Genomic DNA, 72,089 nt, shown 5'->3' on the forward strand with positions numbered 1-72,089 from the left:
ACAAAAGAATAATCTTATTTTATCACTAAATGTCATTTTAATGCACTTAACCCTGGAACTATAATTCCGATTTTTCTTTTTGGTATTTCAGTATTACGTTCCCCAGTAGCCTTTATCACGTATCGGTCCGCACAAAAAACGACCTTGCAGTTGATTTAAGCGCCGTTATATTAACAACTAACAACTATTATACTAGCCTTCTTTAATGAACCGCAATAATAGCTGTGATTGGGGACAGGTAAAAAGCAGACAATCGAAATGAAGATGAAGAAAAACTTTCTTTTAATAATATCACAAGTGCTTACAAACAATTGCGGTTGGGCAGACACACGGTGGAATTTACTTTATTTACTTTTTTGTTTGTCGGAAACAGTATGCGCTCCGACCGTTATTCAGGCTATTAAAAGGACAATATATATATATATATATATATATATATATATATATATATATATATATATATATATATATACTCTCTCACGCGCCTAAAACCCTTGGCACCGCAGACCTTAACCTCGACTTATTCCATCAAGCCCCTTACTTGGCATATAAACATGTGGTGTGTAAATATGATAATTGATGAGTGTGAGCGCTCTCCTGCAGTCCGCTCCTCTGCTCGCTGCCAGACTCCCCGGGGAACGAGAGGAAAGCGGAGCGCCGTAAGACGCCCCAAGTGGGTCTGGAGATGGAGCTGACAAATCATCGATCTGAGCATCAGAGACGGGGAGGGGCGGCTGGCTTACCTGACACCCCTCCGAAGGGCCCTCCTCCTGCGCCTCTACCCCGCTTCCCAATCCGAGCTCGGCGCACTTTCGCTCAATCTAGTCATTCTGAAGTACGGCACCCTGCGCAGCTGCGGCGCCCACACTGCCTGCGAGGACTCCCTCTGTATTGGATCTCTCAAGGTGGGACACAGCCAGCACGATTTCTTACATTTTAATGGAAAACAGGAGGTCTCACGGTGTCTTCTAACTTTGAAGGTATTGTAAGATTTTGACGCTTGTTTTTTTGTTTGTTTTGTTTCTCGACGCGTCACATTTGACAGCTGCTGTCAGCCTGGGTCTCCTTTAAAACGCTGCCTACTTACCGTGTCCGCTTTTACGGTTAAAATACTGCAATTTGATGCATAAATTCAAAGGTTCAGATGCTTGGTAAATAAAACGCTCGGGTTTAATGGGCTGATTGCTGATCGAAAGATGTATTAAGAGATAAACGTTTCCTATTTAAAGCCGGAAACGTCAAACTTTAAGAGCTGCAATGCGTGTTTCTCGTGCGTTATACTTTGTAATGTTATACTTTATCAACTTTGTTGTATCATGCTGGGGATTCCAGAGTCATGCTTAACTTGTCGTAGTAGTAGTAGTAGTAGTCGTAGTTGTATTATTATTATTATTATTATTATTAATAATAATAATAATAATAATAATAATAATGTGGAGGACAAGAAGTACCAGGTGACGACTTTTTTCAGACTCAGGTTGCAGGTTGTTTGCCGTTGACCAAAATGAGCATTTGCTCTAATGCAAATACGAAATGACTCAAATATTCTAAAGTTACGTAACGTAGCAAGTGATCGTATGACATGCTGCACATTGCTACGAACCTACAGTTACATACATCATTGTACTTGATCTGGATGTAATGTGCGTTCCGTAGTGAAGTTACCACGAAAAGAGGCTGCAGGGCTTGGGGTGTACAGACTGAAAGGTGAACAGCGGAAATAGACGGGGCACAGCGCAGCCTTAAAAACGTTCATTTTGACGGTATAGTATGGTGCGAGTGTTACTCTGGAGTGATGTTATAGACAAGAAACTATTGCTCCTTATTCTCTATAATACTCTTGGAGGTTGCATTAACCTTAATTTAAACCTCTTAAAGCCTTTTTTGGTGGAAAATCTGTTGTAATTGAACTACACCCACGTTTCTAGATTCGCAGCGTGGTCAGCGTGGTTTAATTTTAATCAGGGTAATTGCTGCATTGTGAAACACATTTATAAAGGGACCGCATGAGACAGGCTGACAAAAACACACAATCACGTGTTGAGTAGTCCCACGGTTCGAGGGCACACAGGTAATCTGTCTACAAAAAGTCGTTTATTTTTCGCCTTATGTGTTCATTACAGTGAGATACCTCCTACAGAACACATAACAAAGAATAAGAATAAACAGCAGACAATAACGACAAGAAGAACAGCACGGACGATAATAAATACAACAATAAACATCACTGAACCATAAAAAAAAATGCAGAACTTAGAATGCATTTATGGGTAAAAACTGTTTCCAAACGATGTGACCGTGTCTGCTGTTTCTGTGCTGCTTGACAGAAGGGAGAAAAGGGCCGGTGAAGGGTCTGAGGAGTTGATTATGTAGTGAAATTAACGCGTTGCTGTGTTATTTTCCACTAGCAGAAGCTTCTCAAATGTAAAAGGTTCTATCTTGAGTAAGAATGGTAACAGTGCTTAGGTCATTGTTGGGAAGTTGCACTCTACTGTTCTGGGATTACGAGGGTGTTAAGTCATTTGTGGTTTCCAGATTCACTATCTGCTATTTCATCAACCGCTGTTTGAATTAGTGGCTCGTCTTAATGCTTCATGGCACAAAAAACTTTATTATTTTTTTAAAAATGTATTATACGACCAGTCAAATAGCATCATCTGTAAAAGGCAAATAATCAACAAATGAAAAAGAAAACAAAATGTAAACGGTTCCTTTGCAAAAAAGTCCACATGATGCAGATTCACTTGTCACATTAAATCTAACGTTTAAGGAAATCGACCATCAAATAGTTGTATTTTTGCTTAATTATTCTTACAATACAGTATTTTGAATTGAAATACTGTGTAATATGGATATTTAGTTCATTGAAGAGTGTCTAAATTTTCTATTATATAGGACTCAAAAAAAACTGTAGTGCTGATATTCAATGCAGTTTTCATCACAGCTGTGTATGCCTTCAAGTTGCATAATATCTCTTTTTGTTATAAGACCACACTAAATGTCTTGTCCTATGTGTGTTTTTTTAACTAACTGTCTAACTAAGTTAACATCCACAAAAAATGCACTAAGGGTTTTTTTTTAATGTAGCAGGAGTTTACAGGTGGTTTGCACGTCCGATTTAATCTGCGTAAATACAAACACTATTAATTTGGTGAGTGTGATGTTACACGGGAATAAGCAGAGTTCTCTTCTCATTAGGAAACCATGGCGCTTCTTGTACTTGCTGTTGAAGATCAAAGACAGTTTGGACACGATCTTTCCCACTGCAGTATTGCTGTTGCACTTTTTATTACGTCACAACACGTTATTGCCAAAGTTCGTTGCAAAAAATAATAAAAAAAATCAATAGTGTGTCAAATATTAATGGGGAGACATAAGCTACAGATTTAATACGGAATCCAAGGCTTGTAAGCAGGTAAATCTGTGCAGAGGACATGCAACATTATTTTCTTGTATAAAAATAAGGGGAGCATGTGCAATCTGTGCACTTACTGGAAAGGAATTTAGTTGGGGGAAAAAAAGCTGTTCTAGATGATAATGTAAATTTAAGTGTGGTAACTACATGACTTTTCATATAAAGCGTTTAATAATTGTCCTCAGGACACAATCCCACGTTACGTCCGGCGTGAGGAGAGGTTGGAATACAGAACATTTCTTCTTCACTTGCAGCCCCTAATTAGGTACAATTGAGTTCAGGTTGGTCTTTTCGGGGGGCAGAACTGAAAGCCCTACCCTTCTAGTTATTGTCAGTAATTGCAGGGGAACAGACAGCTTCCCGGGACTGACAGAAACACCCAGGTGATCTTTGCCTCATTCTTCCTGCTCGTGCTTTTGCATCACATTCATGCTTAATTGGCACTTAATTCGTCAGATGGGTCTCACGGGAGGTGAAGGCAGTGGTACAGCAGCATTGCTGCAGCCACTCTGATGCTGCTGGGCATTAAACCATAGAGGTTTTACCGCTTCTAGGTCTATACCTTCATATGTGCTTATAACCGACAGCGGTGGAAAGGAAAAGGATGGATAGATAAAGCCTCAGAAATGCCTGTAAAAATGCGCTTGAGGTGGAGGAGGGAAGGGAAAACAACATTCACACGTCCTGACCCTCGGAGACCAATTAGACGGTACAGCACACCAATGATTTTTGGCGCAGGAGTAGAAACTTCTTATCAAAATCAACTTACTACGGCACAAGGAATAGATCCACACTTCTTGTCTCCACCGCTGGCTTTTGAAAAAATATATTCGACTTCACGTAGTTCACTGCTAGCAATGTGTGACCAGAAAATCCAGATTTTTCCACCTGATCTTTGAAGCCACCCTTTATCTCCACCCCCCCCATGTCCTTTTTTGTGAAAGTTTTCTGCAGACATACAAACACGTACACCCCATAATATGCCACCGTATATACTCATTAAGCAGAAACCTTCATCCCTAGCTCTTCCCTTAATGATAAGAGCATACAAATTACATACCTAGCTATTTGGCTGACACTGATCGTTGGAATATTTAATTATCCTGTTAGGAAGATGAGAACGCTGCTGAAAGTTTACATTAATTTATCCAGGGGTGACGGCTCCGCTCTGGGGTCTGACGTGAACCCCGACGGAATTTGCGATTCCGCAGACTCCCAGAATGAAGAGTAGCTCTGTGTCGCCACTTTGAAAAGCCCCCGCCTTTGTTCCCAATTAAAGAGTGCGGGCCGATAAGCCAAAGTGAAACCGGCGCCCCCCCCCCCCCTTTCACCGCTCACAGAGTCAACACCTCGGCGGACAGTGAAATTATAGCTGACGTACAGCAGGAGTCGTGTAAATACCTCTTTAACTCCCGGTGAATGTGTTTATTTGGCTGTCGCCAGTAAATAGGAGACCTGTCTCCCTTTTAATGTGCAGCTGTGAGCAGATTCGCCTTCAGTCCTGTTATGATTCCTAATAGAGGGGGAACCAACAAACCCAAAAATGATCAGGAGGTTTTTCATGGCAAGCTGAAACCGGTTTTAAAGTGAGCGTTTCTTTTCGGGTATCGCTTGTGCATTCCTAGGTTCTGAGTCAAATACGTAACAGACCTGGAGATTACATACGTACCTCCATAGGCCTCTCTATACAGTTTTGCCCTCACTGCTTAATCACCAGGTTAAATATAAATATTTTGCAATCACTTTGGAATATTTTTATGCATTGACAAGTGTGCTGTTCTGCTTAATGTCACACTGGATCTAAATAATGCAGTTCCTTTGCGTTTGAAGAGCAAGTTTTCATACAGAATACATGCACAGCAGAGTCTGTAGAAAAATTCATATTCATGAAGTTAAATACTATAATTAAGAATGTCATGTAAATTTTGTTACGGGAAGTCGATGTGGAAGCTGAATAGCATTTATCCCATCCAGTTGTTTAAGGATGAAAAATGCAATGAAAAATAAATTGGGATGACTTTCTGTACAGATTTAACCTCCTGGAATTGAAATGTTTTTAAGTCTGCACCATTCATCTTTTAGAAGTATATCATTCTTTATTCTACGGTTGCCACTATTAGAAGTGTGGAGGTCCCCCCCCCCCCCCCCCGCCCCCCGATGGCTGGTTCTGTCACCGAGAGACGGCGGGAACGCGATGTTTCAGCCCGCTCTGCATCCCAGGGCTCACTTTCTGCGATCAGTTTGTAATTCCCGCCCACATGTTCCAATAAAACGATTTAAACAGCTGTCCGCCTTTGTCGCTCATCGTCACTCTTTATGAAGCTTGTGTGCATATGCTTCAGACACACACACACAGGTTTGTAATTATATCTTTGTGGGGACTCTCCATTCATTTCTATGGGGAAAACTCTAATACCAACATGGCGACCTTAACCTACTCAGCCCTAACCTTAACCTACCCAGCCCTAACCTTAACCTACCCAGCCCTAACCTTAACCATTAGTGACCAAACTAAATACGAGACTTTTGGCATTTTTAGCTTTTTGGACCCCCGCAATGTCGAAATAACAGGCTTTTATTACATTGTGAGGAACATTTAGTCCCCATAATGTAATATAAATATAATCACACTCACACACACACACACACACCCCTCATCTCTACTCACTACAATTATCCAGGCCTTTATAAATCTCTTCATTTCATTGAAGAGGAACACTTAGCAGTTGATATATGTTCTAGTGCATGATGAATATCTTCTAATGTGCAATGGAACTAACGTTTACTACTTTGAACGTTTCCATCGCAAGGTCTTTTGGGAACGGGTGAATTCTTTTTCGTTCATTCTTTCATTGTTGCTAAGTCTCTATTTACCTCCTACCCCTCCGGCCACCTCTGTTTAGATCGAGTGATGTGAATTACTTTTGAGTGCAGTCTCTCTTCGCTAACCCTACAGTGATCTGTCTATTATCAAACGCAAGATAGCACTCAGAATGGATACATTTTGCAAACCCTAAAGTGTAGCCGTAGGTAGTGTATCTGTGAGGATTTAAAGGCATTTTTGCGTTAAATATCACTGATGCAAATGTAGAGAAAGGATTTAAGGAACCTTAAGACGCTATTGGTTGGTGTCCTGTTACTCTGTCATATACGGAGTGATTCACGGCTTGAGCGTTTCCCTTGAAAGCCCAGCGAGGAATAAAAAAGGGGACGATGAAGTTCTTTTGCTTACGCACATTGTCGCCAAGCTTCCAGGAAGCATCTTGCGATCCAATGAACATCTTTCATGCTGTTCTGTACAGAGGAGCAGCTGGCCTCTCTCGTTCCGAGTGGGACACCGCACCGCGCACGCCACCTCTGTGCCGAGTCGTGGCCTCTGAAATGCAGAGTCACCCTTGCCTGCATTAGCATGGTACTTAACAAGAGGTGAGTCGTCCTTCTGGTCAGGTCACCAGCTCTCTGTCGTTGCCGTGGTCACGGCTGACAGAGTGGAGATACAGCAGATTTTTTTTTTTTTTGCTTGCATTTAAACAACAAAGCAGGGGTCAAAGAATTCTTCAGAGGCTCTTCTAGCGACACCTGACCTTGTCCTTCTAACAGTATTAATTACTGATACGATACAACCCACGAGGTAGTGATTACAGCCCTAATTATTCAATCATGCGATACAGAGGCCGCACCAGTGGCAGAACAGTAATTTTCTGGATGCTGAAACTGATGTTTGTTGATTCTTTTGCGGCTAAACGTTCTGTAATTAAATAAAAACCAGAGGGGAAAAAAATGAAACGCACATGAAAGACAGTGACAGAGAATTCGTTTTACACCGTTAATTACATGAGATCTCGGCGAGAAAATAAGGGAGATAGACTTTCTGTTTGTCCCTCAGTTTGGGCGTCATCGAGGCGAGGGTCTTCGGAGTCGCTCCTGCGTTTTCAGAGTACGAGCGCAAGCGTGCTGCAGAAGAGCAGCCGTCTTCTCGCATCCGGAAAACCGCAGGCATGCGACTCTATCGTGCACATCACTTGCCTGCAGATAGAGGCGGCTGTCGTAAGCACGAGTTCCGGTCTGTAAGGAAAACGCTACCTGCTGTAACCCATAACTGCAAAGAACTCCTGCTTATTTACGCCTCCCAGTACAGTGCCAGCACTGTATCGGCAAACACCTCCGCAGCGTATCCATGAAACAGCCGCTAAAAGCCCTCCGTGGTAGATGTTAGCCGAGGGGCAGAGTTCACCGTTCATTGTTTCCGTTTACTGGCAAACACAACGACGCTTGACATTTCGTAGATATATTTGACCAGTTTTATGCCGTTCTCTTTGAGTACTACAATATGATTTATTACACGTGGCTGCACTGTACGTCGCTTTCGACAAAAGTGGCTGCAAAATATGTAAACATAAATGTTAGTGTTTTAGGCAACGCGTACAAAATCCGCTGCTTTCTTGGTATGAATGGAGGTCAAGTCAAAACACAAACGTTGACTGAGAAGTAAAACATTTGCCAAAATTCAGGACAGTTTACCCTCCCAGGTGACACATGTGACGATGCTCCACTTCTTTTAATTCAACTGACTTTGTGAGGAATCTCTCCACCCATTACAAACGTGACTATTCCAACGGTGATAATAACGGTTCGACTTCATAAAGAAACCTTTACTATCTGACTTGCTTTGTGAATGTTGATGCTTCAGTCTCGAGAAATGTGCATCTCAAATGGCTCTTGGTGACGCAGAAACGTTTAAGACTGCCTGTATGCCTCAGAGGTGTTTATGCAAACTGCTTCTGCAGTGTGTAACTCAGGTACGGATCAGCGTATGCAATGTTCTTATCACATCTAAGTCACATAGTAGTCAAACAGTATACTGCTGCTTTCTCACTTCAGCAGTCATTATACTATATATATATATATATATATATATATATATATATATATATATATATATATATATATATAAATGCCCCTTGTACACATACATATTTGAGTTTTATGGCATTTTTTCAACAAAACATAGAGTTAATTTATAGTTTATACTTCCCTCATTTTGTAGCCATGCACAATAAATGCAAGTGCTTTAACTTTTTATTCCTTAATAATGTGAAATGTGTCTCCTTAAATCGTGATTTTACAACTTCCAAACCACATTTCATTCCATATTCCCTAATATTCCATATTCCCTAATGTTTCTTTAAGCATCTTGCTGTACCATAGTACAAGACTAACTTTTACCATATAGGTAAACATCAAAACTAAAATTCAAATCTGAAGTACAAGCAGTGGCTATGGGGTATTGCATGCACATTTATCATCTATTAATCCTAACAATTGGCTTAATGTGGTGGGTAACACTTACTACCTCAGGGCCTCTGTTTACTTACTGCATTTTTTTTAAGCAATATAACAAGTGACACGCAGTGTACAAATTAACAACATGAACACAAGCAGTCCCACTAAATAGGACTCAGAAATCAACTAAATGCACTGGAAGGCTGTGTAGGTTTGACGTCTTCCAGTGTTAGACTCTAACACTATATACCCACATGCACATCTTTGTCATCGATCACTGGAGCAGTAGGTGGCAGCACTGAGCACGGCTGTCGCTCCATTTGCCATCCTGCAACCTCTCCATTCTAACCTTTCCACCCTAATGGACATTAGCTACACATAAAATACACAGAAATATGAGATGAGCCTCAGCGGGTAAATCGTGACAGTAAGGCTTTGTCGATGTTTTGCAAGTTACGGCATTTAACCAACACTGACCTGGTACTCTTACCTAGCATACTCAACAGAAAAAAATATCAAATAAATAAACAGACAAATGCATACAGGTAAAGTAGCTGTCTGCTATTCACATATTCGCAAATAGCGTATATAAAAATGACTGGAATTGGGTGTGACTTTGTTGCTTTGCTTTCAAACCACAAGATCTATAAAGAGAATCTATAAGAGCAGTAATAAAGAGCGACGCTAGAAGCAAAAAATGTTTACAAGTCGCATTGTGTTATATATTTTTGTTAGATATTTGATATATCTGATAATCTGACATTCCCCAATAGGAAGATTAGGGACGACATTTAGTAGTTAACAATTAATTATCGTTATTTTTGTTTTAACGTAGCACGCATTCCGGTATAGTAGCAGCTAAACACAATATTTGATTGACAGTAGTTTTACTAAATGTGTATCTCCGCAAGTCTTTTCCTCAGAGTTCCAATTTTGCTAACAGGTGTTAGTTTAGAGTAACAATCTTCTCTTTTCAGATCCCTGTCACTACATGTGGATTATGTCTAATATGTCATTAGCCTGCAGGTTAAATCATTCAACCCAAGGCCACAGATTAAAGCTACAGCTCTTGTCTTGTGCACATTCTGATTCTCGCTTGTTAATCGGCAGATAATGTTGGCCTCAACAAAGACAGATCAAAAGATTACATCTGTTTTTTTTTCCAATATGACTTTTGGGGGTTGTTTTTGCTTATGGTTTATTTTATATTAAGAAGGTGGAAATATTTTTGACAGAGGTTTGTTTTATGTAATGACAGACTTGAATTGTTATTCAAAGACTCTGTTTTCTTCTTTCATAACTCCTTGTCAGTGCATTGTTTTTGAAGCAGTGAGGACCACCTTCATTGTTCCATGCACAGTGTCAATAAATGGTAAGCTTATTCCTTTTTTCTTCATTTTTATTCCAGTCACATTTTTGTCACGACGTTGGACTCTCGCTTGCACTAGAAAACTGTATTTACAGTTCAGTACCAACTAACATTCAGAAAGCAGTATCTTATGCTTGTGTTTCTATTGTCTGCTTGGTTTAACAAATTAGATTAGATACGCGCCATGGACTTCCTTTAGAGTCACATTCATTCAAAATCTTAAAGTGACTATATTTCACTGTTTGCTTTATCTTACGCATGAGACCTTTCAAAATGTAGTTAGGTAAATTTAACACTCCTTCTTTATGTTTCCCCTGTTTTGTCGGTTTCCTGTTTTGATGTTTTCGATTCATGATCTGAAGCGCTGTTTATACCTCACCTAATCTTATTAGTGTGACCTGGTTTCGCAGATGCACTGTTCGCGTTTCTCAGGTGTGCGCGTCTGCGTTTCTCTTAACTTGTATATTTCCAGCTTCAGAATGAGATCGCGTGGTATATTTCCTAATTACTTTAATGTTTCATTTGGTGTGGAAATTGATGTTGTAGCTTCGCTGATTATCCAACCATATGTTTAATAACTCCAGTATTATAAAGAATTCTCCCCCAAGAGCAATTTCACGCATCCAGATTAAGGATAGCGAATGAGAATCTTTCCCTTATTATACATTGTAGGAAATCGGAGTCAGGTATAGAATCTCATGGAAAATAAAAGGGTAATGTCACGTTTTTATAACTTTGGTATGCCTTGCCGGCATCCTTGTATTGCGTTGCTGTTGAGGATTTGGGCACCGATCGTCCCCTCCCACTGCCCCCCGCCTCTCCCTTCACGGGGTGATATCAGTGTCATTTGTGTTGTGGTCAGGCTTCGTCAGAGTTGAAATTCGATCTGCTAGCTGTGGCTAATAGGATCCAAGCTTGGTTGTGAGCTGCAAGCCCCCGTCACCCGCGATCGCCGCTCCCCGCCTATGCGCGCAGCCTGTGTTCTTATTAACTCCCAGACTCCACATATTCCCCCACGATAAATATCCTTTCGCTCGCGGTCCTTTGCCTGCCATATGGCGCGTGCTGGGTAATAAGCAACATTAAATTTCGCACATCGCAGAAGCACTCTCAATCTCCCACACACATTTCGAAGCGTAAATACACACAGTAGGCCATAGTTCAAATGATAAAGTTGTACAAATAATATTATCCGGAAGCACACACTTACCAACTGCTATATTTTGTATAGAAGATAATTTGAAGAACAAAAAATGTATTTGTTTCCCTTTATACTGAGGCATATGGAACTGCACAGTCAGTGCCAAGAGCCTGTATTTTGTGTTGTGTTTCAACAATCAGCTGGTTATCGAATATACGACTGACGTAAAACAATACAATCCAAATCTGCTTTGAACACACCGGATTGTCTCTTCTTGAATGCAGCCCCTGACGACAGTAAACGCCTAGTTGTTTTTACCGTTTGCATACCTCGGATCACATGCTGTATTATTTTTATTCGCATAATATTGCTCGGCGGCGCGTGCCCGCTGTACAGTAATAAATGCAGAGCCGCCTCACTCTAATCAAGCTGATTAAAAATTCCTGCGCGCACAGCCGGAAATCGCAGCATCTCCTGCTTTCTTTCCAGTTTTTTACTTTTTATTTCTCGGGCTTTTGCGCTTTTTTTTGCTAGGAGATCGGCCGTCATGGGAGGCTGTGCTGGCTGATTGGAAATGCGCTGCAAAAATCCGCTGGCCGGGGTGTTACTTTCTGTCGAAATGAGGAGAAAGAGCAGAGCCCAGTCAGTGCGAACAGCGGAGAGGGGAGTGATGAGTCAATGCAACTAATAATTTAATGGGGACGCGGCGAGGGGGACGGGAGGACGACAGAGGAGCGCCGTCCGGGCAAAAACACAATCGCCAGAAAACATTCCCAACGCAGGGAGCTGCCAGGCATTTACAGCGCGTCAATGCTGCTTCCAAAACGGCAAACTAAAACGGACTTCCCCCTCCCCTTCTCATCTGTTCTGTAATAATCATACATCGTCTTGATAAAAAGGCAGACGCTTCGTTTTTTTTTCCTTCTCAATCCTGGACAGTAGAGAAGCTGAAGTACCGAACCGCTGGAGATCTTTCTAAGCTACACAACCATGCAAGTGACTGCGGAAGATGGTTACCGCTTGATAAATGATGAGCTTTTCAGTGTTTTTGTTGACTTCCATTTCTTAGGGTTTGTTTCTTTTGTATGAGGCTTGGTTTTTTTTCGTTTTGTTTTCGGGAGTGGATTTGCAGGCTGTGAACTGCATAGAAGTCGCCGCACTTACGTCCGACACATAGCTCCTTAGGTGTGTGAACGTTTGCATGTCTGAGATGCGCATAGTTCCCATACACGCACCTTTCAGACGTGACCCGTCGTGGTTACTTCGTAACATGGCGAGCTTTATGTTTGCAGCCCGTTGGCACAGAGGCCAATTAGCGGTTTCGTTATAATATGCATTATGCGTCTGCATCTGTCGCTCATCCATGTTGCCATTTCTCAGCAAAGCCGAAGTTCTCACTTATGCTCGATCGCTCCGTGGTTTAGGGGAATCGCCTTTTCGGTCTTCAAATAAAGAATATTCATTTCCCGAGAAGACTTGACATCTGTTGTCATACCGACCTAGAAAGAAAACGCTGAAGTTTTTTTTTCTTCTTCTTTCAAACGAACTTGAAGAAGGCGCTTCTCGCTCGGGCGGCTGTATATGCTTTCGAGTTCAGAAGTACTCGATTTCAGGTTGGTGTCGCTAAATTTTGCGTCAAAATTGCAAAATACTTCCCGGCTTTAAAATGTAACTTTCGTGTTCTCCAGCTTGGACATTTTCTCAATTGGCGCAGTGGCTTTAGCTTATTGCAATATCACTTCTGTTGTGACGATTTCCGAGCACTTTACCATCCTCTTTCATTGAACTATTGAGGAATATGACATGTAAATATAACCCCGCGTTCGAGTAAAATTGATTAATTTATCAGTTTGTTGCTGTTGATGATGATAGTAATATTATCGATAGTTGCACAGTCAGTAATGCTGCTCGGATTTTGTAGGTCGTGTCATGCCTAATATTTGACCGTAGCTTGCTGCTGTGTGCATTGGAGTAACACCGCAGCTGCTGTCAGGGCGCCGCATCTGATGAATACAGAACCCACACACTCTGCACCTTACAACTTAGTCAACGGCTTGTTTTTTTTTTCCTTTTCTTTTCTTGTTTCAAAACAGTGTGGTATCTTTTGGTAGTTAAACGAGTAAAATATGCTACGAAGGATCTGCAAGTCCAACTCTGCCAGGTGAAGGTATGCACAGTACACACTGTGTGTATGACAGTCAGTCATGCAAGAGCAACATAAAAAGTTTTATACTCTGCAGTTGGGGAGGTGGGGAGGAGGGTGGGTTTCTTGAGAGGCTCTGCCTGTTGTGTGGATGTTGGGCTAACTGTATCTTTGTCGGACATACCCTCTCTGACTTCTAACTCCTGTCCGTTCGCTTACACTTGACTGTATCAATACTTTCTCATTCTAAAAACTGCCCACCATTTCCCCTCACTTTAATTTGTCATTGTGTTTATACACATACAGTAAAACATGTCGACGTTTTTTTCCTTTCAAATAACATTAAATGACTCACACTGTGAATACAGGACGGTACCACTGCAGCCAGATTCCTGTTTGACTGTAGGGGTTAGAATGTAAGGTCTGTATCTTTTAGAACTGAGTAAGAATAGAGCGGGTTCTTCCGCTGATTGTGCAAATGGCCTTGGGTCCTGACCGCATGGCAGTGTGTTGTGGGATGGCTGTACACAAGTGATGAGCTTGGTGGTGGTAAACAGTGGTGAAACTTGCGCAGTTGTGGGGATGACAAACCTCTGTGAAATGTGCTGACGGGTACTTTTCCTCTTAGATTTTCCGTTGTATTTTGATTTTCTACATAAAAAAAAAGATTCTGTGCTTTTAAAACATTTTAAATTAAACAAATGTTTAGTATTTTGCAACTTTTTGAATAGCTGCAGTACAAATAGGGTTATCAGCCTATATGAAGAGTTAGTCATTAACACTAATACATAATAGAACTGATTTTTTTAATAGTAATTTACTTCATGTACTTTCTCTGCTTGCATGGGTATTGTCATTTGCGGAGTTGCTTTTTTTAAATGAAAATAAAGGACCGATTCATGCCGTAAGAGCTTTTTCATGGCGCTGTTAATCTCGTTGAGCTTTTTGATGCCTTACCAGTATAATATCCCAGCACTGATCTCTGGCCACTGGAGTCGGAGCTGTGGGATTTTAGGCTGACGATCAGCTTACAACTCTTGTGTTACGGGAGACATTCTTTTATATAGTAATCTAACTAATATTTTTTTTGTTAAGGACTGTCGTATTGCTTAAAATGATGTCTGGATGGGTTGACATGCGTGGCCCTGTTTGGGAATCGGCAGGTGACTGTGAGCAGTGGTGCTGAGAATGATGGATCATCTCAGTGAGACCTGCCTGGGTAAGGAGAACTGCGAGCTGCCCAACAACATGGGGGAGGCCAAGGGCCCCCCGGCCAAGATGGTGCGACTGGAGCAGAACGGGAGTCCCCTTGGCAAGGCTCGCCTTGGGAACGCCGGGCCCAAGATCTCCGGCGTTCCCTTGAAACCGTCCGGACACCTGCTGAAGACCTGCCACAAGAAAGGTAGCCTCCGGGGGAGCGATGGCGCCGCTGGGTATGAACGGATGGGGCTCGGTGGTGCGGCTGTGTGGCGTGCGTGTGGGTTTGGGACCGCAGACGGACTTAAAAGCCCAACAAGTCCAGCCAAACTAGACCGGCGTCTTTTTAGCTGCTAGGATCAGCAGCCGTGCAAAAAATGAGCAGATGCTGTGCTTACGGGGCGGGCATGAAACAGCGCAAACCCTTTGGAGAACTCTAGAAATTCTTGACATTATTTACTTATTGTGGTTTTTGATCTCTTGTTTATAGGAAAAATGTGTAGGCCTGGTTACAGACTGTTTGTTTTTTATTTAAACATAGCTTATAATTTTATGTCTATTGGTCTGATTTATAATCAGAAATTGATTGACGTTGTTTCATCATACCTTTGCGCACCATGCTTAAATCCCAGGCTGCGTTTCCTCGTATCAGTACGCGGGATGTTTCTGTGAGGTCAGACATTTTTTCTTTCCCCCTTGTCAGGAGTTATTTGTTCCACGTTTAATTCTTCGCTCCGTACCGTTTTTTATAATATATTTTTTCTTTTCTTTTTTTATCTATTGTTTTTGTCTGTTTCTCTCACACCCTGAATTCTCCGTAAGACCCCTTGATCATGTGTTTGCTCATTTATGTATTTATTTATTTAAAGTGAAAATGTTATGTTTTGGAAATCACAGGCCTCAGTATGTTTGCTGAACTTTACAGCGGTATGTGTTGTGTGAGCGAAACCACATTTACCACAGTCTATTTTTTTTTTTCCATTTGGCTGAAAACAAAGCACATATTGATTCGGAAAGGAACCTACACAGCGGTCTTTATTGCTGGATCTTTATCTATTAAAAATGGAAAAGCGGCACTTCAGCACATTCCTTGGCATCTGGTCCCTATTTATTGATTGTTTGCCAGGAATGTTTGGATCTTAAGAAAGCTGGAGGCAGAGTATTAAAACATAATTTATTTCAGGCCCTCAAACAGGGTGCGCTAATTGTAGGCTACACAGCCAACAATTATGGTGGGGGCGTTGTGGGTATTTAAAAATAAAATAATAAAAAAGTATGTACCAAGTCTTAAACAGAAACGAAATTCAGGGATACTTATGTGACGTTGGTAGAGAAATCCCCCCCCCCCCCCCATGCCAGGACAGCTGGAGACAAGGCTTATGTGACCCCTCCCATCTTAATTTAGCAACACACCTCTTACCTAGAAACTTGAACACTGCAGGCTGTTTGGCCGTGTGACAGGTGGCGCAAGGCATGTTGGGAAGGTTGAGTGGGACCAGGGGCGCTGTGCCGACCCTGTGCACCTTTCCCGGAGCCGTCCTGCCTTTTAATTCCAGAAAGGGTTACCTGCGATGTTTAGACCTATGCTAAATTATGGCTGGAGTACTGCCTACTTTTTCCATGTGGGTTGCAGGTATTAAAATTAGGATTAATGATACCTCTGAGGATACTCCTGCTTGGAGCTTCTTGGAGAAGAGGAAGCGGATAAAAAGGCATTTTTATAAGTGCGGTTCTGAGTGGAGGCGTCCACATCTGCACCAGTAGGAAGGTCTGGACGGACGCCCCGGTTAGCTCTGTCGCGGAGCCCGAGGTAATGGACTCCCGCATCTCCTTAGGCAACATGCTGCCCGTCTTCTGCGTGGTGGAGCACTACGAGAGCCCCATGGAGTTCGACAGCAAGGAGGAGCACGCGGAGTTCGTGCTGGTGAGGAAGGACATGCTCTTCAACCAGCTCATCGAGATGGCTCTGCTCTCCCTGGGCTACTCGCACAGCTCCGCCGCGCAGGCTAAAGGTAAGCACCCTCCGCTGTTGGGGACGCGTCCCCCCCCGGGAAAGGGCGTCCTCACAGCCGGCCCGTCTCTCACACAGGTCTGATCCAGGTGGGCAGGTGGAACCCCATACCCCTGTCGTACGTGACGGACGCCCCTGACGCCACGGTGGCCGACATGCTGCAGGACGTCTACCACGTGGTCACGCTGAAAATCCAGCTGCATAGGTGAGCCCTGGCCTAGCTGAGGGGGAGGGGGGCTTTCCCGAATGTTCTTTAAACGCTCCACCTCCACCTGCCCGCACCCCCTTCATAGTCTGGGGTGGCAGTTTATGGATAGGGGTAGGGGGGTAGACTCTGCCTCCAGTCAGGAAAAGAGGGGGGGGGGCGTGTTTATTTCCAGTGCATCAGAGTTCCTGCACGGTTAGCTGTTGCTCTCCACCGCTCCCCTGCTCCCTCCTCGGCGGCGGAGCGGCTCCTCACTTTAAGGTGTTCCTGCGAGGATGCCTCCTTAGCCCTCTGCCTACGTGCTCACGCGTGTGCTCCGAGCGCTCGTGTCCCAGACCCGCGCTCCTTATCACACTCACATTTTAGGAACTTGTCTTTTTCCAATTGGATTCTCTTTTTTCCCTTCATGTGTCTCACTTCTTTTTCGGCGTTGATGCCTGTTCCTGTTCCCAGGATCAGATGGTAATTCTGTATTTACGATATTTCTATCCAGTCAAGCGAAAGTGTGGGCGCGAATTTCCGGCGGTATTCCCGACGTTCCGGGAGCGGCACCTAGGTAGGAACACCTTAAATTGTTCCGCCGAGTACGTCGGTTAGGAAGGTAGAAGAAACATGGAATAATGGTCGCCGCATGCAGCTGATGTATAATTCATGCCTCAGCACAGCTGATGTGTTGTATAAAGTAATTAACTAATCAGAACAATCAGGAGAGAGACACCGGCCTCCAGCTGCATGTCCTCGATGCGCCGAATGTAATCTGTCTGTCTTAGAGGGAGCTTGCAGGAGCGAGGCGAGTCCTTGTGTCTCTGTGTGTGTGTGTGTCCCCCCCATCCATCTGACCCCCTTTCTCTCTTCTTCCCACCCTCCCCCGTCCCTCGACAGTTGCCCTAAACTGGAAGACTTGCCTCCAGAGCAGTGGACCCACTCTACAGTAAGAAACGCCCTCAAGGAGTTACTGAAAGACATGAACCAGAGCTCTTTGGCAAAAGAATGCCCCTTGTCACAGGTGCTGGAGCCCTTCGTGAAATCGCACTAAAGCATCCCCTCTTCCTAAATGCCCAGAGTTTGATGGAGTGGTGGAGGGTGGGGTAAGGGGGGGGGGGGGTTGTAATGACGATGGAAATGCTTGCCTGTTGTCAGCCTGATAGATGAACACACATGCGTTTTTTATGGTTTAGCTGAAGTATGTTACTAGCTGATTAAATGTGGGGAGGAGAGACAAACAATGGCAGCCCAAAATTACAGGCGTCCTTGGAATGTGCACAGGGGGTTTTTTTCTTGAATCGCAGGTGCGTCTTTTTATTTTTGAGTCTCTTGTCGTCATTTAAACTGGGGGGCGGGGGGGCGCTTTATGCCACGGTTCACGGCGGCGTGTTTCGAGCTCTGTTAGTTACACCTGCAGGAAAGGTACGCCTGACTTATTTTTAAACATAGGATTAGCCGGCCGGTGTGCGCAGTGCGGAACCGAGCTGACATGACGGACTCCCTCGGTGACGTTAATCCGGAGCGGAGGTCAGCCCAGCCCCGCTGGAGGGATGTTTGCAGGCAGGGTCTCTCTTTTCGACACCCCCTTCCTCACATCTGCCCTTGTGGACGGGCGTTTCGAGGCCACGCCCAGCCGCGTGCGACCCGGACAGCTGCCGGAGTTTTCTAAGGGCGCCTCAGCGGATGCATGATTATTTTAAGACTTTTTTTTTTAAAGTATAGAAGGGTGGGCGATGACAGTGGGAGGCGATGCTTCCGGGGGCTGGTGTGTTGTACCTTCAGCCCAGGCTCCCCTCCCAGGGCCTCACTGTGTGTTGTTTGTAGTCTGGCACTGCAGGTCCCTTACAACAGTCTCCTCGACATTTCTCACGCATATTTTTTGATAGCGTGTTCTAGGCATGGGCGGTAGCTAATTTTTCATTCCTTCTTACCATCCAGGCAATATACCGCGGTAATCTGTGTCTTGATGACATTTCTGAAATCTTACCGATTTAAATAATTTGCAGGGATGGAGTCCCCACGGATAATTCTGTAAAATTTTGCTGCCCAGCCTGAGATTTCTCGCTGTGGCCTAAGTGTCCCTGGCGTGATACCAGGCTTGGCATCTGGGGGCTGTGAGGCCTGCAGATTCAGGCTGGTCCGGTGGTCCTGCTGACACTACAGACCTGGGGGGTGGAGAAAAAAGGCTGATCGAAGAGTCAGATGATTGACGCCTTTTACAGAATTGATTGCCGCTTCCCTGACATTCTGGCGGTTAATCCCTCAAATGAGGGGAGGGCAGGTAGGCGTACAGAACCGCAGAACGAACCACTCCCTACTTTTCAAAGAAGGGAGATCTCGAATATAGCGCCTTTTGTCCCTGCTTGTGCTGTGGGCTCCTCTTCTGTTCCCTTGGCGTAAGCGCATCCGTAGAAAGGGTGTATGGTGGAGCCCCGCGGACATAGCCTAGCTGCCGAGATTTCACCGTATGGAGCCTAAATCGCCGTGAACCGCAGTGGCCAGGTTCGGCACTTTCTCACCAACACCCCCCCATCTGCGCCTCTCTGTGACGATGCCGCTCCCTTCTTGGAAACTCCAGCTACAAAAGAATGGCTCAGTCACCCCAGTGGCCGTGAAAGAGCAGCTGTTTAGTTGCGTAGCAGCAAATGGCCATCAAAAGCCGTTTCTGCGCCCGTGTTTGTGAGCTGTCATGGGCTAAAGGAATCTTTTTTTCTTTTTTTTTTTTTCCTTGCCCCAATCGGTGTCAAAAGAGGCTATAATTAAGACGTGATAAAAGGGACAAATAACCCATGTCTCCTACACAATGGGGGCAGGATATCTGGTTCAGCTGGAGCCAGGCGAATTGCCTCGCCGGGGAGGGAGAGAGAGAGAGAGAGAGAGAGAGAGAGAGAGAGGTCATTCGGTCTTGTACTTCTTCGGGTGATTCTCCCATGACGGAGAGAAGGAGATCGTTCTGGGCGATAGGCTCTTGGCGATAGGCTCTTGGCAAGGCAAGTGATCTGGCTCCGTACCTGTGGGTTACCCCGCCCCCACTTGGCCGGTGACTGCTGTCCATCCAGCTTTCCCAACACTGTCTCGAACGCCAGTTGAAAGCGGGTCTTGATGCATTGCGATAGATGCGTGATTAATGATTTGCATTTATTGCAACATCTGTGTGAAGATGGCGGGATCGGAGAATCTATGGTGGACCCCGCTGTGCATAGTTATTGAGCGATGTTTGCAGTAATGGTCGTAATGATGGTGTTTATTATTCCAGAACGTGGATGGGGTGGTTGGGTGGGGGGGGACGACGACTTACTATAGTTAGCTTTTAGTAAATGAGCAAACTCTTTTTATATGTTCAACTTCTACCTGAAAGTGTAACTAGGAATCATTCTTCAGATTCATTATGGAAACTGTCGCTGTGTTTTTGTTTGACAGTCGCACTAAACTTGAAGGCGCCTTTGTGACGGAACGGTTTGCGTCTGCGGATTTACAGCTCGGAGTATAAACCTTAGGAGACGCCGTCTTTCTCATTAGATCTTGGTGTTGGTCTCTGCTGAGGAGTCGTCAAGCCAGAAGGCTCCCTGTACCCCTGGAATACGCACCAGGGCTGCTGTACCTGCAACTTGAAAAACAGATGGTTTTTTTGCCTTTTGAATATTTATCACAAACAAAACAATATCTGCGCTATTCACCCCGAGGCCAGAGAAACCTTCTTCAGTCTTAATAATAATAGGCGCTCATTGTTTGCGAAGAATGCGTTAATCAGGTTTTAAGGGGGATGGAAATCAAATGTAAATATGGCATTGAGATGTCAGTGGGAAAATGCAGGGGACTGCTTACTATATGTGGGCTGGTTTTTTAAGCAGATTGTGGCTTAACAGCTCACAGACATGGCAGAAAAATAAAGGCTTCATCTGCTAGCGCCAAAATCCCTTCTAATATCGCCGTTTCTTCGAATAAGTTACGTAATAAGCATGGTAATAACCATGGTAAACTGCAGCATATTGAGGCGAGGCTTGGGCTTGACTCTGCTGACTCTGCCAGCGACTCCACTCCCTGACTCTGTGGCATTTATTAAAGGGACACGCTCCTGTTTTTGTTTTGCTTTTCCGGAAAATGCAGCTAGACTTTCGCATGGCCGTTTTGAATGTGCTCTCTAGTTCTTCATGCATCAGTCCTATTGGATTTTCTTTAATGGACGTAGGGTGCATGCCCCCCCCACCCCCCCCACCCCCAGACGTTACAATATTACATTTTCCAGATCCCCAAAGACCTTTTTGCCCAACTCTCATCTCTCTCTTTTACAGAGTATGATCTCCTCCATTGTGAACAGCACTTACTATGCAAATGTCTCTGCGGCGAAGTGTCAGGAATTTGGTCGCTGGTATAAACATTTCAAGAAGACAAAGGATATGATGGGTAAGCAAAATAAACCCATGCGAGCATTACAGCGGCGTGCCGGCTGACAGTCCAAATATTTCACTTTTTGGTTCTGACTTTAATTTCCTCTCGCCATCGAATGGAACGTTAAATTATCACTTTCATTGTTGTACTTGTTTATGAATGTATATTTTACCTCGATTCTTTTTTTTTTTTTTTCTCCATCTTTCCGTATTTGCGCAGTTACCAAAGCGAACAAAGATTCCAGTTGTAGTGGCATTCCTGTAAACATCAAAGTTTACATAACATCATGCTTGTGCCCGGTATCTTAAGATTGATATATTGGACAAAAATTGAACCAGTTTTCCTTGTTTTTTTGTTTTTTAAATGTTTTTATTTTCCTTTCTTCAGCCATTTGACATTTTTAAAAGGTCAGTGTAGCCTAGTCTAAGATTTTGCATTTTAATAGTAATATCAGGCCATTAACTATTGGCTGTTTATAAATACTGTCTGTTGAAATATTAGTTAATAATTATTACTAATATTAGTTGTTGGTATTAGCACCTAAAAATGTGAAATAAGTAAACTTAGAAATGTCTTGCTCCCGTCCATGTTCCATGTTCGTTAGGTTCAGCTCGGACATGTCAGGGCGAGAAGCAGCGAGGCTGCGGAAATTTCGTGTTCATGACGACGCCTGTTTTTGCGTGATGGATAAATGATAGCTACACGGGCGGGATTAAACGCGTGCTTTCGGAAAGTGCTCTATTGCTCTTAACATTTAAAGAAAAATTTGGAAATTGTGGGATTTCCTGTAGCGGCAATGCTAACCGCTGGTAGAATTGGCCTTAGCGTGTCATAGACAACGATAAGTGTCGTAAATGAAAAGCTTTGCGTTTTCCGGGCCAAGACTGAGGTAATCACTTTCCATGTAAGGGCCAGTTACTGTAACCTCCCCCCCTTGTTTATATACACGTGGCCGTATAAAGGCCCTAACCATCTCTCTCTCTCTCTCTCTCTCCCCCCCCTCCCGCCACACCTCTGTATGTCTTGTAAATCTGTGTCTGTGCAGTAATGCGCCAGCCCCCCCAGCTGGAGGGGTACCTAGGGACGTGTGTCCTCCACGACAGCCCACGTGCCGCTGCAGTAGGTATGTCACGTGTCCCCCCCCCACCCAACGTGTTCCGGCTGCCGCCCCGGGTGTCCGCGCCTCACAGCGACACCCTTTGCTGCCGCTGTTGTGTTGTTGTTCTGTTTTGTTCTCGGTGTCAGGAGCTGCAGCTCGTTTCCAGTTAAAACAACAACAAAACCACACGCCCTATTCCAACCACAGACCACGCCAATGCGCGCAGCCACCTCTGACCTGTTTTGCGCCGAGGAACTTTAATAGTTTAAAGTGCCGTGGTGTCTGTCGATATCGGGCCGCTCTCGTGCCGCGTCCTGTGCTGATTTTTGGCGGCTTTGTCTGTAAACAGAAGCTGAGATATAGTCATTCAGAAGCCGTACGCTTTTCACCGTCATACTTTTTTAAAATGATTTTTTATATTAAGTACATTTCTTTTTGCACGTTGAATGAGAAGCAAACGGTTCCGTGAATGATGCTGAAGTGCCAGGGTGAGTTGGAGGATCATTGGGCATCTCCATCTGTTAGGCCCCACGCTGAAGCCGGCTTCTCGCTGCTCCGGCCTCGGACAGCCTTTTCCCTCGAGGACATTCGCTCGCCAGGGTCAGGATTCCTTGTCAAAGCTGGTGCTTCGTCGTGTCGCTAATCCTGATCTGGGTCCAATTCTGCAGAAGGACTTTTCTGCTGACTCTCCGAGGTTCCTCTTTTTATTTCCTACTGTGTTTTCAGTCCGTCACATACTGGCCTGTTTAGGTGACACCCCCCCCCCCCCTCCCCCAGTTCCCCCAGCAAGACCAGAAGGCGACCCACAGCGTGGAGAGTGAGAAAGAGGGGATTATCTGCGGTGTGATTATTCTGACACTTATTTGTCGGGGAGTAGAAAGGGAAGCCTGTGTGATTTTCCCCTTTTCTCCTTTCGCCTCTTGGTGGCTTAGAAGTGCTTTTATGTAGCTATTGTTGTTTATTTACGCGAGCTTTTGTGGTCTCGTTCTTTCATACCATATTATCATTTATACTGGAACTTAAACTCCTATGAGCTGTTTTTAAGAGTCGGTCTCTTTCGGGCACTTTGTGAAATTTCTTCGATCCGGTGTTCCAGCGCTTGGTGAAGAATTTTGTAATATCACTCGGTGTAATCGCTTCCAAAATACGCTCATATTGTGCTAACAACGCAAAGGCCGTGGGTTCAAATCCTGGACAGCGCACACAGATTGTAACCCTTCTCTCCTCCTGTAAGTCACTTTGGATAATAGCGTGAGATAAATGTAAATGGGTTAAAAGATAAATGGTGGAGGCTCCTCTTGGGGTCCTGACGCTCCCGTCTGACTCTGGACGATTTGATGTTTCACCAACCTGCGTTAATCAAAGGGTGAAATTATTCCTATGTGTCACATTGTGATTCCGCATACACACTCTTCCACGGGCCGCCATTGCATGGGAGATTTGTTATTCCTTGTGGCTCTCGGCCTATTCCCTACCACGTGGAATTCTTTAAGCCCAGCATATTTTCCCTGGCTCATACTTGCACCTTCTTTTACAATTAACAGCGTCAAATGTGCAAAAGGAGCTATCAAATCGTTTCCCGTGAAGTTCCAGTATTTGCCTGTGATAATACCTGGGGAGGTTTTTTTCTCTCTTGATTGCTCATGTGACTCACAGGGCATAAACGTATAACGATTATATGGGTTTATGCAGGGAAGTTCACTGTGTGGAATTAAAAGACCACCCTGAATATACATTTACTGTGGCCTTCATCTGCGGCTGCCTTTGCCTTTGATGTAAAGCCATTTGTACATTTTCCCCTGTTGGCTTGTTTAACTTCACCGGGTGTTTTTAATGATGGGGAGGCTTGACCTGCCACCTGATGTTTTTTTTCCCTGTAGCTGAGGCTCCCCCTGCTTGCGTCTATGGTATCGTCTGTCGGGCTCCCCCTGCTTGCGTCTATGGTATCGTCTGTCGGGCAGTCTACACCACCCCACGAACTGTCTGGTCTCAGTGGGCGTCACTGCGGTTTTGCGTTTTTTGTTGTCGTTTTCCATTGTTGGAGTTAGAGCGTGGGTAGGCTCACTGAGAGAGGTTATAATTTATCCTCTTTACAGTAGTAAATTTCAGCCTGGGGGGTGGGGGGGGCAAAAAATGGGTACCATTCCAACACGATGTTTTGCTAAAAAAAAAAAATTTTAATAAGTTTTATGGTGTTTTTTTTGCAATACTCATTTAGCCTGAGGTATTCTTCTTGTTACCTTGTAGCCATCTTAAACAATGCTTTGTATTGTTATTGGCGTGTTTTCAAATTGACTGTTGGTAAGACGTTCTGGCTGCCGGTGACGAGTTGCATCACGGTCGATCTTGAATGTTCTACGAAAAATACAGAATCTCTTTTTGTTTGATGCGTGTATATTTTCAGTGTATAAATTGCCCTCGCAGATGTGGCCCAATGAACATTATTCCATAATGTATTACTTTACATTAACTTCAGTTAATGACTTGGTATTTAGAGTATAATCATTAAGAGTAATGTTTGATAGTAAGGGTATTTGTAAATGTTTAAGATTATTCAGAGTATAATGTTTAATGTCACCAGATCCTTTGTTTTACTTAAGGTCGTTCAACTTTTCTTGTTTACACATTTATTTTGTCTTGTTGTTTCTCTTATGCCCTGTTACTCTAGAATGTTTGTTTTAGACGCATTAAGCATTGCTCTTTTCCTTCCTCTCTCTCCTTCTCTCAAAACCCTCCTTGCTTTAATCTTCGACAGAGATGGACAGTTTATCGGACCTTTCGCCACCTGGAACAAACCACATGAGCTTCAGCCAGCAGCCGGTCCCGGGCAGCACGGCAGAACAGCCCGCATCGCCCGTCCCCCTGTCCCACGGCGGTCAGACCTCGGGCCGGGCCCAGCTGCCTGGTCTGCACCCCAGCCTGGTGTCCACTCCAATCAGCCCTCAACTCGTCAACCAGCAGATTGTCATGGCGCAGTTTCTCAACCAGCAGTACGCCGTCAACCGGCTCCTGGCCCAGCAGTCGCTCAGCCAGCAGTACCTGAACCACCCGCCAGTCAACCGAGCCCTCAACAAGCCCCTGGAACCCCAGGTGACCTCCAACACAGAGGTCTCCTCAGAAATCTACCAGTGGGTCCGCGACGAGCTGAAGAGGGCCGGTATTTCCCAGGCAGTCTTTGCACGCGTGGCCTTCAACAGGACACAGGTAAACATCATCATCTGGCACTCCTGACTCACCTGGATCGCTTATCGCTCCATGGATTAGCGTGTTTCAATGACAAAGAGCTGTCCTTCTATGATACCGCCATCGTTGTCACAACGTGCAGGGCCCCCAACGTAGATACCTAATGGAACATTGACCTCACGTTCCGGAACGTTTCTAAAGCAGCCCATTGTTGCATAACACTTGTTAGAATGCTGTGGCCGGCCGGGTCCCGCCCGGAATTCTGAAGACGCCCTGTAGCTCTGCCATCGCCATGTGCTCGGTCCCATAGAACGCCGTGCCAAGTTGAGGCAGACAATCAAGGTTGGCTGTTTTCATCCCAGTAGTCAAACAGCTGCTGCCTGAGCTGTGCTGGGAAATCAGCTTCCCTCAGCGCTCGCCACGTGAGCAAAGAATTAATGAACCTGGGCAAGGTGTCAGCTTAGCTGTGTGGCCCATCGCAATATTACTGCAGTCGAATTGTAATGATAGTGTAATAATGCAAAACTGCAATATCTGTCTGTGGCAAGACTGAAAATTATTTGCGAACACAAAAGGAAGTAACAATAAAAACGCAAATGCTGCCAAGTATATATCTGGTTCTATACTTAACTGCTTACTACTCATTGTGTGAGATTGTGTTTGTTCCGTCTTGGGCATGAATAATCACTTAGCACCTGTAACTGATAAGAAATCGGAGAGCCCGTTAATTTTCTACTCCCCAAATCTTCCTTGAGCACAAAGCCGGATGTGTTTGGGTCCTTCAGTGACGGCACCTACTCAATTCTCTATAGGCCGTTTAGCACTGAATGCATTTTTTTTTTATTATTATTATTTGCATTATTATTAACAGTATTTTCCCGTCAAGATGGAGCTGGCGTGAATCTGTAATGCAGGCAGGAAGCCAGGCCAAGAATGTGGTGCTCATTGTTGTTAAAGCCAATTATTAGAACAATTTGCCCATGAATTCCTGTTGAGCTCGAGTGCCATGACAACAGCTCGCTGTCAGGTGAGGCGAAGGAATGCCGGCGCAGTAATGTACCTGGCAGCCCGCCAGCCCCCTGGGGAGGCGGGGCTTGCTCACAGACCACCACCGAAATGGGCGATTTTAAGTTTACAGCGATGGAAGCTCTAATGTAACGCAGCTTCCTCCGTTCTGGCGAAGGCTGCAGTAACCCGCAGCTCATCGGAGGATTTTAAATTCCAGCAGAACGATAATATCTGTGGTGTGTTTTTATTTTTTTTGGGAGGGGGGGGAAGGGGGTCAAATTTTACACAAACCAGAACCTCTAGCATACTGCATAATTCATTCTGATCTTCTAAATATTCTTATTTATCGTATTCCTTATAATTATTTTCGCTCATAATTAGGGATTTTCTACGCCTCCTTAAACAGGCTGCCGTACATCACAGCCTGTTACATTTTTTATTTTTTTTTGCCAAGATACATGCAGATGATCTGAAAAGAATAAAGCATCTACAGTTTAGAAAGTCCAGCCAGTCGAGAAGTTTAAGTGGAAGTCAGTGGGTCCTCCAGTGCGGCAGGTATCACCTGCTTTTCCAGTGCAGACACGCAGTGAGTCTGGAGCTTATCCCAGGAAGCAAGGGCCATGAGGCGAGGTGCTCACAGTAATGCTGCTTTCTTTTTGTCCGACGCATCTTTGGATCATGGGAAGAAATCAGAGTAGAAAACCCACGCGAGAAATGGGAGAGCTCTGAAAATATAACCCCCCGACAGGAGTCAAACCCACAACCCCAGAGTTGTCAGATCACTCTGCTCTCCACCGCACCACCGTGCATCTCTTTAAATGCTTGGGCTTTAAGAAATAAAGTGATGCTAATTAGCCGCCTGAAGTGTTCACCTACTCAAGTGGAACGAGAATATTCAAGGCAGTGACCCCTCTCCGCGTGGCTAGCCCAGCTCTTCAGTATAAAGACGGACGTTTATTGAAGCTTTAAATAACAGCCTGTGAATATTTATTCCATGATATATCCCTCTGATGTATAATTTTCCTAGCTGACAAATGCAGTGGTTATTATTTGTGACTGAAGTGAACAGCAGAAAGGAATCTGAGAAAGGTCTCCACCAGCCTTTGTTTCTGTGAATGAATGAATTCTGTGAGTCATTGACCAGTCCAGTGCAAAATTCCATAGCCTTAAATATTCAAAATATCATATACTTTATATATATATATATATATATATATATATATATATATATATATATGATATTTTGAATATTTAAGGCTATCGCATTATAATTACTACTTATGCATTTTTATTTAATGCCAACACTGACTAGGATGCTAATTAAAATCAGCAGCCAGTCTAAGTACTTCCAGGTTCAAAGGTCACATGGGTACTCTAAGGCTTTTTAATGGATGACATGTGCTGACCAGTACAGTGAGAGCCAAAATTGCTGGTGTCATGACTGCGCTCTCGTCCTGTGAAAGGGCCTGCTGTCTGAGATCCTGCGGAAAGAGGAGGACCCGAAAACGGCCTCCCAGTCGCTGCTGGTGAACCTGCGCGCCATGCAGAACTTCCTGCAGCTACCAGAGGCCGAGCGGGACCGCATCTACCAGGAGGAGCGGGAGAGGAGCCTGACCGCCGCCTCCGCCATGGGTCCCGCGCCACTGATCAGCACGACCCCGACCCGACCGGTACAGGTGAGACCGCATGGCGTCTCCCGCACTCGTCACCCTGAAATGAGGGTTAAACCAGTCAGCAAGCGATCAAAACCATCATCCACTGCAGCCTCTGGGGCTTTAGCAGCCTCATATCTTTACCGAGAACAGTGTAGTTTGAAAGGCAACCGTGAGCATGGATACCCTGTCAGACTCAGGGGCCCCAGCACTCTATAGGGACCCCAAAATATAAGTTTGGGGGCCCAGTCGGCAACATCTACTGCAGAGGGCTCCCCCAGTTGGCCCCAAGGTGACATTTTGTCAGGGGGTCCACAGTTTGTAACTGCAACTCTACCCGTACTACTGGCACAGGTAATGTACACAGTGGTACTGGTAACCTGAAATAACATACAGTGGTACTGGCAACCTGAAATAACACTCAGTGGTACTGGTAACCTAAAGTAACACACACGGCGGTAAGAGTAACCTGAAATAATCATGTTATGTCTCAACAACAAATTTCCGTTGAATCTCTTCTCCCACACTTTGACCTTTTTTACCTCGATATCTGATTGAACGTAATTGCATAATTTTTTTTTTTTTTTTTTTTAAAGCAACTTTAGCAACTTTTCCAGTTGAGTGGATCTTAAAAGAGGTTTAGTATGTCAGTGGAGTTGAAAGACAAAGCTTGTCTCTATTCGTTTCAACGGAGAGAAAGGCCTTTTTATTGGGGATAATGAGTCCTGCGGTGGAACGGGAGGCCCTTGAAGTGCCGTGAATGTGGGCGGCCATCTTGGCGACAGCGTTACCGTCTGTCCATAAACCAGCCCGAACCCCTGCGACTGTATACCAGCTGGAGGAATGTAGTTTGGTGCTTTTGAAAAGGTAGCTACCACCCGGCAGCCGAGTCGGCTGTCTCACTGGTGAAGGTTTACCTTCAAACTTGGTCTATTTCCAACAATCCGAAGAACAATCTATATTTCTGCAAAAGTTTGAGATCGGAGATGAATCGGCAAGTGTCCTAAATATTCCTTTTCGTACTCCATCACCATTGTCATCTGATAAACCAAATTTTCATCATTTTAAATATGTGTTATATAAATCTTCACATATATCATTATAATTCTTTTTTTTTTTTTTAATTTTGGGTAAATGCAGTAAGCAAAAAAAAGATTCCCATATGAAGTGTGAAATAGGAGAGGTCTGAATCCTGATTTGTGAAGCGTATAGATGTACCGATATATATATAAAATACATCTACACACACGCACTTGTTATAAACAGCAATGAGATTGTATGAATGTGTGAATGGCGAAATCTGTCCATAATCCACTATAAATAGAATGGCTCGGATCTGCGGGAGCCGGTGCCAAGCAGGCGTAGCACTTTAGTACGGCTGATCGGGCTGTAATAATCGATCGCGTTGAAATGCAAGAAGGACTCATTGTCAGATACTATAAGCTTAGGCTTCTTGAGGAAATCAGATTTAAGGTTTTGGAGGGAAAATAGATGCCTGTGTCGGTCTTTAACGACACGGAGCTGTCAGAAGTAAAACCTGACGCCGGTGGAGTTAGCTAGCTGTCTTTTTGCACTGAATTGTTTTGTACATGGTTGTAATCTGTACTTTTTAGTCTCTGTGTGGTCTGGGCTGTGGTTCTGGAGCTCAGAGGTACTCACAGATTGCTTTTTATGACTTTCACTAACCCAGGCACATAAGACTGTGGGGATAACTGTAAGCAGACAAGCGCTGCGCGCACAATCCGGCGTGATTTACGGCAGCGGTGGTGAAAACTCAGCATTGTACCATAAAGTTGTTCGTCACGGTTCGTTGGAAACGAAACACAGCATGAATGACTGATGTTTAATTTCAGCCCAGTTGTCTGTTAGTCACATTACACCCTGTTACGTGGCAGCGTTGCATAATCGCACATTGACTGATTTACGTAGGCCGTATATTAAGGAGGTACTGTACAGTAAATACTGAAATGGATGTAATTGATTTGTACATATTTTTTGCACTTAGACATCAGACATTTTTATCAGTCGCCCTGTAAGGATTTTACTTTTTATGTACAATTAATGAAGGTGCAGGCAAATTCTCAAATCCGATTACACAAAAACAGAAGAAACGTACAATTTGAATACCCAAACTGATCGAGGCTTGTTTCTTGCAAAAGATCATCCCTATAGATGAGAGATAGGAAGGAGCCTGTTCTGTCTTTATTGCCATGTGCACGCTTGGCTAACCTGGCCCTGTTACCTTTTCAGCCCAGGAGAGAGGAATGCAACAATACCAGGCCTGAGGACTGGAATCCCAGGATTCCTGTGGGCATTTCACCCGTGAGTAGGCCCCGCCCTCCAGCACCATGGTTACCATGCATCCTTTGGGCTACTTCGCACACGGCCACAGAGTGGACTGAAGCGAACTGGACAATTTCTGTGGCCTAGAAAGGAAGCTGCCTGTCTTACTGAATCCCAGTGCCTTTGCTGAAAATGTTGTAAAATAACACAAAATTGCCGTCAGAATAGGTCTGGGTATTCTTCGCTCGTTTAATTCAAGCTTCTGTGCAATGGCTTATTTAATTTGTTTTTGAAGGGATGTTACATTATAAAGCATTTGAGAGAAAGAAATTCAAATTGAAGCCTTTTATTTGTAAGTCTATTAAAGAAATCAGATTTTATTTGAAGTAAATTACAGTGACCAGCATTGTATTAGGGGAGTCTGTATTATGAAGTTGTGTTTAGTCTACGTAACATTTATCCATTTTCAGATCCTAACTCATAATATGCTTACTGATTTTGGTAACTTTTTGATTTTGGTTTTCACCATCAAAGGATTTTGTACAGGAATCTATATATAATAGAATATATATATATATATATATATATATATATATATATATATATATATATATATATATATATATATATATATATATAATCTTATTTAATCGAAGTTGGCATTTTCACCTAATTTTTTGCCAAATTAGCCTTGTAATGGGAAATAAGGTTTTTGTCATTGCAGTTTAAGTAGCTGCTCTGTTTGCCCTTGTACAGTTAGAGGACGGGTCATTGCTTTTTGTAGAAGCCTTGAAGAATTCATGTAAAACTCCTGACCAGCTCCCCACTAACCACTGTTTCCCAATCCGGTCCTTGGGAAAGCCCACATAGTCCCTCCCAGTAGGGTGCGTAAATGCGGAGTGTGAGACGGGGAGTGAAATACACACCGACTGCGGCTCCTCGAGGAGCAGATTGGGAAACACTCTGCTGATGGCTTTCATCGGCGTCTCCTTTCCTCTGGACGCAGGTGAAACCCTCACCCCTCCCCACGGAGTGGAACGGGAAGTCCGACAGCAGCATCCTGAACATAAATGCCACCATCTACGACGAGATTCAGCAGGAGATGAAGCGCGCCAAAGTGTCCCAGGCCTTGTTCGCTAAGGTGGCTGCTTCTAAGAGCCAGGTATGCACATCAGCAGGCCGCCATCTGCTTACCCTACACGGGGAATAATGCCCGCAAATTTAATCGGTTAAACTTTTTCCTAGAGTCCAGAGTCGTCTAGGTTTTCCCCCTTTTAGATGTAGCACCACAGACGCATGCGAGCTGAAGTTTTGAAGTTTGTTTCGAAACGCCAACATCTGTAGGCGTCCACAGATCTAGTATCTAGACGTCGTGTCAGAACTCGTGTCGCGCTTCAGCCCCGTAGTTTTGGTAGCCATCTGCAAAATTTGATAGAATCTTCAAAGAGGAATATCGTCGATGCTGTTCGTTAATTACAGACTGCGACTTGTAGTAGTGTCAGACTGATTTTTCGCACATTTTTTGATTTATTGATAGTTGTAGGAGTCCAAGGTTCACAAAGCAATATTTTGCAATAAAGTAAATGTGATTTTTGTGGCTTTAGTTTTGTCAGTTGAACTAACAATTACATAGAGAGAAGAGTCAAGAATACCAGACCTAATTTCAGGCCTCTTCTACATGTTGTTATGATTTGTGTTATTATTGTTGTTGTTTACGAATAGTAATATTTTCTGCATCTGTGTACATTTCTGCTTCTGCGAAAAGCAAAAAGCTTTTCGGAACAGGGCGTTCAGGGTCATTGGTGCGTTCTGCTGAGTGAACTGATTTTAATAGCAGATAGGTTCTATCCCCCCCCCCCCCCACCCCGTTGTATTGCAGTCAGACACAAGCCTTTTTTTTTGTCAATGAGTTTAAAGACGTGCACCACTGCTGGGGGAGCAGCAGCCACTCTGCCTTTCTGCTTCTTTGCGCTGGTTTTCCCGCCTCCGCCGCCCTGGTGGCCTCCGTCCGCGCGCACTGCCAGCTCGCAAGCAGCCGCATTAAGAGCCGTGCTAATTGCACTGCTCAAAGGAGGCCTGGGAGAGCCCTTATCTGCACCTCCCCTCCCCGCACCGTGGCCATGAGGGGGCGCTGGCGTGCCGGCCCAACCCGGCCAGAAACAGCCAGTGAGCGGTAGACTCCCCAGCGGGGAGGTATTTCCGTAGGGTCAGTGCCTGGCAGGAATCAGTTGCTCCACCAGTGCACCTTTTCCCGTCCAACTCCCTTGTCTGCCTGGGAGCTCACTGCAAGAATCCCCAGTCGTGGAATGTGGCGATGCATCTTTCTGGAGCTCCGGTATGAGGATGGGGAGTGCCCCTGAGAGAGCACTGAAGAGCGGTTGTCGTAGGTGCCCCTGAGAGAGCACTGCGGCGGGGTTAGAGGCGGAAAGGGAGGGGGGACGTGGAAACAGACCGCTAGGAGGCAAGTGGTGAGACCTGTGAGACCATCTGAGACTTTAAGGTTAACGACCACAGGAAGACTCCGTAACAGATCTGACTCATTTGCGCATCCTTACTTTTAGATCTGGACGGGAATCCGTTATGTCTGTTTCAGAATGAATAAGCTCTTAGGATCCCAGGCTGTCATGGCAGTGGATAATATTAAGGAGATTTTTAAAAATACAAATTAATTTGTTTGTTTTAATAGAGTGCCGTGTAAATTAATCGCGTGAAGGGAAATAATGCCGTTCGGTAATTGGTTTGGGTGGAATTTCGTGACGCATTTTGGTTTGGATTGAGGATGTGCAGTCCTGCCGTCACCCATCGCACTGCCTTTGCACTGCCTTCGCACTGCGTCTGATTGCGGAGCACACGGAGCAGGGAGCACCTCTTTGGAAGTGACCAGTGCCGAAGAGCCCCCACCCCTTCCAGAAACCCGGAAGGGCCTGTGGTAATTAGCAAGTCTCTAATGAGACAGAATGTCACTGATCTGGTGGTGTGCTGCTTTGCGTATGGGTGGGGGGGTTGCCGGGCACTGGGGTGCCCTACCATCTGTCACACGGCACCCATCGTCCCCCTCCCGAGGGGCACGGGGAGTGCGATGGCGGGATGCAGCCTGAGGGGGTGCTGCCGGACCTTGGGCCTGCATATGGACACAGCCCCCCCCCGAGCAGCTCACACACACACACACACACACACACACACACACACACACACACACACACACACCCCCAGGGTGTGTTTCACGGTCAGCCCGTGACCGTAGCTGTGTCACGTCCTCTGTGTTTGGAAGGTGCAGCGTGTCACCTGGCCGGAGCAGGTGTGGTCAGCATGGGAGGAGAGCCGAGAGGGGATTGCTTTGGCACTGGGAGCACCAGATCAGAGCCATTCCAGAGGAAAAATGTCACAGCGATTCTGCTCCTGTGGGGGAGGGGGCCCGAGATCCTGGGGGAAATTCTGCGGTCCGATTTTCCAAAAAAGAAGATAAACAGAGAACTTGTGTTTTTTTTTAATCCTTTGACTTGTAGATGAACAGAGAATGAGATCATTACCAAAGGCTGTGGTTGTTATTAATTGGTTGATTTATTTATCTTGTTGCTTGGATATTATGTTTCCAGGGAAACGGCCACAAAGATGCCATTCTCTGTACTATTAGAGGCAAATTTTCTTGAACTGGAGACCCGTCTGAATAATTAATTTTGCTGCGTGAATCATCGCCTCCCTCCAAAAAAGCAGTGCGGTCCCCGAGACGAGCTCTTCCTGTCGTTTTCATAATGGCCTGAACGATCCACCCATCAGACTTATTTTTTTTCCTCTGCACCTCCCCCCACCCCCAGCGCTGCCCAGCAGATCCACCACATCACAGCTAACTCGACTGCGAAACTTTAAGAAATTATTTTCTCAAATGTCTTATGTCCGGTACCCCCCATCGGCCCCATCTTCTCTGGCTCTGTACCCAAATACCCCCCATCACCCTTGAGAGATTCCCTCTCCCCCAGGCTCCTGTATGAGAGAGATTTTGGCCTATTATCCGGCTGCGGAGCTGCCACCGCCCGCCTCCCGCCGCTTATCGCCCGCAGAAGCGCGCCCGTGGTCCTGCAGCCCCTCTCCATCTCCTCTGGCAGACCACACAGGGCTTGTTCTGAGGCCCGTTCTCACTAATCTGATCAGGCAGGCAAATACGCCGGGAAAACCGCTTTAATGATCCCTCTAATTACCTCAAGTCAATACCAACTGTATTATTAGACTCCGGGAAAATATTCCATTAGGGTGCCCCCTGTGGGACTCCCCCGCGCGCGCCGATGTCACGCGCCGCGCGCCCCCACGCTTGTAATTAATTTTATTTACACACGCAGGAATGCACAAGGTCGCACCTGCAGCCCAGAGCCGCTCGCCTGCCCCTGACTCGCCCGCCTAATCAGATCTGTCATAATTACCATTGTGCATGTTTCTGACACACGCTGGGAAATATTTCAATTTAAGCACAGCTACCAGCAGCCCCAGATGCAGCGTAAGAGCTGCTGCTACAGAGGGTATGTTAGTGTGACCCCCCCCCCCCCTCCAACACACACCTCCATACCCTCCCCCCTACCCTACCTCTCTCCCCCTTCTGTCTCAGTGCCTGTTTCTTCCTGCTTTCCTTTTCCTTTACCTCTTTCTCTCTCTCACTTCCTTTCTCCGGCCTGCGTGTATCCTGTAAATTTCTAGAACTCGATAACAGCCCATTAGGCAGTTTAACCACAAACAGCTTGTTTGCTGCCTTTATTTATTTATTTAAATATTTAAATTGAAATCACACATGACAAGCAAAAACTGTCCATCTGTTTTCTCCAGCATTATTAGTGGCGTATCTGTACGGTCCCATGGCCTCCAAACCAACCCCCCCGGCTTCAGATTTTCTCGCGGCTATGAGGTAATTTGTCGAGGAGCCCTGGAAGCTTTGCCTCACCACTGTGACGTCGAGGTTTTTCCCGTCATGCTGAGTCATTCTGCGGATGACTAAGATGTGGCGACGGTTGGGGAATCGCTTGATTGTCAAAGCAGTCGACTTAATATAAATCTGGATGTGTGTCAAATAAACAACAGATATAGGAATGGAAAAAGAAACGTGTGTGTGTGTGTGTGTGTGTGTGAGTAGGTGTGTATGTACAACATAAGAATTATTATTATTTTTAATTTTGTAGATTGATGGCCATCGCTGTCTACAACACCAATATGTTCTGATAGAGGGTCTCAGTCTATTATTCTCGAAATTAAAATTCGCTACATTCTTGCCATCCGGTAGTAAGCTGTAATCATTTCTGCTTGTTTGTTGATCCATCTTCAGATTAGCGTTAGCGCGAGTATTTTTTCCATTTGCAAACACGCTGACTCTGCTGTGTTTGGTGCACCTTATCTTGGAGGGGGGGGGGTGATATTAATCTGGTTTGAAGTGTTCATTAAGTCCTTCACGCGTTTAAAAATCCCAAAATAATAACTTGTAAAATGTAATATAATTGAAGAATTTGCGTGGGGGGGGGTAAAACTCGCCAGCTGCCCCCCCCCCCCCCACCATGACGCAGCAGAATGTACAGAACGCTTACCTCCCCGTCTGTCAGTCTTTGCGGGCAGCAGAATCCCCAGTGCGACTGAAGAAGTCGTGACCTTCACCCCCAAAAAGTGCTGATTTTATGTAGCGCATGCCACCCCCCCCCCCCCCCCCCCGTGTGTGTGTGTGTGTGTGTGTGTGTGTGTGTGTGTGTGTGTGTGTGTGCGCGTGCACGGGGCCGCGGTGTCACTCGCGAGACGGGCGTGCGGCGCTCGCTGTCCCCGAGCAGATGTTCAGACGTGTGCGGCACAGCGACAGCCGCCATGACTCTCCTGCCTTTTTTCTATCATTTTTTTTTATCGTTTATTAAAGGCACTCCGCTGATCAGAGGCGGCAAACTTGGGGAGAGCGATATGTGCGCTCCAAAGGTTAGACTCGCTGAAATATTATATTGCACGTTTTATCACGCCTAATTAAGCTGTGATTTATTACCTTTCTGAAAGCTTCTGAATTTGTTTGAACTATCAGAAAATGTATGTTTTCTGACTGGCTTCTTTTATATTTCTGTGTCCGTTGTAAAATGAGCCATCGGAGTCCTACAGCAATTTTGATATGCAGTTATTTTAATGTTATTACATCACTCAAGGAGGAATGGCCATTAAAAATGGCTGACTAAACCACCTATATCAGATCAATTTACAGTTGTACAAGTTAATCTATTTTTTTCTTAAAGGTTTTTTTTTGCCACTGTGCAGTTTATAAGTAATGCAGCCTGCGTAGGTTTAATTTGAACACCTTGAAAGTTATTCCATCTGGTGGGGGCCCCCTCCAGGGACCGCTAGTTGCTCTGAAGAGATGAATGCGAGGTGGTTGGTCCAGGTGGAGTTGTACACAGCAGACTTTCGTTTCTCCGCGGCTGTCATCTGTGCTTGAAGACCAAACGGGGCAGGTTCCTCGTCTTGCACGGGGGGGTTGGCCCTCACCTGTCTCTACAATCTTGTGGGCCCTTGGTCAATGGAACCACAGCCCTAGTTCATGGACTGCTTAAGCCTATGCATGTCCTATGACCCGAATAAAAGAACTTTATATAGAAATTGCACATTATGCTGGATTTGCTTGAGTTGTTCCAGGCGTCCGAAGAGATTCCCATCACCTTTTCTGGGCCGCTGGAGTCGGGAATATCTGCCCCCCCTCCCCGTGTTTCCTTTACCCAAAGATGCCAGCAAGAAAAAAATTATAAAATTTTTAAACAAAGGCTCAGAGCAGGTTCTATTTGCATAATAAGATTTCCTCCAAACATGCTCGTCTATTTTCAGCGGGTTTGCTTATTGTTGCAGGAGATTCACATATGCCGCGAGAACACAGACGAACGTGCGCGAATGTTTCCCCCGTCGGCAGATGGACGCGGCGAGCGAACAGCGAGGCCCGTCTGTGCGCCCGCCACGCGCGTGCGCCTGTGTGCCCGCGGACCGCGCCGAATAACAGGTTTCGGTGTGCCACGCTACCCTTTCCAGTTTATCCTCTAAAAAAAAAAATTAAATGAAAAATTCATCGTTCTGCTCTGGGCCAGAGCCAAGATGAAGGATAAGAGAACAATACCCCTCTGTCCCCCCACCCCCCTTAGTCCTTCCTCTGACGTGCAAACGGTTCCCCCTCCCTTGTCAGTGTTTTTTGTTGAGCCATTCGCAAGCTGCAGTGACACATCTCGATGTTTGACTTCAGATGAGTTCCTCTCCTTCGTGATGGAGTTTTGGTCTCCTTCACCCCCCCCCCCCCCCCATTAAGTATTTATAGTACAAAAATATATGATGAAACTTGGAAACAAGGTGATTATCACTCGTTGGTCCATGTACTTGTTGTAAGAGACTTTTAAAAACATTTCAAATCTGGGAAATTGGCTTGAAGCATCGCTGTGTGAGTCTGTTGCGATGCTGGAGAACAGACTCGTGTCGGGCCCTTGGTGCACGGGGCCCCTGTGCTGGGTTGTGGAGGGATCCAGGGGGCCCTGTGAATGAGGGGCTGTTCTCTGACAGAGTGAGCCTCTGAGCACGCTGCTGTCACGTGTCTGCATCACAATGACACACACACACACACACTGTTGTGTAACTTCACAGAGCCTACACATTGAATTTGGCTGTTGTCCTCCCCAAACGCTTTTTTAAATCCAAATGACCCTTTGCTGGTTTAACACAAGTGCATAGTGGAGTTTGTGCAGGTTCTGTGTGTGTGTCTGTAGGATTGATGCACAAAGGTTTATTAGCCTACAGTTCTTCGTGACCCTTGACCTCTGCTGAGGAAGAGGCTCAGCTGAGATTTCAGTCTCCATGAACAGGACTGTTTCTGGATAAACAAACAGGGACACCTCCCCCTACCCCAATTCCCAACTCCCATCTTGTGTGCCCATGGCTAATTATAGATTCCTACTGAAAGAGTTCTGTCTGCTGGGATCACTGGATACGGATCTTGTCCATATCTGTGTGCACTGAAGAGAAACCGTGTTTCACAGAGATCCTGACCATGGTCTGGGCTGCTTGGAATAGCTAAGGTGAGAACATCTGACCAAAAGTTGCTTTCAGCAGTTCTGTCGTGTCCCATCCACAGCACCAGTAACAAGACTTAAACGTAGGTCGCCTAGTTCCAGTCATGCTCTCTTACACGTCGGTGAAGTCCGGATGTTACCTGAGGCATGTAAAATACATGTTTTTCATATCAATCTACAACAATTGATATTTTCATTTTTTGCCCTTTCCCTGACTGTTCCTTAGCTGCTGTCATATACAATATCTGAAAGGAATTGTTTGGAAAAAAAAAAATTAAATGTATGCTTTTTGTATAAAATCAGTTTTTGACTGTCCTGTTCAGAAAGCAACCTAACTTGTCGTAATTATATTACGATATATTTTCTCCAGCCTGTTTTGGGTCTTCCCCGGGGTCTCCTCCCAGTGGGACATGCCCAAAACACTGTCCCAGGGGGGCACCCAGGAGGCATCCTAGATAGATGTGGGAATTTGCCCAACTAGTCTACTTTTGCTCTGTGGGCTTGAAAAGGGCATATGACCGTGTCCCTCCGGTGTCCCTGTGGGGGGTGCTTCAGGAGTATGGGGTACATGGTCCATCAGGGAACGGATTACGGACCGGGCCAGCGGGGCCGCTGCCCAGGGGCCCTTGGGGTGCAGGGGGCCCGTGGGGCCCCTAGCCCAAAACAATTTGCAACGCTTATCAACAATGTATTTTCGTTTGTCTATTTTAGAGGGCCTACATTCTTTGATCCTCTGCCTACAAGGGCCCCTGACCCTATAGGGAGGGCGTTTGGCTGCCAAGGGCCCTTGAATTGTGGTGGTTGTGGTGCTGGTGCTGGTGCTGGTGGTGGTGGGGGGGGCCTCGCGAACGTTTTGCCCAGGGGCCCACACAACCCATAATCCCTCCCTGTGGTCCATTGTTCCCTGTGAGTTTGGTTTGCATCGCCAGCAGTAAGTCAGACTTGTTGCTGGTGGGTGTTGAGCTCTGCCAGGGCTGCCCTTTGTCACCAATTCTGTTAACTTTTATGGACAGAATTTCTAGGCGTAGCCAAGTGGCAGAGGGGGTCCGGTTCGGGGCCTCAGCATCGCGTCCTTTTTGCAGATGACGTCGTCCTGTCGCTGTCATCAGCCGGTGACCTGCAGCCTGCACTGGGGCGGTTTGCCGCTGAGTGTGAGGGGGCCGGGGTGAAGACCACTGCCTCCAAATCTGAGGCCATGGTTCTCAGCCGGAAAAGGATGGAATGCTCTCCTGCCTCGGCGGAGGAGTGTCTCAGGGTTTTGTTCACAAGTGAGGGGAAAAAGGAGCATTTACAGACGGATACGAAAGACATTGCTAGTTATCCTATTAATGTGTTAGCAGTCTGGATCATTAGCAGCTGTCTAACTCAACCGACGTTACTAGTGTAGCTGTGCTTACATTCTAAGGCTTGCATAGATTTTTAATTATATTTATAGATTGGTTCTGAACTTCTGCATGTGTGCTTAATTCAGCCAGGTCATTGTTGTGTGAGTTTGGATTAACCGTGTTAATAGGAGGTTGAAACAACTGAGCGTCTCTGTTCTGGATCCACCGGAACCAACATCAGTCAGGAGAAATTCAAATCCCTCTACATGCAAATTAAAAAGCCCACAGTAAACATGGCAGAGAAACAAGGTGGGCCGGCTCTCTTTATATGCCCCCCCCCCCACCCTATCTCAGGTTTGATGTGGGTTTTTGGGGGAAGCTGGAATTGAGGGGGGCAGCAGAAATGCTGAGTTATCTCCGGCGTGCAGTGCGGCCACGTGACTCTGGGCCTGGCACTCGTTCGTGGTCCAGTGCCGTCTCACGGTAATCCGGCAGAACCGAGACATGTGTCGCCACACTTCGGATGTGGGATCACTGTGCGGTGGGCAGCAAAGGGGTTCCGCTTTGGATTTGGGCTTGCACGCCCTGTGCCATCCCTGTGGAATGTTCTTGAATTTGGTTCATCTCCACCCCACCCCCCCCACTGCAGAACTGGTGCTGAAATCTTAGAGCCAAGCTCAGCTAGCAGTCTGAGAACATGCGCGTGTATAAACTCCTGTTTGGAGACCTGACTGATTAATGCACTCTGACCATGATCACAGGTCACACTCAGTCTTTATCGAAGCTGGTCCATTATCACGGGGGGTGGGGGGAGATGGGCGACCAGTCGACAGTTTTTTTTTTTTTTTTTTTTTTTTTTTTTTTTTATTCCTCTCCTCTGTTGTCTTCTGCCTTTCCCTCATCCATCCATCCATCCTTCCATTCCACCCTTTTCCATGCACCGTTCTGTATAAACGATGTGACGGATTGCTGCACAGTCCTGTCAGGCTCCATGGGATGACTCTGCTGTGAAAGGCGCTATATAAAAGTGAATTGAATCGAACGTAAAATGCTTAGTTGCCGCTGCGGCATCATCGCTGGAGATAGTGAGGACTGAGGAAGGTCATGTTTGCCCCTGCACCCTAGGGCTGGCTGTGTGAGCTGCTGCGGTGGAAGGAAGACCCGTCCCCAGAGAACCGGACCCTGTGGGAGAACCTGTCGATGATCCGCCGCTTCCTGAGCTTGCCACAGGCGGAGCGCGACGCCATCTACGAGCAGGAGAGCAACGTGGGCCAGCAGCATCACGTCGACCGGCCTTCCCACATATTACACGTACCTTCAGAACCCCTGCAGGTGACTGGATGCACGCAGTCCACAGAGTCCTCGGCCTCCTGCGCACATTTCTTACTTCTGTTTACTTTTAACTTTATTAATCTGGATCCAGTCATTCATGTGCTACGGCTCCTGGACCAAGACGGCAGCTCTGCTGCCTCTGACTGATCCAGGATCTCAGGATCTGAGGCTTATATTTTGAGAACTTCAATTGCTTTTAAAAAATAATTTTAAACATTTTAGCTACAGTAAAGTTTACAATAGTAGCGTTCCCTCGTCCCCGTACGTGTGCAGACTTGGAAAACACATTGGTGTCATTTGTACTTCGGTTCCCTGAATTGAATGCAGATGCAGAGGGAGCTGTGACTCCACAGCTATACTAGCTTAGGGATTCTTCATGGGGGCGCAGTGCTGCTCTTCTCAGGGTTTCAGCTGCACTTCATTGTTCCTGCACAGTGTGTTGTGTTCAATCTGATATGACACAACCCAGCAGAATAATTACATTGTTAACAGAAAAGAACATGATAGGATTATCGCACTGTCTGTGACTGGCAGCCATCTACAGATAGGATTTTGTATACATGCTTAGTTTGGATTTTTTCTACGTCATATGAACGGGCAGTAAAAAAAAAATATATATATGTGTGTGTGTGTGTGTGTGTGTGTGTGTGTGTGTGTGTGTGTCAAATCAACAGGCTAAGAATTTCGAGGTCTTCATTCTAAACGTAAATGCCTGCCATAAACATTTTGGCAGTACAGAGGCCACCACTCGGGGATTGATTAGTCATGCTTTCTTGTTCAACTCTCGACTATCGTCATAGCGATGATAGTATCTGGGTAATTCCAGCCCTGGACGATGGTACATGGCTGTATTATGGAGAAAGTGCCAGGAACACAGCAGTTGGAAACAGGAAAGTTAATCTGATGTTTTATGCGTCTAAATGCCCCCCCCCCTCCCCCATCTGTTTTCTTGTTGCAGTCTCAGCCCCATCCACAGCCTCAGCACCAGACCCACTTGTCACAGCACAGCCCCCCCCAGCCCCCGCTGTCCCAGCAGCCCTTGCAGCAGCCGACGGGGCCTCGTCTGCCGCCACGGCAGCCGTCCACTGCCTTACCGGCCGAATCGGAGGATGACGCCCGCAGCAAAGCCCAGCCCGCGGGCAAGATCTCGTTGGAAGCCTTGGGCATTCTGCAGAGCTTCATCCAGGACGTGGGCCTGTACCCAGACGACGAGGCCATCCACACGCTCTCTGCCCAGCTGGATCTGCCCAAGCACACCATCATTAAGTTCTTCCAGAACCAGCGCTTTTACATCAACCATCAAGGTAAGCTGAAGGATCAAGCCGGCTTTGAGGAGGACCTGGCAGACTTCAGGGAGGGCGAGTTGCTGAAGGACCTGAACGAGAACGCGCAGACCAACAGCACGGTTTTCTCAATCAAGATCGAGGAGCACCTGTCGGCCGACATTCACTCGGAGTCCGACCATGACTCCAAAGAGTAGCCCTCCCTGCGTTTGCTACTGTAATACTATTTAAATAGACTTTAAAATGATAGTATTACTCCTGATTTCCTTTTCAATTTGTAAACCATGTATTATTAACTGTAAAAAGGAAATGGATGCATCATTTATGAACTTGCACAAAAAAAAAATATGGATGTTACCGTGGATATTTGCAGATTGCACTTGACGTGCATCGTTTTTACACTGATTTTGAGCTACTGATAAAAGTCGATAGAGTTTGATAGATTTTGATAGATGTTTATGTTATGTGGTGTTCACTGGAATTCACAAGCGTACAGTGCGGCTGAAGACAAGGCCTTAACGTGGAGGCTTGGGTGCCTGCTGCAGTGACATTATTCTCTCTAGGTAAAAAGAAAAAAATAATAATAATAATAAAAGCTGAAACTTGATTATAGGTCAGACAAACTGTTAATGGTCCGAAAAGCGAAGAGTCTTGGAAGTGTAGCTAGCTCGATTCTTCAACATTCGTTAATGAGAAGTATGTGTCCGTGTGTGTGTTTTGTGTATGCACAAACACACAAACACAATTATATATATAATATATATATATAACATTAAAATATACTTTACCAATAGACATATTAATTGTAAAAAGATAGTTTTAAAAAACTATGCCAACAAATGCCTTGTATTATATGGCACTGCCGATGTTCAATTATTTTGCAAAAAGTTTGTCACTGTAACTTACTGAATCTCCACACGATTTAAAATGTGAAACAACCTCTGTTTTGTCGTCCTATTTATTTTGCAGATTCTGATGTAATTACTTTTTTTGGAAGGTTCTGTTACGTAAAGCTTTTCATTTTCCATTTTATCCTTTTTCTATTTATAATTGTAATTTTGATGGGCAGTTTATCTGAAGTGTCTTAAACGTTTTAAATGGAAAATGTGCTTTAACGGTTGCCTATTAAAAAGTGCTGTATGTCAAGCAACACATGCTACAAGCTTCACAATGGTTGTATGCAATTTTTACTATCATGCAAATAAGCTTAGGTAAATACTAACCTATAGAACACCTTAGAGAAAGAAAAAAAACATATGCAATTTATGTGAAAATCAATGTCTGCAATGTGTCTTCCTTTGGTTAACGATCCGATTTGAAGCTATTCCTGTATAAATATTCTGTATAAAAAAAGACGTGTTTCTTTTTTATGAGTTTATTGCAATGAGAACACCGGTTATTTTGTTACAACTAACTGTTTTATAAGTGTTCCTCTGTTCTCTTAATCCAGAAATGTTCTAACTAGGAGTGGTTGATTGTTAATGACACAATTAAACTGTTTGTATTGTACTGGGGGTTTAGTGTGGTTTGTTTGAAACTCTGAACACTTTATGGTTCACCTCTCCACAGTAGCCCCATCCAGTCCTAATATTAATATTTTGGAGATTACTTTTTTGAAGCATGTCCCCTATGAAGTCAGTGTAACACGGGAGGAGCCTTCAGTCCTGGGGAAAGATAAAAACAGCCAGGCTTAACTAGCAGGATAATGTAATATAACTTTCAACATGCAGTTTTGTACTTTATTTTTAAAGGCTGAACCATTGCTCTTAAATCTGTCTGGGTTCAGAGTGGATGGTTCAGTTAGTTTTGGGTTCATACTCCATGTTCACCGTTGTGCTTAATACTCAAAAAGCATTTTAGATGTTTGACAAAACCTTTAGATTTTTCAGTAAAAATGAAATGGAATTAAAAATGTGGTTCACGCATCTATCTTTTTACCCACACAAAAGGGAGAACACAGAACACACACAGGGCAGCAGATTTGGGATTCAAACCCCTTACACTGCAGGGTCATTTCACATACTGGTCAGAAGAAAGATACTTATGTAATTTTTGTCAAATCCAGAACTTTTCAATCAGCCAGTGACTAAGACGGAAACTGACTATAATATTTAGTTCTGCACTATAGTACTAAAACTGTAACCACTGAAGACTTTGAACACCGAACATTTTTATTGGTCCTGTATTGGCTTTACTTGCCTCCTCTCTAATAAACAGACCTTTGCATTTAAATTATTAAATTGCCCCCCCCCTCCCACCCACAACACGGAGCCCTTGCTCGTGCCTTGAAGTCACTCACTGATTTCTGACCCGATGAATGGGAAACACTGATTGCCATGAACCCGCTGCTTAGTAATTAGCAATATTAAATAACTCAGATTAATTTTTACAGGAGTGTTGGCCTCCAGGCTGCAGCCACGATTTAGATTAATTTGTAAACACCGAAATTGAAATAAATGTAAGAAAAGCACATCACACTATACGAAATACCACACAACCCGACTATAATAATTTGGGAAAAAAAGGCTTCTATTCATGGATAAGTGTGAGGCATACAAAAGAAAACGTTTAGTCACCAAAGCACACAAATCATTCACGCTCCACTTGTTTTTCCCTCTATCTGACATTTGGCACTGCACAACTTTTCCTGTGTTACAAGATTATTTTTCTGACAGCCTTTTGTTTGGAGTCAAACTCCAGTTAAGGAGATGAAAGCATAAAATCAGTGTTTTGAAGGTAGAAATCCACATGAAAAATAACAGTAAGGGCCTGACTGCTGCTGAGACGAGCCCCGAGCCGGGGATGTCCTGCCCATGTGACGCGGCACGTTTACCTTTCCTCTGTGTTTACACCAGCAGCCCCTGGGACTGCACAGTAAATCAGACAGGAGATGCACCAGAAAGACTAATAAAGTTATGCGAATGATAGCGATCTCAGCCGAATCGCTCTCTCTAAATCGGGCTCTTCTCCCTCTCCTGCCGGGCCATTTGGCAACTTAAACACTTTAACTGTTTTCCAATCTGGAAGAGCAGGAGCAAAAGGGGGAGTGTGGGAATTAATACCATAAATCGCTGTGGAACCTCACTTTCCTCAGTCTTTGCTTTTCTCTTCACAGTTTTCAAGCGAAAAGATTAGATCTGAGAGGCTCATGGGTATTGATGCATCTTATTAGCAACCCTGCACATACATGAATATGCATGCAGAGCGGATGGGGGAAAACAGAGACAAGACTATGTATTATCGTGATTTTTTTAATTGTTATGGCTCTGTGTTGATTTTGTCTTCTAACTTATATGAGTTATCCTTCATGGCAAAATGCAAGCTTACGGTGTTTGTTTTACTCTGTGTTACGGGGGGGTTCCGCTGACACAACTGAGCAGGGGCGAGAAAAGTTTGATTAACTGCAGGAAATCTGTGTGCATGTGATTGTGCGTGACGATCTGCACGGGACACCACTGTCAGTTTACCGAAAATACCCTGACATTCATGCAATCTGTTGATAAACCAGAACAATCACGCCAGTACTTTTCCCAGTTGTATTTATTGGAAGATTATGAGGTGGATGGGTAATCCAGTGGAAGAAATGGACTGATCAGTGACCTAAGTTTGTCAAGTTTATCCTTTGCAACCAACGGTACGAAAATGTACCCCCGTTCCAGAGATGCATTAACACTCTCAGAGGTCCCTCAGTGGTTTGACTTGTCAGAGAGCTGACGTTTTAATAATTGTTAGGGAGGGAATTTAAAAATAAAAATAAATAAATATGTACATAAAAGTTAGGGGGAGATCAGTCTCATAGTCTGTATTAAACTAAAAAAAAACGTTGGGTGGGGGGGGGGGGAATCAGTTTTATAGTCTAGATTAATGTGTATTTCAGTCTGAAAGTGAAAATACTGAACAAGCCTCTTCTCGTATTGATTCGAAACTGGACACAGTATTTTATTTTTCAATATAGGATGAATCCCATAAAATACAGGATCGGTGGTATCTCTAGGTTTAAAATTTAGCTGAGGCCCCTGGACTTCAGCCGCACGATTCGCCACTGAAGTATATGTATGTACTTTTTACAGGAAAAATGATTTGAATGCACAACCAAAATACTTCAACAAAGTTGTGCTGACAAAGTTACGCTCGCATTGTAAAATGCCGTCAGAATACGAGCCCTCACCACAGCCGCGGACATGCTGCGCTTTTAACGGGCACGTTTTGTCCGTTTCGCTCCGTGGGAAGAGCGGGAGCCGGAGGTTTCGGGGCTCTGTGTGCTGTTGGCATGTGTGGTTTCTCATCTCACCATGGCTGCGGCCGCAGAGGAGTAAAACAATACTGTTTGGGGATCCCTGACCTGTGTGCTGGCAGCGTCCGCCTTTACAGTCTGAGACCTGCCAAGATTTTAACAGATTCATTACATTATTTAAACAGCTGCAACTATAGGCGAGCTTTCGCCTCTTACAAAGAAACGCAGAAATTTGCAAACAGGGCCCATTGTATCAGTTTGTGTTTGTTATGTTTGGGTATTTTATTATGACATATGAGCTTCAGGGTTCCCACAGCGCTCTATTGCACGAGAACCCAAACCCCCAGTGCGCAGAACCAGCTTGGGTCCATGGGGAGCATTCCACCGGGGCACAGAACATGGGGGGGGGGGGCTTAAGGAGCAGAGGTTGGTTAATTTCCCAGAAATGAACCATTTATTTCTAAGCCACATATTTATAACCCCTTTCATGTTTGCATCTGGCAAAAAAGGCAAATCTATCCCATCATTCAATGTAACCGTCCCCACCCTCAACCCCACCCCCCTGACCGACAAATTTTACAGGTTTGTGCCCAACATATACTGGTCTGCTGTCAATTTGGGAACCCCGACTGTACCGGGTACATGGTTATGAATAGATGGAATATCATTAAGGAGTGCAGTGTATACATGCTCGGGGGGGTCAAAGCGTAACAGAATGCTTTAATTGCCGCAGCACACGCCAGGTACAGGGGGGCATTCAGTAAGAATCTCTGGGTGATGCTAGACCATAGATCTTCCGAATGACTTTTATGAAACACTAGCGGCATGTTAAACATCCCAGATCAGAAGCACAAAAGGACCACAGCACCACAATCACAGCTGCCAGGGGTCTTGGGTGGACGGTAAGTAAAAGGGGGGGGCATTGGAGGTGGGCTGACGTTTATTAATTGCTGTGAGTGTCTTACCTCACATGTCCACGAGGTGAAATCGGCGCCACATCAAACGCAGCGTAACTGATCATTTATTTTTTGGAATGGAAATCTTACCACACGTGTCTTTAACACATTTTTTTTTATTCCAACACTTCAGTAATTTTTCCCCTTTTTTTCTCAAAAGTTTTTAATACTTAATACTTATGCAACAGCCTGCATTCTATCTCATGCCTAATATTTGAAAAAAAATATTATTTTTGAAAAGCAGCTGGTTAGATTGGGGGGGGGGGGGGGGTTAGCACTATTACCTCTCATGCCCAGGACCAGGGTTCAAGTCTCCAGCATGGCTCCCAGTGTGCAGAGTTTGCATGCCTGCTGTCATCACAGAAATTCCTGCCTGTGATCCAAAGCTTAGCTGGAGTTACCAAATGGCCCACAGGTGTGGGTGGTGTTGGGCCCCTTCTGCTACAGGCTCTACCCCACACATCCCTGCACAGGGCAAGCCGGTGCAGAATCTGGATGAAGTTAAGTAGATTAAAGGGCATCTGTCTCATAAACACGCTATTAAATGCCTGATGAATTTTGAAAAATATTTATTTCGTAATTTGTACCTTTAGCACGAACCCTATTAGTTTCCAAAATTCTACCCTAACCTACTGACAAACATCACAAAAGCAGTGCAAAGCCATGAAGCCGTATCAGTGTCACTGCATGACACTGCATGACGTCTGTACAGGGGCCCCTGGGTGGCTTCAGGAGTTCACACACGTCTTTAAACTTTCACATTTAAATGTGGAAAAATGAGGCTTTGGCGCCATAAAGAGACAAGCTGTTAGTGAAGGATCGCGTGGTGAGGCCGGAGGTCAGGCACAAACGCCGCCCTGAGCAGCCTCTGAGAGTCGTTTCCGTGACACAGCCAGGCGTGTGGACACCTCTCCCTGCCCCTGGTAGGCTGTCTCTCAGTTTCAGACCAATTACAAGCTACGATAACGGTCGCAGTGCCCTCCGTTTCATATATTTTATGCAGCACTTTGTGAAGAAACGATTGTCCGGGGAGAGCGACTAGCTGCAATTTAGCCATGCTACTTAGTGAGAAGTATCATTGAAATAGTGTCAGTGGTCCTCAGGAGAGAGATAACATCGCAGGTTCACCAGCGATCGTGGAGCTGTGTGAGCTGCAGGCTCATCTCTGACAATGTGTGTGACAACCTGCATCGCACACACAGAGGTATAAGCACACTTACTTGCATTGCCTTTGACTTAAATATTGAAATGACTCCCCCAAAAAAAAACAATATTACCAAGCAAATTTGACAAATAAAGTTTAAAAAGATGATGCTTCCACAATGTCTGACGCTTTTATTTTCTAGATTTTTCAAATCCCTATGTAGACATCTTCTCATAAGTTGTAAAAGTGACACACACATGCACACTTACACAAGCAAACATTAGGCCACAAACCCCCTGATAGCCTCCAGCTCCCCTTTGTCTCCGAAAGCTAAAAACAAGACCCATGCCTTCTTTCATTCAGACACCACTTTTCCAATTACCTGAGGAAGACAGGACAGGATACAGTTGCAAATAGTAACTGCCCACCCCTGTCACACCGGGCACAAAATGTAATAGCCACTCAGTGGCAAATTTAATAATTGCTCCAGCTTTATTAAATTAAGCTGAATGGAGTAATATTAGATCCCAGAGAATATATTCAAATTATAATATTTAATTACTATTGCGAGTTACGCAGGAAAGGTCCGGTAAGTGCAGTATCCGAGACAAATCACAACTAGACCATTTTCTTATTCAAGATGCCTCACTCATAATACCGTAAGGAATTGTCTTTTGATATCCCCCAGTATTGACATACTTGCCCTTGCTTTGCCTGATAACCCCTAGAAAGGACTCACTCCAAATGGGCTACTGAGTCAATACTATCTTCTCTCTGATCTGCAGCATCCGTCTGGCTGTTAGCCTCAGCTGCTGTTCCGGTGGGCTAGGCGGAATTAAACGGCAGTGCCTTTCAAGTCATCATTTTTTTCACAAAGTTGGGAGGGAATAGCGTTGCTTGGCAACACTACGCACTGCAACATTTGATACGATTGTCCTTTTTTTCATACGTTTCATTCTCAAAATTGCCTCTTGAACATATAATCCTCAAGCCAGCATATTCTCGCTTTTTGCGTCACAGAAAAAAGGGGCCTTGTTCGTTTATTTTTATATAATATTAATTTAGGATATGCTGTTTTTTTTTCTATACAACGACAATATTTTGGTCTGACCAAAAAAAAAAAAAGAGTCACTAAATTGACACAAAGAAGAAAAGTTATGTTGTTTCTAGGGCGGATTCTGATAATGAGCATGATTAATTCAAATAAACATGAACAGACCCCGAAAAAACCAGGGCGAGTGGATCTCAGGGCCTGAACCAAAGCTGGGGCACGAAGTTGCCAAAGCGTTTACATCCGCCATTTGGTGGATGTGAGACTAAGTAAACATGGCATGACTGCAGCGGCTAGCGTGCTCAGACACGGCTAGGGCCCAAATTAAAGGAATCGGCATCAGATGAGGAGCCATGGCGACAACAGCACGCAATGGGATGGCAATCCCATTATGACCTCATTTAGCGGTGAGGGGCAGCCCAAGTCCTCTGGAACTGGAATGTGCTCCGGGTTCGAGCTCTCCAAAGCGTAGGAAGTTTCACCTCTGATCCGACACTACAACATCCCATTCCCACTGACCCTGTGCTTACCCACCTGGATGACCTCAGTGAGCAAAGGCAAGTGGAAACACGCTCGGTCATTCGCATTAAATGACAGACCTAAGCTGTACCCAGGCAAGTGGTTCAGACAAGTCAAATAACAGCCAGATATATCTAAATACAAGTAAATATGGCAAACGTTAGCATGTAGAGCCATCTCAGCTATCCATCTACTCAGAAGAACAGGCGTATGACTTAATTATGTAGGTTGAGTGCATTCACGTTACTCTTCTCCAGTCCGTCAGTCTTTATTTTTTGGTTTATTTTCTTTTATAGCAGATAACATTTGTTTTATATAATGTCTTTGTTTCCTTGTATTTCAATGCCATCCCTGGCAGCTGTGCTCCCCCCATCCCTTATCCGACGTCCAGGCGGGATTAGCGGCCAGCGTCGGAACGCGGGCTGCGTGGGCCGGCGGGTGAGGCGGCCGCAGGGAGGATGAAGCGAAGCCAGGGGGCGCTTGACTCTCCCACGCTGACGTGCCCCGATCTGCCGCAGAGGCCAAGTTGGAGCAGCAAGCTACTTATCCTCAAATCTGTGGCCTGGAACAGTTAATGCGTGGCCTGGTGTGGAAGCAGACAGCCATGACATGCTGCAGCATTACCGTCATATGGTATTATTATTATTATTACGGAAGAAAGTTAAATATAACCAGCGACGAAATCTATGGCTTTGTTTTGCTTTTTTTTGATAATTCAAATTAAGTGGCCCCCTTTTTTTTAACCACTAATTGAACTACTCCCCCCTTCATTTCTGTGCGTCTGTATTTTCATTTTAAAGTAATAATCTGTTGTTCAACCAGGCCACTTATGCGCAAACACTCATTTCAACAGTCCCACTTACTGCTCACATCATGACCGAAATTCTCCTCTTTCTGAGATGCTCGAAATTAACGGGGATAGCAATGCCACGTTTGTTTTGTTGGTTTTAATTGTTATTACACCGTACCTTATAAAAAAAAAAAGAAGTCACAAAAATGAGAGCAAAATGGCAGGCAAGACATACGGTTTATCTTGCCTCGTAAACTGCACAGCATTTTAAACATGAATTAAATAAGATATCTAAGTTAATAAGTGTAAAATAATTAGGGTGAGGAGCAGTGCAAGGCTTTGCCTATAATTATCAAAATGAGGGGGCAAAAACTGTAAGATCACAGTAAGTGTAACAGCTGCGCTAGCAACCTGCAGCGAAAGAGCTGCATTTTAATACTCTTTATTATAATTTATCATATTAAGATATCTATTTGTGCTTTGCATTTTGTATTTAATGGAGAGCGGTGATCCTGAAATAAGCCGCGGATATCTTTGCGGATTCCTAATGTTTAGTCTTATTTCTGCTCAAATGAAGTCTTACATTTTTATTAATTTAATTTAATTTAATTTTTTTTTTTTTTAAACTGCCGCCTGGATAATACATGCAGGTTTTGGCACTCGTCCCTTTCAGGCTTTAATCGGTTCAAGGCCGGGAAGCGACAAAGGCTCCGTCACCTAGCCGCTTCGCACAAAAAGCTGCTAAATTGATGTACCAGCTGCAGAGGGATGAATGACTTGTTAGGTCTGTGCATTTTAAAGTCATCAAATCCCACACCTCCTCACCTACCCCTCATTCTCCAAGAGGGAAGGACTGAGTGCTAATTAATGTGATAAAGGGCTGAACAAATCTGATGGAGGCACAGGATTTGGGAAGAAAGAAAATAATCTGTTACATCTGTATTCTCAAACACTCTGAAAGGTGTTACTTTCATGTTTAATTAATTAAGCGTTCTTCTTTAACGGTATCTTGACAAATGCAAGCCAATTACAAATAAAAGAGAAATGTTTAGGACTAATTAATGACTGATTTCAAGGGAAAAGCAAAGCTTGATTGTGAGGTTGTCCCCCTCCCCTTCATTATTACCTGTATTTTGTTTAAATAGTCTAAATAACATGATTAAACGACAGAGTGAATTCAAGTTGGATATTCAGCCTATAATAACGAGGGGTAATTAGTGGTTTAAAACCAGCTCACGACAGGCTCATGAGTCAGCCAGATCGGCGAGTCGCCCCCGAATGAGGCGGCGCTGCCCGGTGCCCCGGTTTACCGCATCCGGCTGGTAAAAGCAGCTGCCGTCGCCCTTAAACGTAACCAGTTCATTGTTGTTCTAAAAATAAACTACACGCCATTGCGGACGCGAAATTCAGGGGGGCTTTTCGCAGCCAGCTTCGTGTTGCCACTGGCTGTGAAGGACTTACTGTTTGACTAGCTTTGGACACTGTCTTACAGTATTTATTTTCACAGCCCTCATTCATTAACTTTACAGCTGCTCGCTCACTCAAATATGGACAATAAAATGTACAGCAATAAGCGTCTTTTCTCCCACCTTGTGCTATATGCTGCATGCGACATCCTACACCAGACAAGAGGCTGGAAGATGGATGGATCGACTATGATCAGTGCTGGACGAAGCTCCCTTTCATTGAAAGCAGATAAATATTATCCACTTAACCCAGTGTCTATAAATATCTAGGCTGCAGCCTAATGGGCCCATAGAAGTGAAGGAAAGGGCCATATAAGCGGCAAGAAGAGGACACCTCGATTTGGGCACGTTATCTCAGTCAACATCTGCGTAACCACTGTCAGCCAGTCTGTCAGGTACCTACGATTTATTTGTTGCCAGTGGTGGGAGATGTTACGTAACGTTTTCCTGTCAGCTTTTAGCTGTCCTCCAGTGTTCCTGGCATGAAAGAGTTGGAGACAGTGTGTGGAAAAATAAATAACTAAAACTGTAGCGAAAAATTGGTGTAAATTGAGAAAATAATACCTGTCTTTAACTGTGTTTGCAGTGTTTCACTCACCCTCATTGGTCTCATTAGCAGCTAAGCCTTGTTGACAATGTTTTTCTTCTTGTTTTGTTAAGAATGGGTATGATTGTGCAATCTGGGCATGATTCACATCTAGTCATTTTATTTAGGTCAGTGACCCCATGTTCTCAGAAAGACAGATAATTAAACTGCGCTGAGATCATCTAAGAGGACCATGAGTTTTTCACACGTTAATCAACAAACTAAAAGAGTTTAGCGAGTCATAAAAAATGTACAGATCTTCAGAAATTGCAGAAAAATGTGATGTTTGCCATCCTGAGTATTTGGCCTGAGAGGTGCTTATAAATGTGTCAAATCAGATTTTCCGATGTCATAAACATTGACGCGTGTCTTTCCTTTGTATGAACGAACGCATTTACTGCCCAAGACGTGCCCTGACAAGAATGAAATATCTTAAATAGCTCTGGTTTAACTAAATAAAATCAGTGACCTGCTTTTTCTAGAATTTGCTTTGTCTAAAATATCCATGAAAGATGCTTGCTCTGTGATATCTCTCTCGTTAAAATGGGCCTGCTTTGTGCCACTTGATTTGCGGCCTACGTCCTCTATTTGAGGGGATATTTCATGTAGTCTTTTGAAAAGGGTTATTCCCTCTTCCACAAGTAATTCTTGTGACATTGCATCATTTATAAGTGCAGCTAATTATATTAAAATATCTGGTGCTCCGTTCTGTCCTAAAATTTTTGTTAGTGACCATCTATCTATCCATTCATCTTCCAACCGCTTATCCTGGTCTGGGTTCTGGAGGATCAGAAGAGGGAAAAGGTGTGTGAGGTACCACCTCCGAATGGGATGCCAGTCCATCTCAAGACTGATGCCGGTCATGATTTTCATAAATCCCATTACAGGACTTTTTTTTTTTTCACTTTCATTATGGATTACAAAAGACAAATTGATCGATACAGCAGATAGCTAATAGGAAATTTAGGAGTAAGTCTAGATGAGTCTAGACTTGTAACAAATCAGAGCAGGCCTCCAGTCAAGCAAACAGCCCTCATCTTTGAGTCACTCAGATTATTAATTTGCTATTGTAATATTTTGTGCTGAACAGTGTTGACGCTGGGATGCATAAAGCTTAGCGGATCTGAGAAAATGAGCGACAAAAGCAGACACTCTCAGCCAGATGACAGCATCATCAACAAATAAGGAGACAGCAGTTGGTGTTTTAAAAAAAAAAGACTTAAATTGGTCTAAGTTAGGCCAAATTTTATCAGGATATATGAAATGGGTTCTTTGGAAATGGTCTATATACATCTTCTAGAATTAAACATAAAAACATTTTCTGATTTTTGTCAGTGTGTCTAGGCTCTGTTGACAGACATATTAACTCTCACACTTTCTACCTAATGTGTGACTTGATTCCTCAAAAACTCTCTGTTACTGCACTACTATCCTTACGTACATGGAAACTCTTTCCGCATTAGATATTGTAGAGTAGCTTATGTTACCTCATTTGATATCTGTGCTCCTTCAGCGTAAGTGAAAGTAATTGTGTACGTCTGTTAAATATGGTAAGTGCAGCGCACATCTAAAATCCATAAAATGAAGTATCCCAGTTCATACAAATTGATTTGGCTAAGATTCTAAAAGCAATGCAGCCTTGTGTTTCCTATAGATTACAAATCAAGTAAACAAATACATAGACTACTCAAACATTGCCTTAAAACGCAGCCGTCTAACCTTTTGTGTATCTATGTGCATTTTAATCAACTGTATATTTTCTGGTATATAATATTTGCCTGATTTTGAATCAGCTCTGCATGGTAAATATCACTGTTGGTTTATAACGATAAAAATGGGAGGGAAAACAAGCAATTTAAGAGTGAAATGGCTTTCTAAAGCCTTTGCTCTTTTCTCGGTTTAGTACATAAATGAAAGCGTGTTGAATAGGAATGATTTGTTTCTTTTTCCAGGGTTTGAAAAGTCAAATATAGGTAGCCTAGCTCATAAATGCACGGAGACATCGCCGCTATCGGTAACAGCGTGCTGTTTCCTGGCTAACCACGGTTCGTGCATTTCAACAAACAACTGGCAAACCAGACACCTGATATCTTTTCGATTCACACTTTGCCATGTTCGGACCCAAACAGAACACACTCCTCCCAGCGAGAAAAAAAAGGGAAACGCAGAGAACAACTTCATAATTGCCTCAGACAGGAAAGAGTCTAATAATAAAAGGCTGGCCAGACTGTTCACACAAATTCACAGTATTGACTGCCCGAGAAGATTTCTGCAAAACCATAAAATGCCTTTTGTGCTACGGTATTTCCTACCATTGAACCACAACAGAATTATCATTCTCCAGAGGAATAGAAACAACTATGCTCTTTTAATTACCTTCTGTGGCAATGAATACATTCCAAAAATATTAATATTACACACTCTGCATGTCATCCCCTTTCAGAGTGTTACAATGGGCCCAATTTTACTGCAACGTGAGAAAAACCCACACTTGACCGTTGTATAAGACGGCGATGTTACATTTCCCTTCATACCGCGGCGACGTTTCGCGTGTCGCACGCAACGAACCGCCTTGCCGAACGCACGTGTTGAGCAGGCCTCACTTTTGTTCCCGTAAGCATTCAAGTAAAATTTTGCCTCATCCGCGGATAGGAGCAGGCTGGCGGGCAAGAATGGAGCTGCGTAGATTTTAATTGCGCTGCTGCGATCGCGTAAGTACGGCCGCCGCACTGCGAGGTGCAAAGAGTGAAGACGAATCAGGTTAAAGAACAAACGCTGTTTGGGAACCGGGAGGAGTGGGCCAGGCACATCCTGGCGACTGGAGGAAAACGCGGCCCAATTCCCCTAAGAGGGTTTATTATTCTGCGCTGAGACATGGAGGGAGCACGCAGTGGCAGTCAGCGATGCGTCAGAGTTGCTCTTTGAAGACATTAAAAAGCTGAACGCACAACAAAGACCAGATGTTCATCCATGCCTTATTTATACACCCATCAGCTATTTTCCAGTGTCCGCAAAACACAGGCATCTCCACCCCCCCCTTTTCCACCAGATACTTCTGCTCTTTGGGAAATCAGGCGACGGCTTTTTGGGGAGGGTGTGCATGTATTGCCCGGAAAACCTAGCGAGGCGGCTGTCGCTGAGCACAGGTGCCTCATATTTCAGAGTTCAAATGTTAAGTTTTATATCGAAGGAAGCTTCACAACCAATTCTTAAAACCACTATACAGTATGAATGGAATAATAGACAACAATATGATTGTTAATATCATTATTATTATTACTAATAACAAAAATTACAACAACAATAATAATGATAACATCCACCCATACCCTTATTATAACAATAATGATCATCATTAATAATAATAATAATATCCATCCATACCCTTATTATTGCTATTATTATTATTATTAGTAGTAGTAGTAATAGGATGGTGACTGCAAGTTTTATATCTTACTCATTTAAACTACATACGCTTTCGATAGTTATCCAAAATCTCGCTAAATGCTAACTCGCGAAATATTCGAAACACCCACATGTACCACAGGCAGCTACAGATATACATTCTCACACCATCCCATAATACGCAATATCCTGAAAATATGGAAAGCGTATTAGGAGAGTCAGGCGCTGCATAGCGTAATTGTGTCTGCCTGTGCATTGCCTGTTTTTTTTTTCGTCCAGCTGGCCGTTCTTTCATAAACACAAGTGACTTGTTTTCAAGTCAGAACACCGGCAAGCTGAAAGACGACATCCAGAAGTTCTGCATCGTCCTTCAAACGAATCCGTTTCGTTCAATTAAGAAAAGGGGGGAAAAATATCTTGCCGCATCCATTTAAACATAGAAGCCACTGAAACATGGAGCATTAAATAGATGAAGCCACAATAAAACTATTAGCAGGGGAATAGACAGATGCTGCTGTGCCGGTCCCCTTTCCAGGGATTATTATTTATTTACACTTCTCAGTCGCGGTCCCCCAGATGCTCTGCGGACTCCAGTGTGAAGACGGGGATGGCGGACAGGAGGAACATGGCTGGGAAACAGAGAATGGGACCAGAGCAAACAAAATGCGGTTAGGGGGCAGGGTTATGGAGGCCTGCGTTCCTAAATATGTGATTCAATGCTAGATAATCAAAGAGGTGAAAGCAGACGGCAGGAAAGCCTTCACCCGTTGCTGCTCGTTTTATAAACAAAAACAAAATGGCTGTTTTGTTTAACTACGAACACATAAAATAGCAAAGACTCTGTACAATTGTTTACTCCTCTTGTAAGTTTCATGGATTTACCGGTGGGGCATAAACAAGGTTGGCTTTATTCTACCCCAGAATTTGGCTTTATTACCCCCAAATGGCACTTCCCTCCCCCACCGCACCCATCCACCGGTGTCCTTGCACCCCCCACCTGCCCCTCCCCAGTCCAGGAGCACTTCAGCGTCTCCGTGCCGCTCTGTATGCACGAAGCCTCCTCTGAAAAACATCTTTATTCAGCTACTTCACTAATGTCTGCGGTACAGGCATCAACATGCTTTGTGTGAAATGAATTACTGCTAATTAAAAATCAACAGAAATGAGCATGCAACACTCTGTGCCCCATTAATATTTTAACCAGCAGCAGCAGTAATTAAAGCGACGCTAATTTTTTTCCTCTCTCACTCAGCTTCCCACAACCGATCAATAAATTACATCAAAAAGTACAGGTGTGTTTTGCTGTCAGGGCCGTAATATCATGATAAATTGACATCATCTTTCATAGTTAGCGGGCCTCCGTTTTGTTGCCAACTCGCAACTTGCTGTTATCTTTGCAAATAGTGGACGGCTTTGCACTCAGAAATGCTCAGGGGCTTGGCTGGCCCAAGTATGCAGCCGTCACTGACAGTGCCATTGATGTACCTCTCCTATCAGTGCCCGCAAAGTCTTTAAATTCATCCTTTGTTACAGTTAATATTTCAAACATATATCTTTCAGCTGCTTTTCCTGATCATGCTTGGGGCCTGGAGCATATCCCAGACTGGATGGCGTACAAGGATGAGATGCACGCACACACCCTATGGGTAATTTATGGGTACCAGTTAACCTGACTGCACAAACAAGCCAAAGTACCTGCAGGACACCACCCAACCCGAGGCGGGGAGAAGATGCAACCGCTGCCCCCGACACAAACACACAGAGAACCGAGGTAGGATTCAAACCTGCACCCTTCAGGTTCAGGGCTACAAAAAGGACCACTGTGCTACCACATTTAAAACATGTTCAGGAATAATAATTGTGGTATATTTAAGGAATTACAGCAAAGAAGACCGTGTTCATTCCAAAGAATGACTCTAACTGTGTAAGGAAAGGAGCTGTGTCTTATTGGACTGGGGGACTGAGGATGAGGAGGGGTGGTACTGACACTGGATGAAGATGCACCGCTGTCGTTGTGGTGAATCGCTGCGGGATGAATGAATGAACGTTTAAGTGTTATTGATTTATGTCATGGTAGGATTCACTGGGGAACATACCAATAATAATAATAATTATTATTATTATTGTCATTATTATTGTTATTATTATATGCATGCATAGATGCCGTGATATTATAAATCAAAAGAGATTTTTTTATCCCAAAGTGAGGCTTAATAACTGACAAAATGGGCTCTATTTTTCCTCAGAAATTGACCTTTACTTCCTGGCAGGGAAGCAGTACACTGGGAAAGAACCGCCAGGTGCCATCAGGAAAAGACTGGTGAGATTAGCAGGTAGTGGGGCACCTTGGCGGTGCTGGAATGCCAGTCACAATACATCCCCCTGTTTTCTCTCCTCCTCCAGCCGATTAGTAAGTGTGCGCTGTTGCAAGCAGCCTGCATGTGAAGAATTTAGAGTGTTTGCTTTGTGACACAGCTGTGTTACGCACTGTGTCAAAGAGCGTCATTTTTCACCTGCGTATCCAAGCCCTCCACTTATAATTGCAGAAATTAGTCCGCAATATTAATGTGAACCTAATAGATTCTCTCTTTTTTAATAATCTAGATTTGGGATCATCACTTTCTCAACATTTCAACGGTATTTACTGTTTGTATTAGTAGCACGGACTGGTGCTTTACACTAGCAGTCGCTCACATTCTTCCCTTTGCGCTTTTGTAAGTCACATGGCTGTGTGGCAGCTGAGCCGCAAGAGGAATGATGCAGAGAGCGAAGAGTCAAAAACTGCTTAATGCACAGGATGTTTTTTGTTATTTCTCATAAAGTGCCTAAAAGTGATATTACCTGTGTTCCTTTAATGAAATCCAGCAGCTGTCTCTGAGATTTAAGGAGACCTTCGGCAAATCTTTGGGCAAACAGCGCTGACTGCTTGGGCAACAGCACGGCGGTCCTACCCTGGGGAGGGCCGCGGGATCGGCAGGTGGGATCCAACCTTGAGTTCCGAACCATATCTAATTAGCGGAGCACAAATATTTAAGGAACAAAACACTGAGTAATGTGCTGAGACCGAACGCGGATACTTCAGCAGCACGTGGACTTTGGCCAATATGAGTGGTGTCCTTTATGGCTAGAGGATTCTGGGTGAATGCTCGGCATTTTTATAAACAATGCAACTATTATGACAACATTAGTGCTCTGTGAATTTCTCATTGCGCAGATGCTGGTTAAAAACAGGCCTACTGGCACTTCATATCCTAAGAATAGCATGTGACCGTTGATTGTGGGCCGATAGGGGAATTGTTTCACGGTGGGGAGCCCACAATGGGACTCTCAATAGGGTGCAAGGAAATTCGCATCGACACAATGACCGCGGCCCAATACATAAACACTTCCACAGTTGCCAGTGAAACGGCTGTGGAGGGAGGGGCTTTGTCTGTGCCGTCAGGCTGGACGGGTCAGTGCTCAGGTTGCTGTGATTTCCCCCCCACTTGCTCCTCTTTTCGCCCGTTTTTTACGTTTGTCTATGTGGCTCCTTAGCAGTCGCCTGCAAACTGAGCACTTTTGTTCAGATATCCAAGTCAGGCTCCGCTTCTTTGGTTTGATTTTGAAAGCTATATGACAGGGGGGAGAATGGGGGGATGATTATCATTGGGGGGGGGGGGCTCTTGGTTTGGGGAAGGGAGAGATGGCGTCCATTCAGTAGCATTATTCAGTGACCCAGGCATGTCTTTGTGGGGTCCTGGCCCTGCTGTACATTGCTCCCCCACCACCACCCCGACGAGGAAAAGGCCTTGAGTAAAAAGTGGGTCTTCTTCTGAACCTCTTATGTCACATGGTCGTCCACTCTGACCCAGTCATCCCCTTTAACCTTTTATGCCTTTTCTGAAAATGTAGACTCCTTCCCAACATAATCTCCGCCGAACAGCTGACTGAATCCCGCCGCCCACTAGTGATGTTTGACTGTTCATTTTTTATGAGGCTTGTTTTTGTTTTGTTGTGTCTGTGTGTGTGTGTGTGTGTGTGTGTGTGTGTGTGTGTTTTCCTCTCCACGTTCTCTCAGAGAACAGTGGTTGCTGTGAACATCACATTAGCGGAAGCCTCACCACTGGCCTGCTCTGCTGAAACAAACACAGTCGTCTGGAATGACCCAGGACGGGGGTGAGATCAGCTGTCGTCAGTTGTTTTGCTACTGCTGATGAGGCCGTCGGGTTCCCCTGGTGTCTTATCAGACTTACCATTTAGTTCCATGCTAGTGAGTAGGGAGTGAAGTTAAGGTGATTCCAAGGGGCCCTGAGTGACAGGGGCCCTAAAAAATTTGGAACATAATTAGTCTGGGTTGGGGGCCCAATATGATATGCTCTCATGGGACCCAAAATCTCTAGAGCTCTCAGCAAGAGCATCCTTCCAGGCATACCTTACATATTTAAACTTAAGTATATAAAACCTTCTATCAAGATTATTGGCTTGCTAGTATACCTTTAAATTATTAACTTGCGGTTTATCTATTACATCAGAGGATTCAAAAGGGTCATTATTATAATTTTGAAATGAATGCTTATACAGGTTTGATGCAGAAATGTATGTTTCCACCCTTGGCTATTTGTCAGAGTTTTGGGCTCCTGACGTTCTTCGTGCCAAGTGCTGAAATGAGAAGGCAGTTGAGGTGCGATGTAGCTGCCCGTTCAGCTTTTTAAAGTATTTACATCATTCATGGTTTGCTGTTTTTTTTGTACATATTGCGCTTTAGGTACCAATATGGCAGCCGTTCCGCTGGGCTATTTTAATATCGGAATGTACCCTATGTTTTAAAATTAACTACCTGTTTTAATAAGCACGACTAGCCACTAACCCTTACTGTCTGTGCTTCGGCTAGGAGACAAGGCGGAGTGAGGAAAATAGATGGTGATTCAGGAGTAATGTAATGGATAAAAAATTAATGTTGTCTAACTTAAGTGCATTTGCTGACTCTACACTGGTATAAATCCATAGCTGACAAGCTTTTAACTGGTGCGGACTAAAGTGTAAGATCTGTCAGGATAGATGGTAGCAGTGATCTATGTCGCATTAAGATGCAAAACAGATTTACTTCGTATATTGGTGTCTATTCTGTGTGTACCATATTTGAATGCAAGTGCATGATTTGAGACATAAAACAATGTTTTGCTGCTAGTGTATATCTGTGTGTCCAAAGCATAATGACATTTATGAAAACAGAAACATCACTGTAGAAGAGGTAATAGGGAATGAATATTAACCAAACTCATAGTTTGTTTGTATCTATCTTTCATTAAATTAATGAATTTGTGCTCACTGACATGCGATTCTCCAGGGCTTCTGGGAAGTCAGAGTCATTTATGTGGGGCAGATTTTTTTCCGTGCCTGCTTTGCTTCGAACATTTGTGATTTATCGAGCTAGGCAGTTAATTTTATCCTAGCGCGCTTATTTTCACATGCGCGGTGTGACCCCTCACGACCCTAAACGGACATCCCTGGCTCTTTTGTTCAAGCGCGGCTAATTGTCAACAAATCTGTAAGCTGCAGATCGAGTTTCGCATTGGCCTACGGGGCTGCTTTCTTCTGCGGTCAATAGTCCCCATAAACACTGTATACGCGACAGCAATGAAAAGCCCACTTTGTATGTTCTCCTGTGTTGGCATACGGGTCTCCTGCGGATCCCCACAGCCCAAAACACGTGGTTAGGCATAATCGGCGTCACTAAACTGCCCATAGTGTGCAGCAGTATGTATGAGTGTCCGCACACTCTGCCGTGGACAATTTTACGAGAGTAGCTATTTTTTCTCATGTAATTTCTTCTGTGGTCTTTAATAATTTCCCATGATCCTCACTGGTACCTAATACAGAAATCTGCTCCTGTCATTGCACCGAATGCATGTACTGGACCTTGTAATAGCCACTGTTGTAATGGCCACTCTTTCTGAATGGCCACATGCCACATACTGATTTAACTGCCTCCCAATGGTGAATGAAACAGGGTCACACCAGACAGGCCAACGGAATCCACCCCGGACCTGATGTCCCCAGAAGGCTTTTTGGACCTTGAGTTGTCATTTGGAGGGAGCTGGAGCGCTTGGCTCTTACACATAGACCCCAGCAGTGAGTGGTGAAGGCAGGCAGGGCCTCGGGAAACAGCAGGGAAAGCGAGGGAGCGCCACCATCTGGTGGGGAGGTTGTGAAACAAAGAGGGAGCCCTTTTCTTTATCCAGCTGCGGTTTTCCGGAAACTTCAGGCCACGCCCTGATCAATAACATCGTTCGGAGCTTATTCTCTCAAAATGACCCCAAGAAACTGAAATAGAAACAGCCTCTTTTGCAACAGATTTGTTGTACATATTGTCAAAACCCATTATCAGCATAATGAATGAACATATCGATTCACAGTGTAGTGGGAGATGGCTTACCAACCGCTTGTATACATGGCGTTGACCGAGACGCAGTACGAACTTTCTGCCCCCACATTACGGCACGTCGGTGTTCCGGGTTACCCGTCGTGTCCGGGACGGCGAACATCAGTTACACATAATGAAAATGGAGCAGCATGTCATCGCTCTAAACAAAGGAGAAAGGAGGAATACGAAGCCAAGAACGCCGAGCAGCGAAGGAAGCATCCAGACGGCGTTTCTGTGCAATTAGGAGAACGTGAAAATAAAAGGCAATCTTTTCAGTGTCGGTAACAAACTCAAACACTGTCATGCAGTATAATTATTAACAATTACATACAATACCAGTTACATACAATACCAATTACATACAATACCATTACTCACATACACCTTAGGTCCTCCATTTGTCTGCTATCATAATTTGTAATAAGTGAAGTTTCCAGTTATAATAGTTATCAATGTTGTTTTCCAGCACATAAATGTAATTTTTTTCCACCTTTTTCACACACCTGCAGTGACTTGCTTCGGATTCTAAGTACACCTATACCTTACCTAATACAACAAAGGCCTATTATTGAAAGTAAAATTTATCCCTTGTGAGCAATAAACACTGGAACATTCTAGAATGAATGCAATCAACCCCATGTCACCCGCATCACACTTGAGAAGAGCTCGATGTTGGAAATGAGTTTCGGAAAACAGGAACACCTGCTTGCTGGAAGGTGCCTGACGCAGCATTATGGAACAGTAAAGCTTTTCAAGGGTTCTGCGAAAAGAAAACATCACACTCCAATTGTTACTCTCTACCCTGCACATGAATAAATAATAGTGTTGTTAGTGCCTTGACACATGATAGATATTACTGACTTTACTAGTTAAACGTGGTTAAAAAATTGTCCCTTTTAAGTTTTGTCAGTTTGATTGATGACGTTTTGTTTAGCGGCTTCGTAACGCAGTGTGAGTCAATAGAGATATCCCAGCATTCAACGGGAACCGGCATCTGTACTTCTTTGGATCTGAATGCTGGTCACAAAGCCAGTATTATATGGGTCAGCAGATGCCTCGTACCTCGATCAAAATCCAGGAAGAGGCCGCGTCACGTTCATTTTAACGTTAAAATGCACAGCGCTTTGCGGAAGAGGCGTACGCACACATAGGAGTGTCGGTAGTGAACCAGCGGGAGCATGTTCGGCGTGGGCCACTGTAACGGCGCGATGGCAACCTCTCCCAGAATTTCCATTGTGCAGACGCGGCCCGGCGGGTCTCGGCGGTGCTGGGATCAGGTGTGCGTGTGTAAACAGTGAGCACGAGGCAGCTCAAAAGCACAGACCCCCGAGCAGATCGTCTCTCTGCCGCCGGGAGCCAACTGGCCGGCAGCACTGAGTCAGCGGAGCGCAGTTTGGAGGAACTTGAGACCCACTGGTTCTTTTTTTCCCCGAGCCGTGCTCCTTCGGTGCCTGGTGCGTGCCCCGCAAGAATAAATATTTGAATATTCTCAGACGTTTTTAAACTAGCTTAAATTGGATCACTCCAGCGCGCCGCTCCGCCTGCCAAGATGCCGAGAGAGCGCTGGGCTTGGCGGGGCCACCTTCCCCTCTTCCCCTTCTCCGTCACCCCCAACCCTCCGCCCCCTGCCCTGACCAGCCTCTGCATTATCTGCCGACAAACACTCTGCCCCCGGGCCCCCGTTCTGTCATCCAGCACTCTCCCCCTGCGAGCTCTGGCACACGACGGGGACAAAAAACCCCAAAGCTGACGGCTTTGGACGTGGAACTCTGGTCATGTGACTTCGAGACGGTTCACCCCCAGCCGCAGCCGGAAGTTATACTTTGCGAGACTTTTCCTTTCATGACCAACGTCGGTACTATTGCCACTTCTTGAAATGTTGAGGAGCATGAAAGTAGCATGAAAACCAGGGGAGTAGTTAGAGATGAATGGATGGGGGGGGGGGGGGGGGGGGGTGGGCGATGGAAAACGTATATTGTGTAAAAAGATATTTATAACTTAAGGCAATACATACACATTTATTTGGAGGCTAAGAACATTCTAGGTGTACTAGAGGCCCCCCTAACATAACCCTAACACACCCTTGATGCATATAATCAGGAAATCAATTTTATCTTTATTTTGTATCTACCTGGACATAATAGGGCATTTTTTAAAGATCCATTGTTTTGGAATTTACTGATGCTTCAGAAAATAATAAGCAGAGAAATGCAGAAATACACATTTAGTTGGGAAGCCCCTGGATGAAGTACAAACACAGCGCTCTCACCGCTGATTCGATTTGTTTCATTCATTTTCAATTTAACAGGATCTTAACCTTATGGCTTTACAAAGACTTTGTGTTTAATTGTTCTGATCGATTCTGGAACTTCCATTAAGGCATTACCTCTCTCTTTGCCGCCCTTTCCTCCTCTTTTCCCTTTTTCTCTCGTCTCATCACACTCGTTTCATCAGCTGTCTCTAATTGCCTCATTAGGCTTCTCTTAATTATAGTTATTAAAGTACTTTCTCCCATATCATATCATGCCACTCTTCCAGATTAGCTCTTTTTCTCGTTTTTGGTTGAATTTTATTCATATATTAATTTCTCCAGGATATTACAAAATGACAGTGTTGTTCCAAGCTACCTAAAGGACAGAAATGTCACTTGAAAGCAAATAAATAAATAAACCAATAAATAAATATTTGGCATAAATAAATAACTAAATAAATAGCTGGTAGAAATAAAAAAAAATCTGTAGAATAAAAGAATAAACAAATAATATTTGTTTATTTATTCATGCAAAAGATGTATCTATTTATTTTCCGATTTACGGATTTCCAGATTTATTTATTTATGGATATCTTCATCTGTAGCTTATATTAATGGGGTCGGCAGCCCTGACATTTTTCTAAAACATTATTGGCCAGACAGGCAACCGAGGCAGAAGCCACAGTAACTGATTGGCTACTTGTCTTAACTTGTCTCTAGTCACGCAATGACTTTCACAAGGAAATTTTCATCTGTGGTGCCAAGACAAGTGGCTGAGCAGCTTGAACACTAGGTGGCCGCATGCTTTGGGCGAAATCGACAGAATCTCTGCCGCTTTAGCAATACGACGTTTGTTAGTTGATCACATACAGCAGGGCACCCAAAGCAAATTTTCGTGCATATTCTGATGCCACCTGCTTTCCACAACTGGCTGACATAATGAGGTGCCACAGAATTGGTCAGCAAAACTAATTAAGATAAGGTGAGGTTAGAAATGTACGACGAGGCTGCAGCACAGACGTCAGTCCACATCACCATCTCGGGGTTATGAGGTTACAGGAATGCTCCGCAGCACAGATGTCAGTCCACATCACCATCTCGGGGTTATGAGGTTACAGGAATGCTCTGCAGCACAGACGTCGGTCCACATCACCATCTCGGGGTTATGAGGTTACCGGAATGCTCCGCAGCACAGATGTCGGTCTACATCACCATCTCGGGGTTATGAGGTTACAGGAATGCTCTGCAGCACAGACGTCGGTCCACATCACCATCTTGGGGTTATGAGGTTACAGGAATGCTCCGCAACACAGCCGTAGGTCCACATCACCATTTTGGGGTTATGAGGTTACCGGAATGCTCCGCAGCACAGACGTCGGTCCACATCACCATCTCGGGGTTATGAGGTTACCGGAATGCTCTGCAGCACAGACGTCAGTCAACATCACCATCTCGGGGTTATGAGGTTACCGGAATGCTCCACAACACAGCCATAGGTCCACATCACCATCTTGGGGTTATGAGGTTACCGGAATGCTCCACAACACAGCCATAGGTCCACATCACCATCTTGGGGTTATGAGGTTACCGGAATGCTCCACAACACAGCCATAGGTCCACATCACCATCTTGGGGTTATGAGGTTACCAGAATGCTCCGCAGCACAGACGTCGGTCCACATCACCATCTTGGGGTTATGAGGTTACCGGAATGCTCCGCAGCACAGACGTTGGTCCACATCACCATCTTGGGGTTATGAGGTTACAGGAATGCTCTGCAGCACAGACGTCGGTCCTCATCACCATCTTGGGGTTATGAGGTTACCGGAATGCCCCGCAGCACAGACGTCAGTCCACATCACCATCTTGGGGTTATGAGATTACCGGAATGCCCAGCAGCACAGACGTCGGTCCACATCACCATCTTGGGGTTATGAGGTTACCGGAATGCTCCGCAGCACAGACGTCAGTCCACATCACCATATTGGGGCTATGAGGTTACAGGAATGCTCCGCAGCACAGACGTCAGTCCACATCACCATCTTGGGGTTATGAGGTTAACCATATTAGTAGCGGTACATGGTAGTAAGATGTCAGTAGTATTTCCACACTGGTATTAGAGTATGAGTGAAATCATGATAATCATTTCATACATAGGTTAGGAAACTACAGTCACATATTAGAAATTTCCGCCTTCCATACCAGCTACAGCGTGATTAAGAAATACTTCATTGGTAGGAAATATATACTTTTATATTGCAGCAGTCTAGAGAAGTCGTTTATTATCTTATAACTGTGCTAATTTGGCTAATCAGCACTAGGAACTTGTTAGATGTACAGTCTGGTTTTTGTACCTCATGTGGCCAGATCTATGCAGTTTGAAGATCTGGATTAAATGCGTTTAATGTGATTTTTATATGAAAGTACGTGTGAATATATAACTGTGTCCCTAATCTTACATACCATAATATCAAATGCATTATGAGTCATACGCCGCTCGCATCTATGGTCTAAAATTAACGCAGCGATTGTTTCTGAAAAGCTTCTCTGTACTTCGTGTGCGTAACTCCTGAGCCCGATACTCAGACAACCATGAAACACAAACCATGGGAGGAATGTGGACCCATATACAGGTAAATGTGGTGCGAAGAAAAGCAGTAAAGCACAGTAAGACCAGTGAAATACATACAGATTTTCAGAAGTCATGAAACACTATGGAAAAAAACAGCCTCCTGTCAAACACTGATTCAAAAGCTACATAAATAGATACTTAAGTTCAGTATCAGCATATTGCAGTGGACCAATCGCAGACCTGATTGCCCAAAAGCCATATACACGATATTTGAGAACTTGATGCGAATCACTGCAATTAAAAGCAGAGAACAGTTAGATGTGGCATTATAGCTTCTTGCTTGAGGTACATGAATCAACGATTGATTATACAACATGAATTAGCCACCCCTGTGTCTGCAGGTACAAAGCTTGAGAGGTAAAGAAAAAACACAGACAGCCTTTATAGCTGGTAAAATGTCAGGGTTGAAACAAAAATGGCCAGTTTGTTTTTATTCAGAAGTTTTAGGGTCATTAAGGCCTGCTCGCTAAATGAGATACAGGCGTATAAGTTTACACATGATCTCCGGCGACATTGTGATTTTGTCATTTCATCTACCATTGCAAGCAGGTTGCTTTTACGGGCTCGCTTTGTTTATTTTGTACAGCACGCAATGCCAATGGTTACGAATTAACTCCTGTCTGTGAAGAGAGTGAGGCATTGTATTGAGAAGAGCAGAGCAGAAATATAAACACTGCTGTAAAAAAAAAGAAAACGTAAAAAACAAACGATGAGATAGGCTCCTCTCCCCCGACCCTGCAGCTGTGACATCCCCAGGCCCACTAATGAAATCAGGTGCTAAATTCGCAAATTGAATAATTTCACTAGGCTGTGCAATTTCTCGCCGGAAAAAAAGCACCAGTTCTTTGTGCCCTTTTTGGGAGGAGGGAAAAAAACTGCAATAATAATATTTTGTGTTTCAATTCAAGATGAAGGTGTTGCATTCGTCTTTGGTATTTCCCACACGTTGATGAATTTGGTACTTGTGTTTTCCTGACGTGCCCTGTATGGTTTTTGTTCCTGGCAATGATGTTCCACTGCAGCCAAGTTCAGATGGAGGTGAATTATAATACCGAATATAAAATGAGACTCTTCTTTCCCTCACAACAACAACACAGGAATCTGCTTTTTGAATATTAACTGTCAACTCAGTGACAGTTTAATATTTTTTAGTATTATTATAGTTTGACACCGTGTGTCTCCCTCCTTTCCCGACGAAATGTTCCGAAATGTCCCAACCCTCAGAGAAACTTGACCGTTAATATCCACTCTGACCCAAAATGATAATAAATGGGCCGACGGTGGCCTGCGGACATAGTGGCACTGACCAAAAACTCATCGCGGGCCAACGAGCGGGTGTCCGTGGCAACGGCCCTGACCTCTGGGTCATCGGCATGTAGCCGCAAGGGCAGCTGGAGAACGCCGGGATTCACTTTCGCTCTCCCCAAGGCGGCCACGCCTCTGCACTGAGGGACATGTGGCGAAAGATCCTGCATCCGAATCCACCGTTCCTAATGAGCGGGGGAACGCTGTCGTCGCAGGCGAACGCCGATTCGCTGGCACTCCGGCCTGTGCCGCTTGCCCAGAAATCTGTGTCCCCAATTCCCCGAGCCCGGCTTGGCCTTTGCATCCAGGCGCCATCGGTGCCGTTTAGTCCCTCCAACTAGATCCACAGATTTTCCTGACCACATTTCCTTCCTTTAAGGTGACCCCCGAATCCTTCATTGTGCTCAAACAAAGATTACAGTGCAAGCAAAGCAGCACAGGGGGTTGCCAGGCGCCTGCCTACAGACACTCCTCTCCTACGCTGCTCATGCCTGAAGCCTCCCAGTGCCATCCCCCCGTGGCCCCCGCCAGCTCTATGTGACTTACGGAGTTTGGGCCTTCCACTGCCAATCCCACTTTGAGTGCATTTTTCTGATAAACAAAAGCACATTCAAGCTTTGGCTTCTCATTTCACACTATGTGCTTTGGCTCCGGGCATTTCTTTCTCGGAGCCCTTGGCCTACAGTCCCAAGCATGGCTCCAGTTGGCTTTCCTTAAAAAAAAAAAAATCTACATGTGGAGGATTAGACTCCATCTTTCATCCCTGCAATCACCATACCCTCCGCTCTCTCGCTCTGTCAGAGATGTCACTGCTCCTCATGCACGAGCGGGGGGGGGACTCGCTGTCCACTAGGCCGGAGTGTCCATCTTAGCCTCTTCTGGCTGAAATCTCTGCCCACCTCTGTATCTATCCTCACTTGCTTCCCCTGGCCCCCAAAAAGACACTGAGGCAGCCTGGGTGATACGATGGTTTTGCTTTCATTTCGCTGAGGTGTCCAATTTAGCCTCGAGGTGCACAAATTATCGTAGGCCGCAAAAATGGCCTTCAAGACTTAGCGTTGTCTGGTGTCGTTTCATTGTAGGCCACGCCGTTTGAGTTTAGCAATGCAACCAGGGGTAAATGAGATCATCCCTTTCAGATGCCCACAGGAATGGAGTCAGTAGTAAAGTTCAGTCATATTAAGCAGTATTCATTTTTAACAGAACTTTATGCGAAGTTCCCAAAAGCGGTAAGCCAACCAAAGCCTTTTCTGCCTGATCCCACAATGCTGAAATGTTACATGCATAAAATATGTTTTAAAATATTATCCTTACTCTTCTGTATCTAGTTCAAAACCAATATTCTCAGGACACTCGATGGCTTCCAAAAGTGAGTAGCTGTAGTTGTCACAAGGAGTCGAGCTTAAGACATACAGCAGTCTGCGGTGGAAGCGGGAATTCAGTCTGATTTCTCAGGACTATCTGAGTTCGGCTGGTAATCACCTACAGGCTTGACCGCAATGAGCTATCAAAGCAGCTGTTCTCTAAGGGAGTCCATATACAATATGGTGTTACAATCAATTAGTTTTAAATGGTGCTTTTATTTAACGACTAAAGGAAGTGAACATGTTTGACCAAAGAAAATGTGATGTTAACTTTGCCAACAGATGGAAAAAAAAATTGAGGGTACAGCAAACACGACCGCTAATACTCCAGTTATTAAAACAATGTTCTCCGATTCTTGGATCCAACACTTATGCGACACCCCCCACCCCCACACCAATATTACCATAGAGAAATATCAGAACAGTTATTAACGGCGTGCGTGAAATGTTAGCTGTGGCACAGGACGACCCCTGGGGGCATTTCTTGTCTTTGGGAACAGATGTGCCGCCCACTCGCAACAGTTGTAGTCTACCCACAATGCCCTGGTGGGAGGAGCCATGCAGGAATCGGACTGAAGCTGATACCTCACTTAACCATTTACCGCGTTGCTCCAGGGAAGGAGTAAATCTGGCTAGTACTTGGAGTGGGTGTGTGTATGTCGAGCCGGGGGAGGGAGGGGGTTGGGAGAGGATCAATATTTATAGACAATCCAGCCCAGCCCATCGCCACCTGCCTGGTATCCCAGAAAAACCAAAAGCACACAGATAAGTACATAGACAGTAAATTATACAAACATATACAAGTCTGCATGGTCTGCTGCTAATTTAAGTTGACAGATGTGTGTTCAAGAAATCAGATAAAAATTTATTACAATATTACTCCTAATAAAGATACTTTGGGGGGGGAAAAATCTAATTTCCCTGGCTAATTTTGTTATTAAAAAAAATCGAATTAATTGTTAATGAGATCGATTTTTACAATGTGAAATACAGGAGGAAACATGCATTAAAGTACACATCCATCCATTTCTTTTATCAGGAATGTAATAGTGATGTTTAATTGCTTTTTAATATGCTTAGTAGAATACCATTTAGGAGTAAAATATAATCTATATTTCATTAATTTAAATTTGAGTTATTTTGATTTTGCAGGAAGTTTGGTGTGAAAATGTGTAATATACCACATAAGTACATTCCTGCATGAATCACAGCTTTCTTTTTTATGAAACTGCTAACCCTTCCTTCACTCAGGCTCAAATCGTGCTCCCAACTGTTAATTTCCATGTTAAGAGAATTAATTATGGTTTTTTTCCTACAGAGAAGGTAAACAGCCAGATTTCCCAGCCTGCTCTGCTAGTTTAACAATGAAATCTAACTGCAGCGTGCATCCCTGGCGGTTGGAATATACCTGTCAGATACAGCTTCACCCTTACGCATCCCCTGAGCTGAAAAAAGGGAAAGTTAGTGACCTCCGCATATGCTGAAGGGGGAAAAAGTCAGTGACCTTTGGCTTGACCGGAAAATGGCCCTGTAATCCGCGAGGAGCAGGTGTAAGTCAGCCTGCAGGAGCCGCACCCTGGCCTCAGCTGACAGCGTCCGTCATTCGCTCATAAGCATAATAAACTTCAGCACGGCC

General features: G+C 44.6%; 1 protein-coding gene across 8 annotated transcripts; it reads left to right on the forward strand.

Annotated features, from left to right (window-relative positions):
* Positions 1-796: 796 nt before the first annotated feature.
* LOC125749234 (DNA-binding protein SATB1) lies at positions 797-43,857 on the forward strand. Of its 8 annotated transcripts, none has more exons than XM_049026286.1 (15): positions 797-980; positions 10,010-10,070; positions 14,515-14,753; positions 16,384-16,560; positions 16,638-16,764; positions 17,258-17,320; positions 17,647-17,770; positions 21,042-21,153; positions 22,184-22,261; positions 24,993-25,441; positions 27,892-28,104; positions 30,331-30,402; positions 31,370-31,525; positions 40,859-41,065; positions 42,024-43,857. In XM_049026286.1, the coding sequence occupies exons 3-15, from the start codon at positions 14,540-14,542 to the stop codon at positions 42,543-42,545; spliced, it is 2,514 nt and encodes an 837-aa protein (XP_048882243.1). In that variant the 5' UTR covers positions 797-980; positions 10,010-10,070; positions 14,515-14,539; the 3' UTR covers positions 42,546-43,857. The 8 variants fall into 8 exon arrangements, with proteins under 8 accessions (XP_048882243.1, XP_048882242.1, XP_048882249.1 ...); XM_049026289.1 differs by lacking the exons at positions 797-980; positions 10,010-10,070 and adding exons at positions 10,922-12,821; positions 13,302-13,375; XM_049026285.1 differs by lacking the exon at positions 10,010-10,070.
* The last annotated feature ends 28,232 nt before the right edge of the window (positions 43,858-72,089 follow it).

The sequence above is a fragment of the Brienomyrus brachyistius genome, chromosome 9, assembly GCF_023856365.1.
Source record: "Brienomyrus brachyistius isolate T26 chromosome 9, BBRACH_0.4, whole genome shotgun sequence".
NCBI classification, from domain to species: Eukaryota; Metazoa; Chordata; class Actinopteri; order Osteoglossiformes; family Mormyridae; genus Brienomyrus; species Brienomyrus brachyistius.

Excerpts from the sequence above, each read along its gene's own strand:
- LOC125749234 (XM_049026286.1), top strand. The coding sequence starts at position 14,540 with ATGATGGATCATCTCAGTGAGACCTGCCTGGGTAAGGAGAACTGCGAG. Across the intron at positions 14,754-16,383 it reads GAAGACCTGCCACAAGAAAG|GCAACATGCTGCCCGTCTTC; the intron begins GTAGCCTCCGGG and ends GCATCTCCTTAG. Across the intron at positions 16,765-17,257 it reads CTGAAAATCCAGCTGCATAG|TCAAGCGAAAGTGTGGGCGC; the intron begins GTGAGCCCTGGC and ends ATTTCTATCCAG.